Consider the following 62,427-nt stretch of genomic DNA (forward strand, 5'->3'; position numbering starts at 1 on the left):
AAGATGTTTAAGAGCAGATATTGGCATTAATCCTCTTTTTCAGAAGAAAACATATTTTGCTGAATCTCTTGGTGTTCTTCATTCAAGAGTTCTTGGCATTCTTTTGTCATCAGATCAGTTTCAGGTTCCATTATGAGCTCTTCAATTTCTTTATTTCTCAGATGTGATTTTTGTTATTCCTTAATCTGCTTGAGTCTTCTTGATTATACAGTTTCTTTCTTAGATAAGATTGAACTGCGGCCTACTGTAGACCTGTTCAAGCCATACTGCCCAGGAACATCAAACATCTTCTGTCCACTCTCTACCTTTTGCTATTATACTCTCACCTTTCGAAAATAAGAACAGATGCAAAACTTAATGAGTGTCTGCCTAACAGTCTGGCAAATACTATAAAAGAATTGTTTCTGTCAGAAAAATAAAAGGCTGGAATAACAAGGGAGAGTTTCAAAATTCGGAGGAATACTATCTGATCAGTATATACTGGGTTGAACATTGATGTCTGCGTCTCCCGTGCTCTAAAAAGTTTTGAGTTGTTGTCTGAAGACAAGGGAAGACCAATTGGTATTCATTATTTTATGTTGCTTCTTTTTGTGTTTGTCCAAACATAAAAATCTTTTGTGAAAATGTTTGTTGTCCGATTTGTTTGTTACCTGATCACCCACTGTATTATGAATTATTTTGAGTCTTTATAAATTAATAATAATAAAATATTGTGTGTTATCTATTCTTGATCACTTTTAAAATGTATAATTTAATTATTTGTGATTTTATAGTTGTAAATATAAACTAATACATAATAATTAATTGTTACAGAGGTTATTATATAAGAGTGAAATGCATGCAACATATTTTATCAAAATTTTTAAGTATTTATTCTGCAGAAAAATGCCAAGTAAGTAAGAATTGATATTTTATATTACAATGTTTTTGTTTTTATTTTCTTATGTGATTTTTTTTTATAACATTGTGTTCCATATAAAATGCAACCATCCATAAGTGAATCTTTTTTTTTGTTCTTTGTTAATGAAACCTGCCAAATTTTGTTACCATTTTATTTACTGAAGTTTTATTAAAAACTCTACTTATGACAAAAAAATATTGCACTGTAATTAAAGATTGTATTTGGAAATAAGCCTGTGATAAAAACATGCCTCTTGCAAATACATCATTTTCTCTCTTGCGTGGCACGGAACACTGGTTGTATTGTAATAGCTACCAGAGAAAGTCTATTGATTTTGAGGAGTGGCCACATATTGGACAAGTTGATTCCAATAAGACAGTGGTTCCCAACGGGGTACGCTAATGAAAATTAGCGTACCCCGTGACATGTCATATCTCTAGATTGTACCCCTCATTTAAGAAATTTAGTGAGTAACCGTATTGTTAATTTTACATATTGTAACTTTAAATTAAAAAAAACCTAAAAGAAAAAATGTATAATAAAGTTGTGATTGTTGCAAGGAACATTTTTTATCTAATAATTTTTTAATACTATTAGTTTGTGATACATAATATATTATTTTTTCTGCCATAATAACTAANTAAAATCCAGAAAACTCCAACATGGCCAGCCCATTGGCCGGGCAAAAACCCGTGACCAACTACTAGTGTTTAGTTGTTTTATCTACTCGGCTGCTTTGATCTCTAGAAGAGCGTAAAATTTTCTCCCTCTGCAGCAAGGGCATACCCAGGGAGGAGCAGCTGCCCCTCCCTAGAAGAAAAATTAAATTGTAGTAATTGACACACAGACATATCAATTTGAATAATGAATATTGTGACTAGAGCCATCTGTGGTGAAATCTCACTCTCCTAGCCAGGGATGTAGCCACGGTGGGACAAGCGCCCACTGTGGCTGTGCCCGTGGCTTATTTATTGAAATGAAAAATTATTGGTCAATAGGTTTTTTTTTTTAACTCTCTCCTCGTTGTGGGCATTAAGAGGGCCTCTTTAAGCAAGCCCATTATGGGTTTGGCCAGGCCCACATTGGGGCGGCTGGATGGTGAGGGATGGAGCCCAACATATCTGGACAGACCACCCCTGAAAAATTCCTGGGGATTTTTTGACCTGTTGGGATTCGAACCTGAGTCCCCCAAAGTGGTAGGCTGCCACCTCGACTGCTCAGCCATCCGGCTGTCCGGATCAATAGGTTATAATAGTATTGCGTGGCAAGAAAGCATGCTTGAATCGTGGCGGAAAGATGTTATCCTGTTGGTTGGTGATGGAAGCGTTCTCTGGTGAATGAGTGGGGAACTGGCGGTTCAAGGTCTCGCGCATTTATTTAATTTTTGGGCTGCAATCCCGTAACAATAGCAATCTAAAATAGATATTAAAAATTTTTTTAGCACGAGAGGTATGTATTTATATTATTTTTATTTGAGTGGATGAGTTGCAAAACGATTTAATTAAAGCAACCTAAAATCTTCCGGAAATGTGAAGACATTTTTTTTGTTTGTAATAATGATTTTGATGGTGTCTTTATTACTGAAATTTTAAGAAAATTCATACAATACTAAATAAGGAAATAATAACAAGTATACCACACTCCAGTAATTTTAAATAACGATTGAAAATTGTAATTAGCTTCATTTGCAACAGTTTTGCTTAGATGGTTTTGAAATGGTTGATTTTGCAACTAGCTACTTCTGCTAGTAGAAAATAATAAAACGAATTTGTACAAAATATTAAAGGTTTTTTTTAACGTTGAAGCTTCTATTGTAGAGATTCTGTTCAAAAGCTTAAATTCTTAGTTCTTTTAATTTTTTTGGGAACTATAGTAGTAGTAATTTATGTATGCATACCGAATATATCAATGCTCTCTGAAACTCGTTGGTCTCAAAAATATAAAAGTATTGCCACATTCAAGGAACATTATGTGCAAATTGTTATGGCACTTGAAAAACTCAACTGACAGTAACAATGCAACGAGAAAAGCTGCTTTTCAAATGCATTGTACTGCTACAAAATCAGAAGTAATTGTTAGTGTTTGTGTCATAGCAAAGTATTCACACTCCTGCAACCGGTGGTAAATGCTCTTCAGTCAAAAAGTGTTGACTTTATTAATGTGATTTACACATTGAAGTAAATCACAGACGTCGTGAGAAAACACCGTGGAAATGCAGTTATTGAAAGTCAGTGTTATGGCAGAGGCTGAAACAATTGCCGAGCATCTTGGAACAGATTTCAATATGCCACGAGTCATAAATCATCAGAAACATCGAGTGATTCCACCAGCACAGACTCCTCCTGAGTTTTTGAGATCATTAATTATTCCGTATGTAGATTCATTAATAATGTTTCTGGAACAGCGTTTTTATGAGGAGAACTTGCCCCCATTCTCATTGCTTACTTTGCACCCTCACGTAATACTTGATATGACGTTATGAGGATTTAAAAAAAAACTACAATTTTTTGTAGTTACTACAGTTTGAATGATTTCCTCAGGTAAAGCTGAACTTTGATACAACCAATGGAAAGGAAAAAATGTGCCAAATGACGAACTGAAAGAAATAGAACTAGCTGCACTAGTTAAAGAAACTCAATTTTCTACCTATTCATAAAACGGGCGCTATTTATCTCACTTGCACAGCCATGCACAGCGTGCACTATCGAAAGATCCTTCAGCAGCTTATGCAGGGTAAAAACTTGGATGACAATGACAGAAAATCGGCTTGTCGGTCTTTGTATGATGAGTGTGTATAAAAAGAGAGTTCTGGAAGCTAAAAATAAATTTGAAAAAGAAATTTTGACAAGATTTAGCCAGAACTCCTGTAGGCTAGTGCTGAAATAAGATTTAGATAGGTTCGAATAGCATTGCAACTAATTACTTTTAGCGCTTTCATATGTTCAAATAAAACCAGTTTTTAATATACAACGTTATCTTATTTTTTCCCCCGGAGAAAATCCTGACTACGCTCTTGCTCCCTCCCTACTTCCTCGAAACTAATATGAGTTGCCCCCTCTAGATCAGATCCTGGGTTTCCCGCCGCTCTGTAGTTAAAATAAAAACACAAATGACTATTTTACGTATTCATTTAAATCACGACCATCTAAAAGGAAGAAAAACAAGACTATCGCGAGCATGAAACCCGAATTTTTCTGGTGGAAGCGCGATCGATTTCTAGGCCGCCCACTCTAACGACGGATGAATACGGCCATTTTTTTAAATATAACTTTGAATTCTTATCTGGATAATTTTATAATAATTAATCTGGTATAAAGAATATTAAATACTTATAAATTCAATTATTTATTTATTTACTTTTTTAAACTGAACTGGCAACATTGAAGCTTGCGATAGCTTTCCACGTGGGTGGCTAACGAAAACAAACGTTTGAAATACGAGCAAAGTGTAAACGGTTTACTAGTTGTTAATCACGTACTTAAAGTATTTAAAATGGTTTATATTGTAATAAATTATGATCTAAAAATTTGATTTCGTTATATCAAAAATAAATTAAATCGTTAGCTACATTTGTCTGCGAAGAAGCATATATTGGGGAAACTTAATTAATGACAAGATGATAGCTGTAAGTATTTATTTATAAATAAAAATTAATCGTAAATAGCATTAATTTTCTTCTGTATACAGGTTCAAGGAACGAATGACAGTTCTGTGGTTAGTAAGTGCTCCATGGTTTCAAAAGGTTACGTTAATGATGAATTTTTAAAATGTTTTGTCAAAAGGAAAGCTTGTAGAACTGCTCTTATTAATAGGTAAGGCAAAGTAAAATTCTGAACAGTAAAGCTGTATGTTACAAATCTTCCAAATGTTAAATATCGATACAAATGCAGCTCTGAATGAGACACTTAAGACTTTATCAGAGCTGGAGGCCATGCCCATATAAATAAAAAATTCAAAGGAATTGACTGTCTATTATTAGTAAGATGTAAACTGTGAATGAGGGGTTTTCCATCTTCAGAACTGTAGACCCTACACGAACAAAAAAGTGAAAGGAGCCATATGTGTATATGTGCCCCTTTGCAAGATATTTGCCTCCAAAGGTCAGTTTTTACTATGTACCAGTAGTATACTGGTACATGGTAAAAACAGATATGACTACTGGTACACAGTAAAAACTGATCTTTGGAGGCAAATATGTGTACCAGTAGTATACTGGTACACAGTAAAACTGAAGTAAAATACTGCCTACTCTCCATGCTCTGCATCAGTGAAGGTGAGTGACGGCAGACTTTGACATGCATGCTTCACATGCAGTTATGTACTTAGGTGTGAGTGATTGCAAGAACCTCATAGCCTGTGTGGTGCAAGCCCCCACATGCCTAAAACTATATAACATCAAGTACTCTAGTAACAGTCAAGTGGGCTACTCAAATCTGGCATAGTTGTGTGGGCTAAATAGTTAAATTCAATAGTCTTAGTGGAGCAATGTGACTCGTGATTTTATATGACCTGGAAGTAGGCTGATGTCAGAGATCGTATTTCACAAAGGGTCACATTTAGAGATATAGTTCGTTTAACATTTTTGCTCCTATGGATATTGTCTACAGCTCTGATAAGGTCCTGTCTCATTCAGAGGTGTAATTGTATCTTGTTATACAGAAATTTTAACACAGAATAGATAAATTATCCAACTTCACTGCCTGTAACCGGCATTCTTCTTCTCCAATACTGAGGACTTTGCAAACGTTTTCGAACCTAATGTGGTTCTTCTTCAGGTGCTATGGAATTTCCTATATGAATTCGAATTTCCAGAATTAACTGTTGTTTTGGATAATTTTTTGGAACGTTGTCACGTGTGACCGATGGCGTCATTGTAGACTTGCGNACAACTTTTTATCTTTTGTCCTTTCTCTCCTTTCACCAAATTTTGGTCTATAATCCTTTGAGTCACAACTCCAGCTTTATTTAGTAATCCTTCCTCATTCACACATCTCCAAGTACATGAAAATATTTCATTTCCACTCAAAACTAAAATGTGAATAAAGGTTTATGTCTTTGTGAAACTTCTGAGTTTATGCCGTTGAAATAAATAAATAATAAAAAAATTAAAACATTTGTCGGTTTTGTTTACACCTTTATTGGGCCGCATTGGAACTTGCCTTGGGCCGCGGGTTGGACACCCCTGATGTGGACAATTTACCCTAAGATCATGTAGAGGGATAATATAGACTCCTCTCTAATTGGTTCTTATTGTTTCTAATATTAGAAAAAACAGTAGGAGATCTGTAAGTGATCCAGTTACTTTAAAGTGGGATATTTCCTTGTAGTTGTTGGCAAGGATCTTATTATAAGTAACAACTGAAAAGAACCAACCTTTCAATTGTAGAGGTTTGTTGGATGCTCATGTCATACAATAAGAGCATTGATAAGGTGTGCAAGGTATCCATGTTGCCTGGCTATGCGTAAAATGTAATCCAGCTCTATTTTCCTATCCTTAACTGTTGAACAATAGGTGTAAGCCCTTCTTACAAGGGCTTTAAAGGAGGAGATCTTATAATTGAAAGGATTGTGCAATTTTGCATGGATGAAGAGTGGAGCATATGACTTTACTGATCACCTTTGTTTCAACCAATCATATTGTAATGTAATGTCTATGTCAAGAAAGTGTATTTGAGTATAGTTTTCTTGCTCCACCTACAAAGAGAGGCCCTAAGCATAATCATTGAAAATCATTATAAATGCAGACAGGTTTAGTTTTTTCTCCAAATAATCAAAACATCATTGACATATCTTGCGTATAACATAATGTCATTGTTAACATGAGGTAAGACATATTGTTCAAGGTGCCTCAATGCTAATTTACAAAGCATCCCTAAGATGGGACTATCCATGGAGGAAAGAGGAAAGAGCATTCTGTTAGTTCTACATTGAGGAAAGAGCATTCTGTTAGTTCTATGTGGTATAAACCTGAAGATGACCATTAAATTTGATTAAATTTACCTTATGCTGGTTTGCCAGTAGTTACGTATGGTTGAAATTATGTATATTAATTTATACCAGTAGTTTTGTGGAGATTGTTACTAATATTCTTTATAATATATGGAAATTCAGCACAATAAAGATACAGTGGTGTCTTATACTTTGAATGTAATTCATTCCAAATGACTGTTTCAAGTCCAAATCAATTTTTCCCATTAGGAATAATGAAAAGTGAATTAATTCATTCTCAAACCCTAAAAATACTCATTTTGATAAACTTAAAATAGCTGTAATTTAAGGTAAAAATAACAAAACTAAATGCTCAAATAATAAATTAAAACATGAAAACAATAATAAAATACATAAATACTGTATAATAAAATGAAAATTGTATTTACTGTTTGCACGCCATTGACTTTGGCATCTTAAACATGGTCACCGAATGAAACATGTAGCACTTTCCTTCTTTGCAATAAGTTCCTTTTTTTTATCTCAATTATTGCTATTACAGCCTTTCTCTTGTTAGACTTTGTTGTTTCCATATACTCCTTGGATGCCATAGTTAAAAAAAAGTTTATATTTATTGAGTTGAATGGAAAGTATTTGTGTATTTTTAACAGGTCTCCTTATCTAACAAGAATGTGTGATTTAATTATAACAATTGTGAAATTTAACACATTATTAATTTGAGATTGTATTCTTTATTTAGAGGCTTACTTTATGTTCTGAGCACATTTTTTCACTGCATGTGCAGTTTGAACTCTGAATCAAATTGTTGTCAAATTTAGCATTCGAAGTTAGTCATCTGAAGTATGAGGTACCACTGTAACTTCTTTATAATAATAACTCAATAAAGAATAACTCAACACTTAAATGCTATTGTATCAAATGCAAATGTACTTTTTCCTTTCTTATTTACCTAAACTGTATATAAATATAGGTATATGTTGTGTAATGAAGTACTGCTTAATGATGGACCACATGTACAGTACAATGGATATCCCATAAGAATATAACAGAGCTGAAAAATTTGAAGCTGACCATATCTTTTCTATGTTTAGATACAGAAATATTTATCAGTATATTACATAAAGCTGGCGTTGCTAAAGGGTAAATAACTACTCACCACACTGAATTAATGATAATGATGCACTCTGAATCAATTATTACATATAGCCTATATGTATAGTAGGCTGTTCAGTTGTACTTTGTTAATTTAAAGTTCAAAGGGAATACAAAATAATTCATATCTTTTAAACATTTCTCTCATTCACCATCCTTTTTTTTTAACATATCTTTCATTTTTTTTTTAAACAAATATGCAACAATGGTTAAAAACAGGACATTAGAAGTGTTTTATTTTTACCAATGACACTTCTCTCTTGCTTATAAATGATTGGCTTCTCAAAATTTGCAATCGGTTTTTGCTTCTTGCAGTCTAAACCGGTTTCGCATTCATTTTTTGCTTTCTGAATTTGCTCTGTGTGAACTAAGCTACTCCAGCTTTGAATTATTCAAAAATTAGAAAAAAAATCAAATTAAATGGAACACACAAATAAATATTATTGTAGATTAGACAACAGTTATACCTTTAATTAAAAAATTATTATTTCTTTTAATAATTAATTCATAAAAATTAAAACAGTCTTTTGTTTCAGATTGATAGAAAGATTTGTAAATTTAAAATTTATTAAAACCATTATTTCACTCCACTTACTAACATTGAATATACACTTACATGTTAATTTTATTAGAAAATTTATCATTATTTATTTGTAGACACTTTCACAATGTAATACAAAAGATATAGAGCTGCATGTTTAAATTTAATGACTGTAAAGAATGATTTTTAAAACTTTTATGTATTTTAAATTGATTGTTTTTTTTTTTTTAATTTAGGTCGATTTTCTCGAAGTAATGGCAAAGAAACTTGATTGCATTAGGAATAATTCTTCTTTACGTGATCTATTGTCGGCAAAAAAACCGGTCAAGATTAAAGAAATAGGTAAGTCGGTTTGTGATGTAAAATATTCTTTCCATTGGCCGTACAGAAATTCAATGAACTCGCACTCTTTTACTGTGAAATTTGGATTTGAATATATTCCAATTTTCTGCAGTAACTCACAATTTTATTATAGATTGTGTACATTACTTTGTTGTTATTTTGTCCCTACTAACCCCACTGTATTGTGAATCTGACCTGTTTGGAATAGGTAAAAATTAGCATCTAGCCATATAGTCTATTGCAGTGGTTCTCAATCTGTGCAAAGAATGGATTAAAAGTGTACTTTGAATATAGAAAAACTTCATTGTAAAATTTCACTCAAACTCTCACTTAGCATTCATTTGTTTACTTTGAGATTGATACTAAATAGTTTATGGCATTGAATGGAAATTCCTCAAACAATGAAAATTTTATATAATAATTGGATCTATGCATGCTTGAGAGTTTTAAAGTAATGTGATCTGGTGACAATGCCATTTGTAATGAACAATCATACATTTAGTAATATGTATTTGCAGATAGATTTTCTGTTTAATATTTACAAGGAAGATCCATTCTTGTTGGAACTTTATAAGGATGACATTATTTAGGACAACACTATGTCAAGGTTTTCTTCAGGCTCAGAATGTAGTGACCAGGAGGCAAAAAGTGGGTTCTGGCAAATCTGGGGCAAATCTTTAAGATTTCTGGGATATTTCAACCTGTCCAGTTCTTTGGAGCAATAGGCTGATACCATAATTGTTTTGGCCAGATGTGACATTTTATTAAGATTTGACTATGTAACTGTTAATAACCTACAATATTTAATGGCTATTACATTGCAATTAGTTACCTCATTGAAATATGTTGGAAAATTTGAGATTTTGTACATTGTTACAATATGAAAGTTGGATTGGATTGAAAGCAATTTGAAGTGGAATTGAAGATCCAACTTCTATATTTTATTTTAATTTATCATCATTGTCATATTTCATATAATTGCTGAAAATTTCATTGTGGATGCAGCACTGGTGTATGAAGCTGTATTTAGGAAATGCCGAGCTATTGTATGTCAACTGTTACATATGAAACATCAACTAAGTTTTTTTAAGAAAAAGATTGTCTCAATATATTTTGTGTATGATTGTGATAAAAATTCTGTTTTAGATACCTAAAATCCCCCCAAAACAGGAAGCAGTAATGCCAAAATGTGTTGAAAAATTCCATATGTTTGATTTAAACAAATAATCCAGCAAAAATATTAAAATAAATGTCAATATTTTTGCTGCATTTTGTGGACATTTCAATATAGAGCATATCCTACATACACGTAGTCTGTTTTCTGTAACTATCATCATTTGAACCTTACAATTGGAAAGATAGAACTGTAAAGTGTCAGTTTTCTGCTTTGAGGGAGCTGGATCCATATTAGAAACCTCAGGAATCTTGGGGATAATCTATTCTAGATTAAAGGAACCTGTCCTTCATCACTTGACTACCTCAAATATAGACCTTGCCAAATCCATGCTGGATATGGGAAAAACGCTCTTGTTGCCAAAGAACAATAGTTAAAAACTAAAGGAAACCTGTACAGTTTGTTTACTTTTTGAATTTTTACAAAAATCATAATCATATATTAAGATAATTTTGAAAGTGCACTCCACAAGCATGTGCCATGTGGTCCTTGGAGTGATCTGCAATTTCTAACAACAAAATAATTTGGATTTGTTCCTCCTTACTTGACATCATGCTTTACCTGTAAAAAGAATAAACAAAATATTTTCCTAGAAAATTTCATATTTGTTTAGAATACAATCCCAATTTACTTAACAACCAACCAACAGCCAAATTAATAGGGCAGAAATTATGCTACAAATATTAATTACAAATTACATGATGAGAATGACTAGAGGTAGATGTTAGATGCCATCACTTAATGAAAGTAGTAACTCTAGTTTAATTTTAAATTTAGAATAGTCTGGAAGAAAAAAGTCAATTTACTTGTCAAATACAAGTTTGAAAGTTTTATATTTTACTTTTTAAAATTATGCGAGTTATCAACTCATGAAAATTAATCTCTTACAGTTCTTTCCACTGAAGACTACATCCTTGTTGGTGTCGACCTACAGAATATTAGAAAAGTGGACCATTTTTTTATGGAAATGGGAATCGGATACTCTGCTCCAACACTCTTCCTGTCAGAATGTGCTATTGTATACATGGATGTGAAGAGGTTAAATACATTTAAAATTAATTTAAAATGTATTCTTATTTTATTACTCTAAATAGAAATTATGAAAATATAGTAAAAATTAATTTAAATATTTATATAGTTATGAAATCTCCTTGAAAAATAAAATTATTTAAACACAATTTGTATGTTTCAGCTCTGATGATCTAATTCGATGGTCAGCCGCTAAATTCCCAAATTCTGCATTTGTTACGTACGAACAGGTAAATTTCTTATAGTTTGAGTGATTTTTATTCTTTTAAATTTTACGCACATTGATCAAATGAAAACTTCACTTTGAGAAGTAGTAGCCTGACTAACTTATCATGTGCTGCTTTATTCAGTTAGAATTTTAAATATTATCCTTTGAGTTTGTAATAATAAATATTTGTGATTTAAATGCTTCTTACAAAATGTAGTAGGGTAGTAATAAGCACATTGATTACTCATGTATAGTGTTGATTCCAATGTGTCACTATCATCAGAAAAATATAATTATTTATCAATTTAATATTTTCCAGATCTCTTGTGAAATGTAATATTGTAGAAAATAATTTGTTATATTGAAATATATTTGAGGATGGTGCATCATCTTTTATAATTCAGGTGCATTTTCATGTGATGATATAAAAGATTACAAGGGCAATGAAGATATTAAACTGTCGAGAGAGTGTTGAAATGAAGTTAAACATTATTTTTAACACATTCATTAGTAGTATTGTGTGTTACTAAATATTCTGTTATTCAAGTTACTCGTTTTTCTCATCAGAATCTCTTTAAACAAATTCTGAAAACTAAAGTCGAATTCTAGTCCTGCTTAATATAACGTAAAATGTCAGCATTTTATTATTAAACTTTCACTCATTTATAGAATTCTATATTGAAATTTAATAGTCATTTGAGATGATGTTAAATCAATAAACAAATATTAGATGTGATTTTAAAGTTTATTTGCTCTAGAATTTGCATCCATTGGAAAAGTTTTTAGACCTTGTGATGATTGATCAAAACATATGATTAATACGCAATTAAGACTATATAAACTAGTCTTTCGATGTCCATTCTCACACCTCAGGAAAAAACAGTCTTATGGCATAGTAGAATTTTTATTAGAGGCTATTCATTTGTCTCACTATGCAAAACATTACAAAACTTCCTTCCAGTGATTGCAGAAATAAAAAAAATATAATAAACATTTGATAAAATGGCCAGGACTATAATTGTAAAATTAATACACAATTAAGACCATACAAATGAGTCTTACAACATCCTTCCTCACACCTCGGGAAAATAACAGTCTTAAATTCTGAGGTGTGAGAAAGGACATTGAAAGACTTGTTTCTATAGTCTTAATTGTGTATTAATTTTACAATTATAATCCTAGCCATTTTATTAAAACTTAAAAACATGTTCTTAAATAAGTTCTGCCAGATGGATGATCAGTTAAGGTCTAATGCTTTGAGAGACCCAAGATCAATTCTAGACAAACAATCCCAGTTATTGTTCATAAATGGTCTCTTCTAGATATGTCAGGCCTCATCCCTTGCCACCTGAGTGCTCCCATTGTGGCCTGGCCGAATCCATAACGGGCACAGAAAAAAAGGTTTTCTTAGTGCTTATAGTGCAAAAACAGGGAAAAATGGGGGGAAATATTATGTAGAAGTTAATTATCCTGCTTAACTGTACGATTTTTAACTTAAACACATCAAAATATGAATCTGAGAACGACTGGACTGGACTGGAATAGTGTTAACACTTAGTTATTCCTGTTGTTGCCATTAGTTATATTACAGTTTTATCATTATCCGTAATAAGGACTGTAGAGGGTCATATGGCCCAAAATGCATTTCCTGTTATGAAAAATAGGAAATAAAATCTACTTTTTTCTATACGATAAGTCCTCCATTGCAAATTTCAAAGAACATATCTTGGATTATTTATTGGGCTCTGTTAATATAGCCAAATAAATAATCCAGTCAATCATTTGATACTACAAGTGTATCAACTTGTTGTATATATTCTTAATAAGTATAGAAATTATACAAAAGTACTATTAAAATTATTCATTTGCATGTTAATATTAAAGGAAATATTACAATTAAGTATAATTTTGTCAGCTCTTTTGTAATTTTAGGTCTATCCAGATGATGGTTTCGGAATAATAATGTAAGCTTCTTATTGTTCATTTGTTGTGAAACCATGTTGTAATATTTTTTTAGAAGTGTTGAACACTAGATCATGTTTTTAAAACAATCACATGGCTTATTCTCCACCTTTTATTTAGTTGATACGGTAGCATTTTATACTAAATAAAACATGGAGAATAAGCCATGTGATTGTTCTAAAAACACAATCTAGTGTTCAACATTTCTAAAGTAAGCTTCTTAATTAGTCGTCTTAGAATTTTATTTTTGATTTCTACATTTCGGTAATGTTTATTTTATTTTTAAGGCAAAGGCATTTTGCTTCTTTGAGATCTCCACTAAAGTCTTTAATTGTGTACAAAAGTATTTTGTCTCAACAAAACAGATACGGAAATTTGGTAAATATATTTTAATTTGCTTGTGATTTACTACAGTGGAACCTTACTTAATGAGCACCTTGCATAATGGGCAAAATGTAAAGAAATGACTCGCTTAACAAGTGATGTTTCACATAATGAGTGATGAGGAGAGAGGAAGTCGCAGATTGTGCACATGCTCCATCAATCTGTGTTTAGCGCTCGTTCTGCTAGCATCTTAGTGTCGCTTGTGATCACACATTTTTCCAAACTTGTGTTCACACATATTATGTATAAACATCAATAACCATAGCCCATTATACAATAAACATGCCAAACGATACACCAAATTCTTGGGTCATGTCAAGGTTATAATTAAATATTAGAAATTAATTAATTTGACTAGAGGTAGGCTGTTATGCTGCCATCTTGTATTAAATTTAATGACCAATTTCAAATTAAATTTTAGAAATGTCTAAATTAAAAATTAATTATTTATAATTATTAAATTTNATATGCATACATTATTATTATATATTATTTTATTTCTACTTTTCACATATTTTTTAATTATTGTTTGTATATGGCAATGTTACTCTTATGCATGCTGATCTGCTAAGGGGATGCCTCTCAGGAAGACTTTCTATGGGAAACTGGCCCCTATTTAGGTGTCACAAATGTGAATAAAGCATGGAAAACTCCATTTGGTTATTGGCAAGGTGTGAACCCATGATCAACTATCAGTGTTTGGTGGTTTTATCCACTTGGCCAGTGGTGGGTATTTTCCATTTATCAACACTCCAGTTTAAATAAGTAAATATATTTTTACAATACAACAAAAGCTGTTGCAATACAACAAAGACATAGTGACACGAGGAAAAATATAATACTGTAACATGGTGCTTGATATGCTTTACACCTAAGTGATGGGTCTGTGATTATGTCCAAGAAGCACCTGTAGAGTATAATGTATTACTTTTTCGTATAAATGGTCATTGTGACCAGGTACATTGTTTATTATGTACGGTAGAGAAGCTAGAGTCTATCTAAAACTCTAAGGTTGTCAACAACAACATGTGTGTCTGTTTTCAGCAGTAGGAGTCTAATATTGTGTATATGCACTCTTCCTACATAATTTTTGGCATAAAAAAATCAAGTAGTGAAATGGAATCTATTTACTCCTCTTCTGTACTAAACGATGATTCCAGTTCTCAAAGTCCATTTCCAAGAAGATATAATATAATTTTATGGTGTTCTTGGATACAGTATCCAAGAAGTACCTGCCATCAAGTATGCCAATTGTTAGAAGCATTCTTTTTTGTCTTGTGTGTCTATTTATTAACATTTACCGAACTGTAAACTCCAATTTAGTTATAGTTCTATACACCTTTAAAACTAAGCCTCTGTACTGCATGTCTGTCATCACCATAGATAATGAATGTCTAGCAAACTGGACATATATTAATACAATCACCACGATGCTACTGGTATATAATTAAATAAAAATAAGCAATTAATTGTGGTCTAAACAAACGTTTTCTTCCATTTTAAACAGTCATTGTCAGGTTTTGATGTAAATGAAATGTATGTAAAAGAACGTAAATTTCAAAATTTAAACAGTTGCATATCTTGAAGATACACATATGCTCAGTGATGCATTTAAAGATTAGTCTTCCAGCTGGATTCTTGTTTGAGATATTTGATTCTTTCTTGACATAAACATTGCATTACAACGTGGTCACTTGAGAACAAAGGTGTTCTGTAAGACATTGTATGCTCCGCTCTTTATCCATGCAAAATCACATGATCCTTATAGTTATAAGATCTCCACTTTTAAGGCCCTTGTAAGAAGGGCTTACACCTATTGTTCGATGGCGGAGGATAGAAAAATAGAACTGGAATACATTTCAAGCAGTCAGGCAGCAAGGATACCCTGCATGCCTTATTAATACTCTTGCTGCATGCCAGGAATATCCAGCAGAAACATCACTATTGAGAGACAAGCCATTTCTACCTGTTACTTACAATAAGGTCCTTACCAACATCTACAAGGAAATATCCTGCTTTACGAGTAACAGGATTGTTTACAGGAGATCTCCGGTGATTTTCTCTTGTATTAGAAACAATAAGGACTGATTGGACCAAAATTGTATCTCAGGGGTCTATACTATCTCTATTTATGATCATAGGGTGAATCGACCTGGTTAATATATTGGTGCTACTGTACATAATATAAAAATGAGGATTAAGGAGCATAAATATATCATTCAGAAAGGTCTTACACCTACCTCATTGGCTTCTTTTGCTGTCGATAATGATGTACGGGATGACTTTAACAATGCCCATTACTCCAACAGTGTGAGGACCCAGCCAACATCAAATGTCTTGAACAACTGGAGATATTTAAAGTGTTTCGGAGGGGAACAGCAATTCATTTTAAAGACATAGAATAGACACATTAACAGCTCGTGAAGGGTGTCCTTTGACCTACAATAGATCCTCATCAAGTTTGTTTTTTATATATTTTACATAACACTTAATATTTTAAAACTGGAATCCAGCTGGAAGACTAATTTTTAAATGCATCATTGAGCATGCATTTATCTTCACAACATGCAACTTTTTAAATTTTGAAATTTACGTTCTTTTACAAACATTCTATTTACATTGAAACCTGACAGTGACTGTTTAAAATGGAAGAAAACGTTTGTTTAGATGACAATTAATTGCTGGTTTAATGGTAATTGCTTATTTTTATTGGGCATATATTATCTATGGTGACACAAGTCGTGCAGACATTCACATATTAATTACTTTTAAAATGTTTAGGGATGGGATTCGTGCTGTGTATTTACCATGAATGATTTTTACAAAAGTCTTTCTGATGAAGAAAAATCCAGAGTAAAGAGAATAGAGATGTTTGACGAGTTTGAAGAATGGCATTTAAAGTGTTCCCATTACATTCTTGTCTGTGCCTGTCAGGGAGCTCTACTGCCATTTCTTGATATAGGTATATTTTTGTAATCTTGTTTTTGTTTAAATCAGTTGTGATTGGTAATCTTTTATTTTGTTTTGATTTCTAGCTCAAAAAATTAGTTCCAACAATCAATTAACAGATTACTCTGGGAGGTTAGAATGGAAGATTTTACCCAAATGTTCTCATCTTCAAAGGTGTGGTGAACTTTTAGTAGTCTGATTTGAAATCAGTGAAAGTTTTAACTCAATCCTGACAATAGGTTTGGACACAAATCTGTTCTGATGGAAAATCAATTAATAGCAATTATCGGAGGATTCGGGACAAGGGAAGGAAAACATCTTCGACTCGGTGATCTAGTTTTGTATGATGCAAAGACCGGGAATCATGTCTGTTATAATATTTATTTTAATGACCATTTATTAGGTAATTGCACTTTATACTCGTATTTAGTTTTAAATATGAAATAAGCTGAACAAATGATTAGTAATTTAAAGTAAGAATTTCGTTACTTTTTCAGATATAATTCATTCATCTGTGATTACTTTGAATTGCAATTCTCTGCTTATCGTGGGAGGACGATCTTCACCGATCAGAACCCAGAATGAAAGTCTACGTATCGATTTAGAAATAAATTCCGATGAATCGGATGCAGAAGTCGCGAAACATAGAATCGAAAATTTGCATTCAAGTAGAATTTTTGATGATCAGAATGTTATTTGTAATACTAAAAAGTTTACATGTACATCTTTTTCTATTAATGGATGCAAACCTCTCAATCGATGGCGACACACTACTACTTGTGTAAAGTTTAAAGGTAAGAGAATATTATTTGTAAATTTGATTTGAAATAGATTAAAAGTTTGTTAATTTTAATTATTTTAATTAAATGGTTACCAAAATAAGTGATTATATCTGGCAAATATTGCCAATTTTAGCTTTATATTATTTTAATTAAGATGATTGAAGAAGAAAAGATTAATCTGGAGTGGGATTCAAATCCCTGCTCCACTTCTTTTGTTCAGTCTCACCTTTCATATGTAGAAACTTTAGAATCGCTGTGTAAACAAGCAGGTTAAATGTGGTAGTATCCTGATTAATTAGGCTAATTATTAATATAATTTGGACTTTTGCGTGCAACAGATGCTTATTGACTAAAAGCACTACAGAAGTGATGAAAGCTAATTACTTCTACTACTACTATAGTTAGCTTTAGTCACTTCTGTAGTGCTTATAGTCTTCCTTTTCCTCTTAGAAATTGCATGCCAAATTATGCGGTTTCTAAGAGGAAGAGAAAATCTTGGAGTTTTTTGTCTCGATTTGATCCCGGATCCTTTAGAGCTGTAGATTGCGATTGTGATGCCTTAATTATCTTGACCATCTAGCCATTCCAGTAAAGGAGATTAACAACATACAATTAATATTTATATATATTTATTTTGATAAAGAGTATTCTCAGAAATTGTAGTTTTTTCTTATTTATTATCCATCTGTCTTAAGTTTACTTGACATGTTCATATTTGACAGTTAAATGAGAAAAGGTTTGACCATTTTTTCTAGCATTATTGTTGCCATTTCTAGGTATAGATCATATTGTCGTATTTGGAGGATGCAATCTGGAAAGTGAAGTGCTGGGAGACTGTCTTGTGTTGAATATGAAAATGCTAATTTGGAAACAAGTAAGTGTTTTTATTAAATGTGTCTAAACAATTTTGAAAAATATTGAAGATTTTCCAGTTGATATTTTCAATACCAATATATAAGAATAATTACACTAGTGGCTTACAGTCTTTTGTTTTAACCCTTTGCCCTCAAAAGTACTACCGATCAATCGGTACCCCCATTGTTAAGCAAAACTTTGAGGATACCAATTTGTCATTACCCTAGTAAAAATCGATTTTTATAAAATTTATCGACAACAGATGTTAGCACTTGACATGCACAGTCTTGTCTATCATCTATTTTACATATTTTTCTCCTGGTAGTGTTTCGTTGACTTAAAGAATTTTAATTAATGCTTTTTTTTCTTAATTTATTTTTTTCTGATAATTTTTTATTTCATTTTTAGCATATTCATGCAATAATATTACTATAATAAGTTCATTTATGCTATAATAAGTTTATTTAGCTATAATAAGTCAATGCTTTGTAAATATTCAAGTTATGACCTTCAGTTCTGATATTTTATATATTTTTTANATAATAAGTTTATTTAGCTATAATAAGTCAATGCTTTGTAAATATTCAAGTTATGACCTTCAGTTCTGACATTTTATATATTTTTTATTTTTTATTTTAATCTAAAATATCAGCAAATGTTACATGTATTACTACTGGTAAATCATATGTTTATTACAAAAATTTATATTCTTGTTCAATATGAAGTGAATAAAGTATATTAGTTCATTATATTAGTTGATAGCATAATCAAGTTTTGATTTCAAACAAATTTTTGATATAATGTGCAATAATTTCACAACGAATTAACATACATGCATAAGTGTTATATAGAGTTGTACAGAACAATATTCTATGTCTTTCTGGCTCATTGCCAGCAATAAACTAGGTAACTAAATGATGTTAATTTTGACAAAAAGTCATTACCCTCACTGGCTTAATTTGGTGTATGTGACATGATTTAAATGCCATAAATATTGGATATGAGAGAATCTTGTGCCATCTGAGATGTCAGTTTCAAGACTTTGATATACTAAAGCACTCAATTGAAGCTCAGCCAGCCATAAAGTGAAAATCACCAGACCTTTGAAGCGAAGACCAAGGGTGATTATCCTTAATGCACTAAGAAAAGACAACTGGGAGGAGGTAGTGAAAAAAGTATATGACCAAAACAGAGGGTTAAGGGAAAAGGTGTCCATAGAGGCATACGGCTCAGAAGTAGAATTCAAAACAGCTATATCTCCGGCAAGGCACTGTGACTCCAGGGAGAGGTGCAGTCACTGTGCCAGAAAACATAAATACAAAGAATGCCCAAATCTCGAAGAATAAGAGGCACAAACTGCTCAAAAGTTAACAAAAAGCTACCAGAGGGGAAAGGACATGATACAAGGCACAATGCATTTGCAAATAGTTGCCCAATTTTAAAAAGCTACAAAAAGTTAATTGTAAAACAGACAACATATGAATAGCTCAGTAAATCTAATTAATTATAATTTGGAAAAATCAACAAAAGTGGATGAACAAACTGATAAAGTCAGGATACTGCGGATAAATACACAGAGAGGGAAAGCAGCTACCTCATTAGTTGTTAAAACAGCCAACAATGTAAATGCAGACATCGTCTTAATTCAGGAGCCATACACTGTTAACAGTTCAATTGCCCATCTCAGTGGCAAGTGTACAGCAATAGCCAGTACAATAAATCCAGAAATGGAGTCATTCCCTGAAATACAAATATTGACGTAGCAATGATACTCATGTAACTGATCTTAGCTCAGACCGAATAAAAGCAGTGGTGATAAATCAAGAATCTCCTCTATACATTATAAGTGTCTACTTCTCGCATGCAGATGATGACAAAGGCTGTGTGGAAGAGTTAGACATCATCATCAAAGCTATTAAAAGCAAGCATTACATAGTGACTGGGGACATAAACAGAAAATCTCCCCTGTGGTTCCACGAAGAAGAGGATCACAGGAGCAGACTGCTGAGTGACTGGATAGACACAAATGAATGCCTGTCACTAAATACTTCAGATGTCCCTACCTTTTTCATAGGCAGGGCCAGAAGTTGGATCATGTGCATAGCCCCTACAAGATGGGCCACTACATAGAATACTGTGAGACACAACTAATCCCTTCAGCGAGTGACCACTGCTACATTTTCATGGAATTAAATGGATTCGCCAGGCAATTACAACTGACAACAACTACACAAAGAGAACAAACTGGGACCTTTTCAGGTATGCTTTCACTGAGCATTGGAGAATACAACAATTAAGACTCCCTGACATCCCAGATAAGATTGATACATATGCTGACAGACTAACTGAAACAATGTCAAGGGCAATAGCCCAAGCTACAACTAGAATGCGGAAGACACAAGGGCATGCAATGATGGACTGGGAGCCTGGAAATACTAAAGAGGGAAGTCAGGCTATGTCAGCGACACCTACAAAGGGAGCAGAATGCAATGATCAAATAACAAAAGCAAAAGGAATACAACAAGAAAATAAAGGAATACAAATCAGAAATAAATAAAGCAAGAACCTCATCATGGAAAGAATACTGCAGTCAGCAAAATAAAAACCCATGGAGCCACCCCTACTGGATAGTTTTTAAAGAAACCAAAATAACCCACACATCTTCAAAACAGAAAATAATAATACTTATAATATTAATTCGAGCATTCAGGACCTTCTGAACACCCACTTCCCTGCGGATGGGTGGGAGGATGACCAGGCAGTACATGCCCAGATCAGGAAGGAGGCTGACAGGCCAATTAGCACAGACAATGATAGGCAATTCTCATTCATGGAGGTGAGGAATGCAGTGAGAACCCTGGCGAATAAAAAGCATGGGATCACCACAGAAATTGTAAAAGTAGCTTTTGAAGAGGTGCCAATAGCGTAATCTACAATGACAAACACCAAATAATTCACCAACAATCTTATAAACTGGATGCTCACTGCACAATCAGGTGGAGCTGTGGGCAATGCTCCAGGCTCTCTGTATGTACACAAAATGTGCAAAAGAATCAACAGCAACATACTCTCTTCACAGACAGCAGGTACATTCTCCGCACAATAAAAAATACAGGGAAAACAACTGAAACAGGAATTATGTTGAGGCAACTAGCCAAAAATATTGCAGAAAGGAGAAGAATTGAGTTTTATTGGGTGCCTGGCCACTCAAACAACAAAGGAAATGACCATGCAGATGAATTAGCAGGAATGCAGTGGCCAGGAACATGTATACTACCTTCGGCACAATCCCTCTGCAGCACATACAAAACCACATACAGGAGGCAATCAAGGAAGAATGGCAAAGGGATTGGATGAACTCATCAATGGAGAGGCTTATCCACAGCTTTATTCCATCTATCAGTCAACGGCAGTGCATGTCATACTTCACACCAAATTATAAAATAACACAGTGTTTAACTGGGCATGGGGACTTCCCATATTATTTGCACTGATTCAAAAAAGTGGACAGTGAGCACTGTGACTGTGATAATATATGAACAGGGGATGCACATCATGTCCTTTTCAATTGCCCAAAACATTATCAGCGTAGTCCTCTTTACGCAAACTGCATTCAGCAGGGACTGTCCTGGCCGCCAAACCCAAGTGACCTATGCAGCAAAAAGGAACTGTACATAGCCATGTTCATAAACAGTATAGCCCTTTGCTAATGAGGTCTAATCTCTATTAGGCACAAGGAATAAAGTGAAGAAAAGCTAACCAAATACCAGAAGACATCGCAGCAAATCCACCAATAGCCAACGCGCCACAAACAATCAATGTGACAACACGACAACAACAGGGAGACACCATGAAGTGAAGATGACAACATGACAATAACAAAGGAAAAAATCGGAACCACCAACACCCAGTATTATTGTATTACTCTATATAAATACTGTATTTTCAAAATGGAACTAGTTAAATATATGCATTGCATGGCTTCCAGGAGAACCCACCTTCCCTATCTGAAATATCCTTACAACTTCCATCACAACTTCTCCTTTTATCCCACCTTCTCCTCTCAACTCTACATCTCCTAATTCTACCTCTCTCTTCCTCTATCATAGACTAAGTCTAATGACAGTCTTCTCTCACCTTTACACCTGAGTCAGTTTATGCTTTAATCCTGGCATGGTGTGTACACACAAGATGATGATCCTGTTGGCTTTCCTCCTGCCAAATAGCTTAGTAATTATTTATTATAATTAACATCAAGTCTAGTTTGATCATAAGGTGTATGTTTGCCCTTGGTCTGTGCACATGTGTAGCAATATTAGAAATTATTGCAGGATTTTCTGTCATTGAGTTTCTCCACTATAGCCTTTGTACAGCTAGGGAGCTGCTCAATTCTTTGGGATGTGGTGCCCAAATACTTTTTTCTGACTCATGGTTTTTATGTTGATGAATAACACTATTGATACTATTGATACTTTTAGTGGAGATGTAAAAGCTTGTTTCTTGTACTGATCCTTTATTATAGTGTATGAAAGAGAAATAGCAGATATATAACTTGGTATAAGAACATGTGATGCTACTGATTACAGCAACCACTATGCAGTGTTTTCAATCCTTAACCAGACTTGAAATAGCCTCTGCATTAATTAGTGAGATCAGTAACATCAATGAGTTGCTGGATCAATTCAAAACATAGCTGATAATTTTATAGTAATCCATTGTGATTGCCAAACTTGCTACTCTGGAAATATGGTCACTTAATAATAAAAGATGGCATCTAACAGATCAAGCCAAACAATTGCAAGCAAAACAGTTCAAGCATTATATATCCAAAGAAAACAAGAAAAACATTTGTAATGTCTTAGTTATAATATTCGATCAAAAGCCTGGATAATATCCTAATGTTGCATTACATAAACGAAGGTTTGAAAGTGCAGACCTGGACTTTTTGTGGGCAATAAATAGGAATGAAATTGTTATTAAGTCGAAACTCGAAAATGATTACTATGCATAATACAAAGTATATTTATTAGTCAAAACCCAAAAATATACAATAAAGAAATAATGTTAGAGAAAACTTCAAAATATTGTAAAGATAATAAATAGAATAAAATAAAATAAATAGAAATAGAATAATGTGTAAAATAAATAGAATAATGAAATAAAAAATAAAAGAACTTTGATGCATTTTTAAGAATTGTTTAATATTATCAGATAGTAATGCATCAATAAAAAGTTGTTTTTCAATAAACAAATAATCTTTTTTTCTAATTAATTTCTGTTAAAATGTCTGATAGCTGCATTTCAATTTTATGAAACAGATGCTAGACTTGCAAAACCTCATTTTATTTAAATATCTTTCTAACACATTGAAAAACAAAATTCCAGGCAATATGTATTTCAATCACACAAGGAGAGGACATAACTGGCTGTATAATGATTTTTTCATCCAATGTGTTTTGCAAATATTAATTTTCAATGTTTAAAAATTTAAAGATTTGTAGCATCTGTATCTAATGATCGTATATTAACAGTTGATGCATATGAAAAAATTAATTATTGATTTGTGGTAATCTTCAAATTTCAGGTGGAAAATTGCCAGCACTTTCCCGAACCAAGGCATTCTCATTCTGCGGTTGTTTGGAATTTTGGTGTCCTCATCTCCTGTGGTCTCGGTCGGAATGATCGACCTCTAAATTCAGTTTTCTTTTTAGATTTAGAATCTCTGTCTTGGAGGGAGCTGCAGCTAGTTGGACTTTTGCCAAGGTTTGTACCATATTCTAAATTATAGAAATTCTGAATAATTATTTTTCAGAATTTATTATTAAAATAATAAACTTCAAAATCAAAAAGAATAAAAAATCAAACAACTTATTGGAATTCCGTTTAAACGTATTGTAATGTCAGAATTTTAAAAGGATATTTCAATAAGTTGTTCAATTTTTTACTCTTTTGGAATTTCACCCCACAGTGGCCATTTAAAATGATCTAAAATGTTAGCAGTATAATTTAATTTAAAGCACAGTAACTTAGGATTGCATGTGTTTGTAATAAACTTCAGTAATTATCATGGTATCATAAGTTTGCATTTAAGTTTAGAGTCAATAAAAATGCTTATTTCTAGAAACCAAAGCAAAAACTTAAATAGAGATGTTTTTACTCGTGTTATAATATCCTCAGCTAATTCAAATATAGAAATATCTATTGCCCAAGTTGAAGAGTTCATCCATCAACTGCTGGTTTTCCTTAAGAGAAGCTTGTATTTATCCAAGATGGACGACTACCTTTTAAGAACTTAAGCTGCAGCATTAGACCACGATCCCATAAACTCCATAATGGTGAAAGTGAAAAGCCTTAAACAGGAACAAAAAAATCCAGCAATGAGTTGTGTAAAATTTCCAGTGAAAATTATTACATGTTTAAGAAACACATTAGCAAAGTTTAAAATTGTGTGTGCCATCTGTTATGAGATTTTATTTAAAAAATAACTTTTGTATTACAGTATAGCGTCGTTTATCCGAAAGCTAGTCAATTGAAACGTTGGTTAACCGAAAGCATTCCAGTTGGCAAATTTAAATTTTTGCTAGTGCTGTGGTGCTGCAACCTTTGGCAATGACTTGGGCTACTCCAATATTTTTTTTGTGGTGTGTGTGTTTTAGCTGGCAGCACCGGCACTTTTGTGTGGTGTTTTTCTGAGGACTGTGTTGTGCTGAATCAAATGTTTTTGATACTAGATCAACTTCTAAAGTATAATTTTTTTGTTTACAGGTGCATAACTTGGAAGTTTTTGAGACATTAAAAGGTGGGTTGTATCTCCCAAACCAAGATTTTCCTGAAAATTTCTAGAAACATTTCCTTTAATACACAAATCTCCTTGCAAAATTTCAGAGTTTTGACAGAAGGAACAGGTGTAATTAAGCTTGAAAGTGGATGAAAAAATCATGCCCCCACACATACACACTATCTATAGGTGGAGAAAAAAACTCCAATATTTTTTGCATTTCTTGACATTTCAAGGTCCTGAGTCCAAAAATGTAAAAATTTTGGGGATTGGTTTTTGACTGATTTGCCACACTTTCCCTCTGTTATATAATAACTGGAAAAAGTAAATGCTACCATCTTTTTAAAATTTTTATTTCCCAAAAAGGGCAGTTGCTCTCAGATCACTTGCCAGATTAAAATTGCATGAGCCAAACTGGTCACTTGGGTCTTTGTTAGAAAATTCTTCTGCTCCTACCTTCACCATTGAGTGAATGTTACATATTCTTATTTGCTTTTTAAATTGTAAATCTTATTACTCCATTAATTAATTAATAGTCCTCTATAGGTAATTGTGGACCTTAGAAAAGTCAAGTATGAACCGACTGATACAATTACCATTCTGTAATCAAGAACTGTAATCATATTGTTACAAGAACTTATTTTCCTCTATAATAATAGATATGCTAAAAACGTAATTTGCATCAGAATGAATGGGGTCAGACACATACAAGGTAATAACAAATTGACTTGATTTGACTTGAATATTATCAAATTTTTATTTTGTTTGGAACAGCACCTATTATTGGCAGGACATTGGAATCTTTGAGTAATAGAGCCAAGGCAGGCATTTACATTATAAGCTTATGCAGGAAAAATAATGATTTTTATTTTATGGGCTCCATTTAGAGAATTTTGCAGAAATGCATTAAGAAGCATGTGAACTCTATTAGTAAGAGTTTTCAACTGGAAAAGATGTAAAGATGTAATTGTTTAATGGAAAAATCTGATTGGTAGGCAGCAGTTGTATAATACCTTCATCAGGATGATGGAACAATTTATATTCACTTTGTTTCTCACTACTAATCACTCACCATAGTGAAGGATGTTATGACAGTGCTCTATGAAGTACTCAGTGAGGTATGTTGAGAATGGCAACCAATCAGATATAGAAAGATTTCCCACATTGTTTCTTTCAATAAGAAAAATGAAGTATGTGGAGGAAATATTAATTGAAGGAGTCGGGAAAAGATTATTTTATACATTTTAGTAAGCATTTAGATATTACAAATCTAATCCACCATTGTTGGGTTTTTTTGTCATAAAATTCTTTATATAATGCAGATGAGTTCAGCTTATAATAAAAATGTAACCTTAATTTAAAAATATGACACTTCCATGTTGCGGCGTTATTGACAGCGATTTGTTAAATTTCAGGCGTGCTCACTAGTACTTTCAACAGTTTACAACCGTCGTCTTCAGGCGAAATCGAATACCTTTGTTTTCGAATTGACAGCTTTTAACGGACTTTCCAAATTACGTATTATTCTATTAAAACATACAGTATCAGGGGAGGAAATTATCTATATTGGAGCTACCACCAGAATGATACGGTTCCGTATCCTCGAACATCAAGAAGACATTAGAAATAATAGACCAGCTACAGAATTAGCGAAAAAGGTGCTAGAACAAGATTATCTTCCACTTTGAAACCAGGTTAAATTACTTAAGCATTGCAATGATCGTAGGCAAATATTCATATGGGAAAATCTTTATATATCCGCTGCTTTGCCGTGCAATACGCTGACATTGGAAATACCACAGTTATGGATAACTTTATTTAAACAATCCAAGTTATAATTTTGTGTTCTAATTTTATTCCATTACTATGCACGGCACCATCAATCAATATTTGTATGTTTTGGGGAATTCAAGTTATTACAGCAGGTTCCTTTAAAGAAAATATTTATTTATTCAATTTTATTAATTTGTTCTATATTCCAGCCACATGCATTACGTAATTTGGAAAGTCCGTTAAAAGCTGTCAATTCGAAAACAAAGGTATTCGATTTCGCCTGAAGTCGACAGTTGTAAACTGTTGAAAGTACTAGCGAGCACGTCTGAAATTTAACAAATCACTGTCAATAACGCCGCAACATGGAAGTGTCATATTTTTAATTTTCTAAACGCTGGCGTAAAGTGAACTACATTTTCAAAAATGTAACCTTTTTAATGTAGTTTGTTGATCCACTTAATTTGTTCAAATTCTACATACATCTACATGCTGTCATAAACACGTTCAACAATATGAAACAGGAATGAATATGTGAGGGACCATAGTCCCGGCTCGTTAATTAAGTCAGACGATGCACTAGAACCTTGTAAACACATTTATTTCTCAACACAAAAAACACATTTAACATACAAGGATGACACCGACTCAACCTTCAACCACAGGGTCTGCCATCTCACCAAAGAGACGATATGCAACAGCATTATCAAAAATAGCGCAAACGGATGGATCCATAGTTAAATGGGAGGAGGCCAGAATCGTGGCAAAGGTACACTCGCCAACACTTGCATCCACAACAGAGAAATGTGAGATCTACAGATCCAGCTTGACGGATCTACATCCACAACAGAGAAATGTGAGATCTACAGATCCAGCTTGACGGATAAATGTTTAAACTATAAGGATGCAACCATTTTACTGTCGGCATGGAAATACATAATCAGAAAAAACTCGTAGGATGATACAATGAAAACCTGGGTTAATATATAAAAAATGTTTACATATTGGATTGCAGGAAATTACCGTATTTTGTATTCCTTTTTTATATTATTTTGTTTTTCGTATTTATTGTATTAATTTCGTTATGCTTATTTACGTAATTTAATTTCAACGTATGTTCTAATATAATTTAAATTTGAACGTGTTCGATAATTGCTTAGATTTGAACGTCTTTAACCTGATGATGGCCCATGAAATGGGTTGAAAACATTTATTTAGCTCAATAAATGTGCATTCTCAGTATTAAGGTGTGTTGACTGTGTATATTGTTAAAGAATCTGAGTGAGAATAGGAGAGTAATTTATTATAAAAAGTATGTTCAAAAAATTGGGAGAAACAATGTCTTCGCATTTTGTCCTTTTTAACACTTCAGGAACACAATGGTTGTACGGTGGAGTTTGATCTTTTAATTGAGGCTACTCATATGCCTTGATATGCAAAAATGTTTAAAAATTCCAGGGCAATTGCAGGATGAGGCATTTAATCTGAAAAACTGAAATAGCTCCAAAATTACATGTTGCAAAATGTTTAAAATAAAATGTTTATTTCGAAGGTGAAAGGGTAATGGGTGTATTTACTTTTATTTTGAGCATGTTTTCAAGTTCATATGAAGGTCAACCTGTTATTTTCAAATGAAAACCTATATTTTTTGTATATTTATATATATATATATTTTGGCAGCTGAATCTATGCTAACTTTTACCTGAAAGCTCAATTAATATGCCTCAATGTCCTTAATTTATTATTATATTATTTTGTCCACTAGTACATATCTATTAAGAGGACTTATTAAACTGGCTTTAAGATACTGCAACTCAGTTTCACAGATTAGAAAATTGTTTTATTTAATTTACCTGAAACATACATGCTAACATTGTGTTTCGGACCTGTTTGTCCCTCATCAGCAGGTATTTTTATGACACATTCTATATAAAAATTAAAAACAACAAAACATTTTAAAATTTCCTGACAATAATTTTTAAAATTTACTGACAAAATATAAAATTCTTACAGTTTCAGGGTTATTTCTTTCTATTCTGATTTCTTTCTATTAATACCAAAAGACTTACTAAGACACTTTATCCTGCAGCCGAAGTTTATTACTTCAAACATTTTCAGTAATGTTAAATGACCTTTCTCAAGAAAAAGAAATAAGAGAAAGCAAAATAAAAGATAAAAAACTGTATAAATCAAACGCTTAGTACAAACAAACAAGCTTTTCAAATATTTTTGAACTAGCCTATAATCCGTTGCAATTTATGACGTCATTTTTAACTTTGCAATGGAAATATAAAAATTATATAAATATCTAAAAATCATAAGTACAGAGAGTTACCACCTCTGATCATCACACATAAATACATAGCTTAAGATATAAGGATGCATAGTATCTGCTTCCTTCGGTTATTAAGGTTTATATTAAACTAGAGGACCATGCTGCCAATATTTTTATCGATTCTCGAAAGTTGATTGCAAGGCCTTTATTGTTTGCTTTACAAATCTGCCAGGCTTCTGCGTAATGCCGGTGTTTATGGTCTCAAACTACCTGCAGTAGTCTTGCTTGGTCCCATTCGGCTTTGATGTCTTGTGGGTCCGCTAAAACGTAGGTGGCCAGCGCAGTGCACGATTGTTCCTTTCTTACATTTCCTTGGTGTTCTGCTAACCTGTCCTTGATATATCTTCCTGTGGCTCCTATATACATTAATTTACTACGTCGCTGTGAGTCTGTAACTGGGATTTTATAGACACCGGGGAGTGTGTTTCTGTCCACTTCATCGTTATCGGATCGTAATAGTTGGTAAGTGGTAAGGTTCTTTTATATAGGATTCTTTTGTTCTTGGCTTTTCCGATGTGTCGAAAGATATTGGTCAGCGATGCGTTATAATCCATCATTATAACTCCTTCATTATTAGGTAAACTTCTCTTCTTATGGTGCTTTTTGCTCTTGCTGATAATAGCATTAGCATTAATCCCGTACTTTCTGGCTAAGTTATATATATAATTCAGTTCATCCATTCTATCTTTTGTATTGCTACGATGTGAATAAGCTCTTGCAATTAATGCTCGGAACGCTGCCATTTTATATGCTGAAGGATTGTGAGAGATCCAAGGAATAAATATGGGGTTATATGAGGGCTTTTTGTAGACTTCACGATTCAGGGTATTGGCAGATTGACGTTGATGAAAGTGATCGAGAGAAAACTGCCTTCATTACACCAGAGGGGTTATATGAATTTAAAGTCATGCCATTCGGTTTATGCAATGCACCAACTACGTTTGAAAGAATGACGGATATCTTGTTACGCCATCTGAAGTGGACTATGTGCTTATGTTATCTTAACAATATAGTTATGTTTTCTGAAACATTTGAAGATCATCTGGTGCAGTTAAAAGCTGTTCTAGGCTGCATACAGGATGCAGGCCTCCACCTGAATTGGAAAAAGTGTGTCTTTGGTGCTAACCAGATCAAGATCCATGGACACCTCATATCAAGAGATGGGATATGATCGGACTCTGAAAAATTGTGAGCAGTCACTGATTTCCCTACTCCAGCAAATGTGCATGACGTAACAAGTTTCCTGGGTCTATGTTCCTATTATTGCCGCTTTATTAAAAATTTCTGCTGTAAAGCACAACCATTACAGCAATTACTAAAAAGGGAGTCCACGTTCACTTGGGGTCAACTAGAGGCTGATTCCTTTGCTACCTTAAAAAGGGCATTTACTTCTGACCCTGTATTAGGATTGTACGACGAGAACGTGCCAACAGAATTCCACACAGATGCCAGTGGTTATGGGATTGGGGTATCCTAGTCCAAACACAAGATGGCAAAGGAAAGGTAATTGCTTATGCATCCCAGACACTTACCAAGGCAGAAAAGAATTATTCGATGACAGAAAGGGAATGTCTCGCAGTGATATGGGCAATCCACAAATTCCGGCCCTATCTCTTCAGTAAACCATTTGTTGTGGTAACAGATCATCACACGTTATGCTGCTTAGCTAGACTAAAGGATCCCTCGGGAAGGCTCGCCAGATGGGCCTTATGACTTCAAGAATATGATGTTTCCTTCTGTTATAAAAGCATATGAAAACATAAAGACACAGACTGCCTTTTGAGGAATCCTATTGAGGACGACACTTTTACGGCGGCTGGCTTAGTTGCCACACTCACAAATGTCGCTGCTGATCAGAGGAAGGATCCAAAATTGGCAGCAGTAATTCATGCTCTTGAGAGGTCTGAGCCTATCAAAAAAGAATTTGAACTTATCAATGGCTTACTTTGTAAGAAAAATTATGACCTGACTGAAAAAAGATGGTTACCCGTGATCCCCAAGCACTTGCGCCTGGATGTCCTGTAACATTTCCACGATGCCCCTATGGCTGGTCACTTAGGTGTCACCACAGCCGAGGATTCGTGACAATTAGCTCATGTATGTACATTGATGGCCCAGCAGAAAGATTGAGGATGGCACAATGCTTCTCATTGAACCGTATCGTATAACCCTGGTGATCTTGTGTGGATATTTACACCTGTGCGCAAGGTGGGTCTGTCCAAAAAGATCCTTAAGCATTACTTTGGCTCTTACAAAATCCTTCGATGCTTATCTGAGGTTACCTATGAAGTCAAGGATTTTGATCCTATGTCCAAGCGAAGGAAGCCAAAGGATACTGTCCACGTCCTCCGCATGAAGCCCTATTGTGATCCCAGTCTGCAAGACCCTGATTCTACCAGTAATGATGATAATCCTGCTGTCAGTGCATCTCTAAATGAAAGCAAGGTGCTGTCTTTTGGGGGGAGGGTATAATGCCGTGGGCTGCTCTTTCCACCGTGTCATTCATGATGCAGGGGTTAGCGTCTTCGCCTATCGAGCGCAGGTCTCAGGTTCGAACCTCGTTGATGCAGGGTTTTTTTTGTGTGTATGTTCTCCCAGTCTGAGAACACATGGTAATTTGTTAGCATTTACATATTTCTACCATGTCTCCATAGTATATAACCGCGAGCTCTCAGGTTGAGGGTCTTCTTCTTGTTCTCATACTGCAAGCTGCAGTAGTTGTACGTTCTCTGAGTGAATAAATACCCCTTTGTGTTGCTAACAACTGGTTGCCATTTGTTTCTGCAACAATATATTTAAAATGTATATAAATAAAATACGACAAAGAACAAATTAGATTGAAATACAGAAAAAAGAAGAAGAAGAAATAATTAAAATGTTTATTTTAAAAGATTATCCGAAAAATATGTTGAATAAATGGTTTGTTTATCATTTTTCAGTTTTTCAATCAAATTTAATATATAAGGAGAAAAATTTTGTTAAAATAACTTATATTCCAAAGTTGTGTGAAAGAATTAAAAAAGTATTAAATAGTACAATTAAGTTAATACCGGAAAAAGTAAATACAACTAAAAACATTTATGTTATAGAAATGAAGAAAATGATATAACAGAAGAAAAAGGAGTAGTGTATTCCTTTAATTATAATTGTAACCCAGAAAAAACATATATTGGTGAAACAAAAAGAAAATTAAAAATAAGATTAAATGAACATATTCGAGCGATCAGGGGAAATTATTCAAATTCAGTAGTAGCGGAACCTGTAATTCAACAGGATGTGAAATAGTATTAAATTCAGTAAAAATAAGGAAAAAAGAAAAAAGTAATTATAAACGCCAACTATACAAACATATTAATATAATTAAACAAAATACTGTAAGGTCTCTTTTTATGCGGATTATTTTTATGCGATTTTGAAGTTGTGCGGTTTGTATTTTATCCAAAAATTTCTTGGACAAACATACATATAGGCTTGTTTAGGAAGCCCGCGTATAGACAGTCTCCAAAAATCGTGGAACGCTCAAAGCTCACTCCATTTGTTCCACTGACATATAACGTTTATGGATGTAAAAGGACGGCTAGATCTACCTTAATCGCTTTAGTTCCTAGCAATTTTTGATATAAATGTAATTAAACAAAAAATACTTAAAACTGAAAAAAAACGAAAGAAATGCGTTAATTTTGAAGAAAAAGCTTCAAAGTTTAACTTCCTTTGTCTTGCGCTTCTGTGAAATTTAACACCCATGAGTCATTGTTTACACATCTGGATGACCTTGAACACAGCTGGAGTTGGATTTCCCGGGGCATTCTCATAGACGTCGCGGGAGGACAAGGGTTTAAAGTAGGGTGAACACTAGCTGGCCGTAAATCCATCGCCTTTACCGCAAATATCTATTGCAGAGACAGTCTCTTCTGATGGTGAAGGTGATTTGGAACCACTTCGCAAATGGTGCAAACCATTATCAGATAGCGATAATGATTAAAAAATGTAAAACTATATTACTTTTCAATAAAATAAACTGAATTAAGTTTGAATACAAGTTTATTTTAAGCTTTTATATGAATTTCTTTCAGACATTTGAAGTAATTTATTAAGCAGCCTATTTCTTTTAATTTCTGCAAACTTTTTTATGCGGTTTTAAGTTAATTTTAACTCGTTTTGGTTTTATGCGATTTTAGAAAATTACGGAACGTATCCCTACTTTTTCAAGGCAAGTAAAGTCTTTTTTTATGCAAATTTTTTATATGCGCTTTTCTGTAGAACGTATCCAACGCATAAAAACAGATTTTACAGTAATAGAATTAATAATAACACCGGAAGAGAAATACACCAATCATGGAGAAGATTCATAGAGGAAGGGGAGAGTGTGTTATATAAAGAGGATGATCGAAATAGGTTGAGACGAAGTGTAAGTCAATAAAAACAAGAGGAGATGTAAGTTTTTGGAATAGAGTTTAAATGTAAAAAAAAAAAGTGATAAAGTTAATGTTTAACCCAATAATTTATGTTTTAATATAGGGATTTGGTTAAAAAGTTACTGTTAATAATGTTTAAAATTAATTGCTTGGTGGAAATCGTAATAGAAAGAAATAACCCCGAAACTGTAAGAATTTTATATTTTGTCGGTAAATTTTAAAAATTATTGTCGGTAAATTTTAAAATGTTTTATTGTTTTTAATTTTTACGTAGAATGTGTCATATAAATACCTGCTGATAAGTGACAAACAGGTCTGAAACGCAATGTTAACATATATGTTTTCAGGTAAATTAAATAAAACAATTTTGTAATCTGTGAATCTGAGTTGCAGTATCTTTAAAGCCTGTTTAATAAGTCCTGTTAATATATACATACTAGTGGATGAAATATTATTATTTTGCCTGAAAACTTTTACTGTTTATCACCTACTTTTAAATTTTAAAAGAAGGCTAATAAAATTTCTTTTTTCAAAGTAAAAACTAATACTTTTATTAGTAATATATAAAAATTCAATTTTAATGAATAAATTAACCTAACAAGTATTCAAAACGATGACCTTAAACATCGATACATTTTTTATTGTTCAAGAAAAGATTGGCAATGAGCTAAAAGCATTTCCTTGGGAATTTTTTTGCAAGCATTTCATATTCATTCATGCATGTTTTCTGGGGTGGTAGGTACTGTACATCTTTGTATACCTCTCGTTTAAGATATTTTTGAAAAAAAGTTGAGTGATATTAAATCGAGCAATTTAGCAGGCCAAGACTTCAGACCACCATGTCATATCCAATGACTAATAAACATTTTTATTTAAAAATAACAACTTCTTGATATAAATGTGATAAAAAATATATATAAGTAAATCTGTTATCCTTCTGTCTTCACAACAAACACATTTTATTTTAAACATACACATCTGAGTACTTCCTTTTAGAGGTATTTCACTTTTTCAGGTTAAATCCTATATTCTGTATATTAATTAATAAAAAAATAAATTTTATTCACTTTTAATAATTAAAAATTCCAGGGCATGGCACAGATGTTTTTCATATCAGCTGAGTAGTCTCAAATAAGAGGTCAACTCCTCTGTAAAGACTATTATATTGTACCACTGAGGTGTTAAAAAGGACAAAATGTGAAGACATTTATTGTTCTTCCAATTTGGGAATATATTTTATATATGAGTGTCATCTTGGCCATTTTATTTATTTATTTATTTAGTTATTATGCTTTTTATCTTTAGATATTCTCACACATCTCATATCTGGAAAGAGAAGTTGTTACTGTTGGGAGGAGTGAACATTTTTTCAGAATTGTCTCCTGGAGTGGCTGTTGTGGACCTTCTTTCCCTGAACGTATGCGAACTGAGACTTCCGGTAAGTTTTAATTAAATGTTGGCAATTTAAGCAGAACTGAAAATTGCATATTGTCACACATGGTAAGTTACTTTGGTGCTGTTTCATAAAAGCATGATATGTTGCAGTTTTTGGAAGAGTGAATCTACTCTGATAGCCTATAGCTGCTTTCACACAATCCAGGTGTTTGCCCATTTGGGTATTTATCCAGACAGGCAGTGCTCATATGTTGTTTTCAGATGACATTTAGATTTCATCCAGGTATCTCTCCAACAGAGAATCTTCTTTCCTCAGTGAAAGTGAGCAATCTATTGTTCTAATACAATAGATAACATGCATAAGAAAATTGCTATGCTTTGTCTGTTACAATGTAGATAGAAAAAACTAGTGCTGGAAAGAAGTAAGAAGTAAAAGATTTGCAATTGAATATTGTTCCAGCTTTGCTGATGTAGTTTTGATAGAAAAAATTACAAAACTGTTTTCTAACTTCGGTTTTCTACCATACAGCTTGTTAGAACTGGCAAGGCAGTACCATGGAGCATGAGCGGAAGCTAGTCGAAGGAATCAATGATTAATCATCTGGACAGTGTGAAGACATGCATTTGCTTCAGTGCTCTGGTGAAGACATGGGCAAATGTTCATGTCGGGCCTCAAGGTTGGTAGCAGGGAGATTCGGGGGCTTTGTCATCTGGATGGACTTTCATTGTGTTTGTTTCTTTGAAAAGTCCTATGCCTTGCAATACATTGCTGCTCATCTGGCAACATTCAATGCCTGGGCTTACCTGTGGTGGCAAAACACCCAGATTATGTGAAAGTGGCCTAATGTCATTAGTCTCCTATTAGCAAGTACAGTGGGTGATTGATTAATGAACATAATCCGTTCCAAGACTTTGTTCTCTATCCGAATTGTTTGTTAATTGATTATTGATTTACCATAGACTTTTATGGAAATTTGATTAATTCATTCTGGAGACCCCAAAAAATAAAAAATATAAACAAACATAGTAAGAAAGTATATATGTAATAATAAAAATACATATATACACAGTCTTGCATTTTTATTAGTCATGTTTTTTTCTGTTTGTGGGGATTAAAGAATCTGTCTAATGTTGATTGCTTTTCTCTTTTCAGGATTTTTCAAAAGTAATTAATAACATTGTAATTGTAGGGATCCCCAAGCCTATTAACCTCAACCTGGTTTGGATGCCATTCTAAGCATACCATTGTTCTGACATCCTTTCAGTTCTTCAAAAGATGATTAATGCTGATATCTGCTCTTAAACATTTTTTTCAGAATAAAATGTATTTTGTCCCGTCTCTTGGTGTTCTTCATTCAAGAGTTCTTGGTGTTCTTATGTCATCAGATCAGTTTCAGGTTCCATTATGAGCTCTTCAATGTTCTTTATTTCTCAGATTGATTTTTGTTATTCCTTAATCTGCTTGAGTCTTCTTGATTATACAGTATCTTTCTTAGATAAGATTGAACTGTGGCCTACTGTAGACCTGTTCAAGCCATACTGCCCAGGAACATCAGACATCTTCTGTCCACTCTCTACCTTTGCTATTATACTCTCACCTTTCGAAAATAAAAACAGATGCAAAACTTAACGAGTGCCCGCCTGACATTCTTGCGAATACTATAAAAAGAATTGTTTCTGTCAGAAAAATAAAAGGCTGGAATTACAAGTGAGAGTTTCAAAGTTCAAAGGAATACTATCTGATCAGTATATACTGGGTTGAGTGTCAATGTTGGCATCTCCCATGCTCCAAAAAGTTTCGAATTGTTGTCTGAAGATAAGGGAAGACCAATCGGTATTCATTACTTTACGTCACTTCTTGTTGTGTTTGTTCTGTGAGGTGTTCATTATCCGAACATAAAAACGTTTCGCAAAAGTGTTTGTTATCCGATCACCCATGTATAGTAGTACAATTATTCCTTTAACACTTCCACTATTATGTGTGAGATCTGAATAGGCCCTGGGTCTAAATTAATAATTTTACAATAATATTAAATTTTCATTATAAAATATTCTTTCGTTTGGGTGAGAAAAATAATGTTTTTTCTAGCGTGGGAAAACAGCTAAGAGAGTCACTTCCTTCCACGGAAGTTAGAACATCCTCTGTTTTTCCATTATCTGCTAAAAATCTCGCTTCGGTGGGAACTGTTTACCCCTCATTTCATCCCCTTCCCATCCGTCCACGTGGGAAAATCCAAACACGATGATTGGACGTAGATGAGAAGATATATGGCATGTTCAACTGAATTCGGGGAGTTCATCGACAGACCTGGAAGAGTCAGGACTCCACACTTATTTTTCCTGACGGCCAATGCCCTTAGTCGAATCCCATAGAATAAATCCAGAGTTAGTGCTTAGAAGATATACTTTAATTTTGTGCACATCTCGACCTCCCATGGAATGAAGTTTGAGAACTTTATAAAGGAAGTACCTTTGCGTACAGAGAAGAAGGCAAACTACAACTAAACCAGGTTGTATGTTTAATAGCGATATTGTAAGCTCTCTCTCTCGATCGTGTATTGGTTAAAGGATAAGGTCGTATATCTCCCGACTATATCTATATATATTGTGATTTGAATTAATTGTCTCTCATTCGTTTGCTTATTATACTGGTATTAATCAGTTAGTGTATAGTCATAATTATATATATGATTGATTAAATTTATTCTTGTTTATTTGTTAAAGGATGTCTCATTATTATTATCCCTTGAATCAGATCTACGGCATACATTTCACGCGTGTTTATCCGCGTTATGCAAGTAGATAAACTGGTGTCGGGAACCTGACATTGGGATAGAGACCTCACAGTCTTTAATCCTCATCAAGCAGAATATTACAGCCCTTTTATGAAGATTGAAGATCGGATCTCGTAATCCGAAACTTAGAGAACAGATTTCGGATAATCTGTGCTGATTAAGTGGTACTAACAATCCTAAACGGAGTTGTACCCCTGGCTACTCTCACACATGGTTGCACATATGGTTTTTAACTTTAACTTGATTGAAAGGTTGAGGTCACCTCATATCCCACATATATTTACCCCCATTAATTGTTTTTGAAGTATTTCAAGTGAATCTGATAGTGTTTTGAGAGCATATCAAACTCCTGATGAAAATAATAATACTTATTAACGCTTTACATTAAGGCACATTTATCTATAACAAAATGAACTAGTCTGTTGCTATGGAGATTAAGTGGAGTTATTGTGAAAGGAGTTCTGCTGAAAATAAATAATGGGAAGGTCCAAGGTTTTCTCAAAGGACGGGCAAATGATTTTTCACTGTTTTTTGGGCATGAAATAAAGCTGTAAGAATATCTAACTTGTTGAAGGTCATCATAGAGCTAAATAGTGACACTTCTTGCTAGCTAGGTTTTCTATGGGTCTCTACTATAAACTCTGTTATAAGCATAAGGATTGGCTCTTCCAATTCTCTTCTAGCATTGCAGTTGATAATGATCTATTAGATGACAGAGATTTTCTATTGTCATTTCTCTTCTACTTTAGTGTGATGCTTTCAATTACTGTATTGGAAATCCTAAACAGGGTATCTTCTTTACATTGCAACCTCTGCCCTTAGATAATTTCCCAAAACAGCCACAGACACTAGTTTCCCTGTTTATCTCTTTGCCCATTCCTGAATGGTACATCTGTAAGTGGTGTCATTCATCACAACTTCAACATTTCATCAGCTGTTTCTTGATGATTTTTATATTCTTCAATCTCTGTTGTATCTTGTTAAGTTTATTGATGACAGAGTATTTGTGCCCACAGTGACCGAGTGGATAAAATCACCAAACACTGGTAGTTGGTCATGTGTTCACACCTCATCAAATAGGCCAGCCATGGGGCGTTTTCTGGGTTTTCTTTACATTTGAAACAACTAAATAGGAGCCAGTTTCCTTTAAAAGACTTTCTGGGAGGCATCCCCCTTGGCAGATCACCTGTGTTGCATTGCCATAAACAAATAAATCCAAACTTAGACAGAGTTTTGTAACTTTGGATGATTAGAGGGGTTCTAATCAAATGGTCTTTCTTTTTCATCCACTCAACTACTTCAACATTCATAACATGCACCAGTGCACTTTTAAGGTGTTTGTTATCAAAGGCCTTGCAGCATAGTGACATTCCTGACAGCATCCATTGAATATAGTAGCACCAATCTATACTGTATCTCGTGGACAATACAGGAAGGTGAGTTGCAAGATCCTTTGAATTTTGATGGACAATGTTTCATCAGCCTTTTGTTATCTGGATGTGAATTGTTGTTGTTATAGTCCTGACTGTTGCCAAAACTATACTGGTGTGTTCCAAAATAGGTTATTTTCTTTACCAGAATCATTAGTAGAGCTTTGGCAGCTTCCCCATAAGCTGGAATGCTCTTGTCACAGAGTTCCAGGTATTTGCTTTAGCTACTGTATATATAAATAATAACTAATCTGATACATTGTCAAATTTTTATTGGGTTTGGATAGTTTGTTTAGCTAGTGTATTGAATTGGTTTTATAGTGACTCAAGGTTGTCCTGTTTTTTGTTGATGTCTGACATTTGGCTGCATTATTTAAACAGGAAATGATTTTCAGCATATCGGCTTGACGACTGGATGGCTGCATGGTAAAAGTGGCAGTCTACCATTCTGAGGACCTGAGATTGAATCCAGACAGGTCAAAAAATCCCCAGGAATCTATTGTGTTTGTGGAATGGCAATGATTCAGCAACACGGTCCATATGGATATGTTGGGCCTTGTCCCTCACCACCCGGCCACATTTTTTATTCACAAAAGCTGTGATAGCAATTTCTTCCTCTATAATGGTTGTATTTTTCTTGTACTACTATAACGTACCTTGTTAACAGTGGTGATTACTGTGGCTGTTGGTTCCCAAGAGTTAGTGATCATTTTGTCTAATTTGCCTTACCTGCTCTTCCATCTTCTGAGTCCAGACCATTTAAGTAAATCCTGCTTCTGACAAATGTTGCAGTTTTTGAATGGAAAAAAAACTATAAAATAATGTTCAACAGAGAAATTTGTGTGACATTTCCACATTTTATTACTTCCAAAATAAAATTTTCAGTAAGTCTACAGTGATAGGTTAGTGGAACATTATTCAGTTTTGGTACAGGGGGTAATAATAGTGTTTGCTAGAGAATAAATTGTTAGGGACAAGCAATATTAAAGATTTGACACTCAAGATGATCGAGACACTTGCCTGATGCTCCAAGGAATCCTAGCAGATCCAGATGTGATCTCAAAATTATTTTAGAAACAATGAATTTTTTGTATTGTTGGAGCATTGACAATCTCTTTTATTTCAGATTCAAGATCCAGAGAATCCAGTTCTCTTGCACAAACACATCAGCGAACTAGTCGAAGAAACTGGAGAAATCATCATACTGGGTGGCGGAGGAAATTGCTTCTCTTTTGGGACCCATCTGAACAACAGTCCGATTATTCTTCCCGTAGAACAATTTTTATGAGTTTTACGAGTTAATTTTGAAGGGATCAACAAATCAATCTGTTTTGTAACATTAGGAGAAACATTACTTGAATCATTTCATTGATTTCATCACTAATTGTACATTCAATAAAGAAATTCTCAAAAAGTAAGTTCGTTTATCACATTAACATGAAAATTCATTGAGGGTCCCTCAGGTAGAATCAAAAATAGTTATAGTACTGTACTCTTAGTTAATGATTCTTGAAAACTCACTAGTTTATGATCAATACAAATTGATATAAAACAATTTTGTTCTTCTGGGTATGAGCACAGAATATATTCTACCATCAATAATATCAAAGGTATAAACAACAAATTAATCTTAATATTTGAAAATTTAAAGTTTCTTAGCTTTCAAACTACAGAATTTTATAGGATTAGAATTGTCTTACTTAATGTTACGTTCACACTGCCAATGACAATGATGTGTTTGTTGCCAAAGCATTTACATTGTCCAGTAATTTTCATGTTAGTGTGTGCATAATTTACATTGGGCTTGGTATTACTCCACTAATTTTTGCATTTTAACACTAAAATGTTCTTTGTTTTAAAAATGGATTTGCAGACAATATGTTAATTTTTGATGCCATTTCTATGTGAGATTGCTACGTTTAACTATAATTCTCTTCCAAGTTGTCTTACCTCTCGATTATTCTTCCTTTGACTTCTTTTGTCTAATACAGGGCTTCTTAAACTATGGGTCGCGACCCCATTTGGGGTCACTTAGCGAAATCTTGGGGTCGCGAGATTTTAATGCAAAATATTGAAAATAATTTGTGAGAGTTTGAAAATGGCATGCTTTGTGTCACTTCTGGTGCAGCGAGACAACGATTCAGCAACACTGTAGTGTGAACTAGTGTACTGTTGTCGCTTTTCAGTGTATTCAGTTGTCTCTGTTCCATTGTAACACAAGAGTGAACTGTGGTAGTACACCATTATTGTTTTTGCAAATTTATATATATCTTTATTTTATATTTTTTGGGTTGTGAAATAAATAACAATCATAAATGGGGTCATGAATAAAAAAGTTTAAGAAGCCCTGCTCTAATATCTTCTTTTGCACCTCTCTTCAACCTGTACTTTGGTCTTTACTTTCCAAAAAACCTCCATTATGTGCCACTTAACATATGGAGGTCCCATAAGATTATAATAGAAAAAGGTACAGATGAATATGAATTTCTCAGCTCTATGTTTAGATGCAAATATATGTTACATATAACTTACAATACTGTATACTACAGCATATTTCTTAAAACACATCCCCATCATTAATGTGCGTTACCTGTACTTGGTCTCTTGCACGACAGTTTATAGTGCATCAGTTAACATAGAGTAAACCTACTAAGAGTCAATGATTTTCTTCAATCAGTAATAGTCACTTTAAAATTTAGAGAAAACTGGAACAAAATGACTGAAAATATTGTTAAAATTTTCCAGATTGTCTTATAAAATAAATTAATTACTAAACTCTAGATATAAATGGAAAGAGCATGTAAAGAAAATGCACAAAAAGTTTCCAAAGAGGGCAGTTTGATATCATCCAACCAGTAAGAGAGAGGAAGATCATAAGTGTCAGATAGATGAATTTTGAATGGGCTTGCCCAAATCAGTTTTACAGATGAATTTTCTTTATGTGATATATTAGCATACTTTTACATGGCCTGCCTTTGCTCAATACAGATAATCCAAACTTATATGTCATCTGGCAGACCTGGTAAGATCTGATCTGACACAGCAAGATAATTACATTGTCTATTGATGCTGCAACTCTAAAACCCAAGTTACAAAGTGGCAGATAGATTTTTTACTACCTCATCCAGTTGGTCATTTTATATGAGACTATAAAACTCTTCCAATGTAATAAAGATTATCTAAACTACAATGATACATGTGAAGTGTGTGTAACCCAAATTGTAATTTTTGAAAGTTAAAAATGACTCGAGAGACTGTCCTTCACTAAAGGTCTCGAGTTATGGAGTCTGATCCAGAAATATCAAGTCCCTTCCCACACTACTCTGTTGCCCCATTTTGGGTTGGCAGAATACTTGATGATTGGAAAGATCAGTGTTGCAACTTACATGTTGACCATCACTAATCTGGAATTGTTGGGACCTGTAGAGTGCTGGGTTACCAACGGTTAGGTTACAATATACAACCCAACTATCTCAGCTTATCTTTAAAATATCCTGTAAATTAGAACAAGTTGGTTAATAAAGAAAAACAAACATAAATGAAAATTCTTGTCAAATTATTGTACATTTGGCAACATTGAGCACCCCTAAATTTGAAATTACATTAGCCGAAATTAGTGATCGACCTGGATTTGTGATGCCAGATAAGTGATGATTGACCTGTATATGCATTTTTGAAGACATCCAATTTTCTTCCATCATCATCCTTATGAATTGTTTATGGAAATCATCATTAAGCAAAAATCACAGAATATCACTGTTACCACCATGTCTTTCTGTACTTCTATCTCCACAAGTGTTATATGTTACCACTAACAATACACATTTTAATTTTACTATTATGATATAAATGTACTTAAAATCAATAACAAGCAAGAAATTTGTCCTCAAGAATAGGGTATTGAGGGTAACTCAGCCAATTTGAGAGATTGCAACAACCTGCAGAATTCTACAGAAGATTGCAAATTCCTGTTGTCATTTAACTCCCTCTCCCAAATTTATACAGGTAAAAAATCTCCCAAAATTTTTGCACAAGATCAGTCTTTGACCAGGGTTTTCTCCTATACTAGTGTGGCAAAACTGTTTGCCACACTACTGAAGGTGTGACTCTACTACCAAGGTTTTGTATGCATTTCTAGAAGAAACGTTCCCGAAAAATGGCCGCCGTCTACAGGTGTCCGTCTTGGGAGGTCCAAACAAAGAATTAACACAATACACATTTTATGTTTTATTAATTAATTAAAACAGAAAAAAACACAAATGATCGATGCAAATTTACAGTTTTTATAACCACAAATTTCAATAAATTGATGAGTCTAATTGTTTTTCTTTAGTATTTTCTATGATGTAACAACGTGACGATAGCTGCCAAGATTTAAATCTTGTACAATTTCCACATCTTGTTTAACAATGATTACATCGAAGGGAAGCTTAATAACATCGAAATCGACTAAATTTTTAGCTGTTTCTTTTTTTGGAATTTTACACCCGAAACCCGTGTAAAAAAGTTGGATTTTTTGGGTCCTTGTACGTAGAATAAACAAAAGATTTTTTAAAAAAATTTCTCGACGTACAAGTTTGTACTTTTATTTATTTTTTTGCATAAGGCACAATACTTTCAACTCGTAAGTACTTTTTTCCATTTTTAAAATAGGACGAAACTTAAAAAAATATACAAACAAATGCAAGGTCTGGTGTTTAAGTTGCAATTTTTTAAGTGTTTAGAACTATTCCCGGTATTTTTGGACCATTTTTATGAGATATAGCACCCTAAGTTTTCTTGTATTTTTTATTATTTTTAAAAATTTTGATTCTAACTAACGATTTATCGTTTCTTCATTACGACATTCGTAAAAATGCAATTTGGCTTTATCAAAATCCCATTTTGGAGCTTCAAAAAATTGATTTTGAATGGAATAATTTAAAGTTAAGGGTGCCAAAATCCGGAATGTGCCCAACTTTAACCATAGAAGTAGCAATTTGGCAAAGTAAACAAGCTAGTAGCAAGAAATCTCCATGCCTAACGCAGCAAGAATCCATCATGAATCAGGATTTACAATACTAAATCCCACAATTTGCTGAAAATTTTGCCAAAAAAAAAAAAATCCTGCATAAAATTCATTTTGGAACGTTTTCTTCCGGAGATTCTAGCCACGGATTTTGGAGATTTCAGCAGAGGGACTATCAGGAGGAATCTCGTAACAATTGGCCATGACGCTCATGGGCAGTTATTTTTTTTTACCATGATTCTGTATATTCTAGAGCTGTAAATATACAGCCGAACCCGTAAAACCATAAACTATGCAATAAATAAATGCTATGACTAGTTTAAAATTAAAAGGGGTGTGCAAAATTATGGGTGACGATGATTAAAAATAATGCAATTAAGGACAGCGGAATGAATGATGAGTTGTGTGCTCGATTTTTAATAAATAAGTGAATAAATTAAATCACGTGACGAGCCTTTATAACGCTTTGCAATGTGGGTAAACTTCATCTTAACGATGAAAAAAAAGAATTTTTGCCCTCCTATTGCGGTTTTTGTACTTTAAATTGTGCTAACTCAAACCTGGAATTTTAGGCTGCTTAACTTAAGATTGATTTGAACGCAAGTGTGGGCAAACACTTGAAATGTTTCACGTGTAAAGGGTGGGAAATAGGCTATACCAAAGGGGAGCCGATCAAAAGATACACATCTAACTTAAGACCTTGATACATAACCTTTCTTTGGGGCCTTCAACGATTGAGCCGAACACTCGCAATGCAACAAAGTTAAAAAGGGGGCAAGAATTAAAATGACCCCTGCAGAAGATGGAGAATTTCGTGTTTCCAAATACAAAACTAAAGATAAAATGAATACGAACCTGTAAAAAATTGTTTGATTATCGTTCAATCTAAACCTTTCTTCGAGGACAAAACGTGGAAGGTTTTAATAATCAGGCACTACATCGTTCCGTACTACATGGCCTCGTGTCTACCCCCGCAAACGCCATAACTGGAGCAGCAAGAATGGCAGGCACGAAGAGGCAAATAGCACCACAAACAAGGTACGAAAATGGAAAGGAGCGTCAAACCAATCCAGTGTCTGTGGCAGTGTTGATCAGATCCGTTGCACGAACACGGATGATGATGATTGAAGTCCCCCTCCGCGTCAGAAAGACAATGATACAGCATACACTGAGCACAAGATATGCAGGTGCTTGTACTGATACAAGCTAGCACCTCGTCGGGGGCGTACTCGCAGCTACCTCTTTGGTTCTCTTCTTCGCTGAACATCTCCAAACAGTGTCGACACTGTAAGCGGGTCAGCGGCGAATGGAGTTCTCTTTGGCATTCTTTCTTCTTTTTGGTGGGTAGCAGAGGGGGTTGAGTGGTGATCACTTGCAAATGGTGCTTTGTAATACTGCTCAACGTGTCCTGCTTATGAGGTTTAACCGAATCCATAACGGGATAGGAGTACTCGTGCTCCATCCTGCCTTTATCTTTGGCAAATTGAACGTAGGAGTAAGATTCCCCCGACATCACCTCGATCTTGTCGATGTCGGGATTGACGTAGGCTTTGTCTTTAGTCCACAGTTCCTCGTTAGTTACTCTCGAGGGTGCCTCTCCGGTTTGAGAATTGTTTTCGTTACTGACGTCACTGCTGCTCACCCCGTTGCCGGTGCATATGGATGGGATGAAATGCATGCGATGATGAGGATGATGATAATTTGAACGAGAGCGAGCGTACGGAGACGAGGAGGACGACGTGGCATCTTTGGGTACATTAAGTGCCGTCGAAGAGGGACAACCGACCACACCACTGCCGTTGCTGGACGACGAAGAACGTGAATCGACTGGTAAGTCTAGAGTCTATGAAGAGATTTAACATAAAAAGCATCATTTAACATAGTAACTTACGAGAAATATATGACATAATTACCATAAACACTTCTTCGTCCTTGTAGTGATTGTGGAGATAATCACCCGTTCCTGTAAAGAAGCAAACAGTAAATTTTATACTGCTTCAAGTTAAAGGACAAAGTAAGAATACAAAGAAACAGGTTTAACATGAATAGGAGCATTCATAAATGACACGATCTATGTAAAATATGCACAGAGGATAATCCTACGACAAAAGAAAAGCATTAAGGAGGCGCATCCTTATTTGTTTGTTAAGTTATGGCAACGCAACACTTGGGCGATCTGCCTAGGGGGATGCCTTCCGGGAGGTCTTTTTAAGGGAAACTGGCCCCTATTTAGGCGTTACAGACGCGGAGAAAACCCGGAAAACTCCACGTAGCCAGTCTGTCCGAGCGTGGCGCGAACCCACGACCGAACTCCCAGTGTTCAGGATACGAAGACCACTTGGCCGCTGATAGGCCATGGTGCATCATTAGAATAAGAGATTGGATTAAGGGATAAGATAACGAAACACACGTGCGATCTGCCAAAGGTGTGTGTCTCGAGAGGACTTTCTATGAGAAATCCGCCTATTTAGGTGTATGTACTGTACAGTACACGCGAAGAAAACCCGAAAAACTCCACACGGTTAGCACGTTGGTCGGGCGCGAACCCGCGACTAACTACCAACGTTCTTTAGTTTCATCCGCTCGGCCATTGGTTTTCGAAGGACCGAAACACCAAATTCGTTTAATTAAGTTACGAATTTTTAGAGTTTTAAGTCTCGAAACATCGTAAATTGTTTCGTACGTCCACATTATAAATTTAGGTCTTAAAATTTGGAGCAAACGTGGCGACTACTTCGATTTCGGATCACCAGATGGCGACGCGAGCGGGCCGTAACTGAATGAACGGAAAGGAGGTCACACCACGCGGCGCGCTGATCAATGAAAGGAGGGGGAAAACGACTCACGCGCCATCCGGCGCCATAAAAAAAAACGAACAAAAAACAATTGAACGTCACTTACCGTCCGTAATATCGTCAATGGCCGACCTAACCACTTTATCAAAGGCTCGTGCATCAGCAGCCGTCTGGAAAGTCAGACCGAATTTCTTGTCACCGCTCCTCCAGTGGTGAAAGGTGGGCATCACTTTGTTATACTGAAAGTCCCTGTTGATGCTGCAGCACAGCACGACCTGCAAACACCGAAAAAATCATTCCCGAACGGCAGCGGAAGGACCAGATGGTGCGCGTCCGGATCTGGACCCGTTTCTATATTTGGAATGCAGACTAAACAGGGTGCGGGTCAACGTCCCCCCCTTTCACTTACCGTTTGATCCGTGATCCTCCGACCGTAGATGACGTATTCACGTCGACTGGACTCGTCCACGTTCCTTTTGCCCACGCATACGTTGCTGAGTCCACCAGTGCCCATGGGCACCCATCCTCCGGACGAATCGTCCCTGGCCATGACCTGAGCTCTGACACGAACCAAATAGGTAGCACTGCAACACAAAACCTCACCCTCAGACACAAGAATAACTTACACTTCCCGGCAATAGAACCCCCCCCAATTATGAAACCGGCAACTGTACAGTACTCAACACTCACCTATACACTAGAGGTGTTTATGGCAATCGGATCGTGGTGTGACGTATTTCTATCCCCCGCAACCAGCCACTCGCGTTAATTCGAAGGGGGACCCACCCACCGGCGAATTTTATAGAAAATAACCCGATTTAACGCACGCAACGACCGGTAAACCCATTCGAGTCGAGTGCATTCATTGAAGAGTGGTGTCGTAATGGAGCCAATCTCCAGCATCCGGATGTGTTTTCGGCACCACCCCAGCTAACTCGTACTACGATTTAACGCATTTATAAGCCTTCGAAGGGGGGTTTAAACCGTTACGTCAGTAGCGTAACTTGCGTAACCCATTCCACACGCTACTATAGTAACAAATGGGTGTACTTACTCATCCACATTACCGTCCGTCATTATTCTGTCGATGGATATTCATTTTTAGAGGTTAAACCACGTTTAATAAGCGTTTAGTAAGAAGCTAGTGTGATACGACTGCACTTCCTCGTCTCAACTCCACTAAAAATGAAAACTTTGTCGGCCTGCTGCCACTTCCTGTAATACTACGCCGCCGACGTTAAGTAGTTCCTACGTCATTTTCCTCTTTACCACCAATTTTGGGGTCCTGACCCCTTCCTCCCGCTTCCGGTGTTTATCGAAAACGGTCACGTGCCGGAATGACCCGACAATTAAGCACGTGTGACGTGATTTTCTTAATTGTTAATTCGCCCTATTGCGCATGACTAGTAAAGACAAAATGGCGGCAAAGTTCTTCACTCGATTAATAAAACCCAACAGGAATTTAAAAAAAAAAAATTTACACACACAAAAAAAAGCAGAAATTTACTATTGTATTTTTCGTGTTTCTGCCCCTGTTACGTCATCTTTTCGGTGTTTTCGAACATGGCCGACGGCCTGTAAATATTATATATTTTTAAAAATAATTTAAAAGGAAATATATAGCCTATATATAATATATATTCCATTAAAAGTGTGGGTAATTCGGCACGAGATGGGGAATATTTTCGCGATTTTATACCCTATTTTAGGGGGTTTACACGCGAAATATTCTATAACCTTCGTCAATCATCGATTGAAAGTGGAACGAATCCAAAGAAGGTAAAGGGATCGAGTAAGGTAAGTGTGGGAATTAAATAGGTCTCTTGCGTTCAGCACACGGGCCACCCTAAATCATAATACAACTATTTTAAGGTAGAAGGAATAACACACTCCCGAATTTCTGGATAAAATGGTCAGTTAGTGGGCCAAAGATTTTCTAAATGCCCCAATAGCAACACACGATTTATGAGTAAACTTAAGGTTTATAAGCTAAAAAATTAAATTAAAACTTTAATTACACGTTAAGACAGTTAGTATTATCTAATATTTTAGGGATATTTTCCCGTTAACCCCTGTATAGATCCCTACCCGCAATTGTATGTTTAGCGAATTTATTTATGAGTGATAAAAAGTCCTACAAAGATCCTTCGGGACTTAATTTTTTAACTTAATAAATAGAATTCGTAAATTTAGGGTAATTTTTCCTTATAAAAGCGGTTGATAGAAGACTTAAACGTCCCCTTGTTGATGCATTTATGCCTCTACAAAAGTGGTTTTTTCCTTGTTATAGAGGTTTTAAAGGATCTCCTTAGAAGTTTTATAGAAAATTTAAGTGTCTTCTAATTAAAAGGCCTTCTAGAAGATGTAAACATCTCACTACAGGGATTTTAGGTCCCTCTAAAACCCTCTATAAGAAGATATTTACAGGGCATAAACGTCTCCTTACAAAAGGTTTTATACAAAATTCATTTGCATATATGTCCCTATGGAGCGTTTTTCTAGAGTAAATATTTCTTAAAATAGGGTTTTAAAGGATATTTTTAATTACAGAAGGTTGAATTTTTTTTTATTTAGGGCAATAATTAAAAATTTCAAAGCTAAAATTTCATTTGAAGAGGGGTCGTTAAGAAAGTCTTATGCATAAAAAAAATACTTAAATAACATGGAATTTTAAGATGAATTATATATAAATTGAATTTAGATACCCTAAAATCCCTAAACTGGTGCGTAATTTTTTGAAAATAATAAGGATTTAAGCATAAATATTGAGTTTAAATTAATTCAGCTTAATGATAATTAAGGGATAGTATGAGAATTTAAGATTAATTTAAATTTAGGCCTATTAATCGCAATTAATTTTAATCATAATAAAAAAGTATTATAATTTAAGGATAAATTATTAAAATTAACAAAGTTAAATTCAGAATTTAGGCCCTAATCGATTAATACAGTTAAACAATTAAACGAAATGAATTTATCACTGTTTTTCTGAAGTATAGAACCATAAATATGATAATTAATTAGTTAAATTGCTATTAAGCATAGGTAATAATTGATTACAATTAAAACGATTTAATAATTTATTAATTTTCTCATAAAAAATCCACTTAAATAGTCACCTTAAGTCGTCACTTAGCGTAAGTTACCGATTTGTAATGTAAGAAGTTACGTTATATATATGATGTCAAAAGTTACGTTAATTATACTGTAGTATGAGTACACTATAATTACGTTATGAGCATTGTAGAAAGTTACATTAGTTGTGGTATAGCAAGTTACGTTACCAGGAGCGTAGTAAGTTACCTTACTCGTAGCATGGCACTTTCCTTACTAAAGTGCCCGTTTAATTAAAAAATTTGCGCTTATGGTGTGGAAAAATCATGAAAATACTGGTAACAGATTATGAAGAAAGGCCTTTTCGATAGAAAACTTTAGTTTCAAGTTTACTAAGAACTTTCCACTAGAAAATATAGATCAGTAGGGAAAAATAAGTAGGTTACACTACGAGTTAATATTTTAAACCATTCACTAAATGTAAGCCACGTTTGGTGTAGCGAGACACGTAACTCATAGTGTAGCGAGACACGTTACTTATGTGTAGCGAGACACGTAACTCATAGTGTAGCGAGACACGTTACTTATGTGTAGCGAGACACGTAACTCATGGTGTAGCGAGCCACGTTACTAGTAATATAGAATGTTACGAATACTTTTAGTTTGAAATATTCTTTTCCACTTACAACGAGCTTTTCTACACCTCAAAATCTGTAATGTTCGTTACAAAATAGATATGTATTTTCGTTCGTAATGTCTATATTCTTATACATAAACTGTTATACATTTATTTAATTTCTATACATAAACTGTATACCGAAGTTTCTTTATACGTCTACTACGTAAAAAGAAAAAATAAATAAATAAAATAAAGTACGGACACTAACTTCTATCTTATTTCATACGACTAGACTGTCGTAAGAAGTCAAAATTTACGCCGTTATCATCCCTGTAACTATAAAACTGGATACAATCCAACATAACAGTGAAGTTCCTTCTACAGAAACAGTTACGCTCTCGTAGAAAGAACATTACAACACGTCGATTCTTACGGTTTTGGCATCCGAAACAATGCTAAAAATATCGAAAAATTACTCAATATGTTACGCTAAAACACGCAATTAACGATTTAAATGTTACGCTACAATTATATAAGGATTTCTGTGCGTGTATTTTATCACAAAAGTGTATTAAAAAAAATAGAAACGACTAGTTTTACGTTTTCATTCTTTAATTCCTGATTTACTACTTCCCGTTTTTATGAATGGAGTTACGAGAACACGAGCCGCGCGCGACTGCTTTCCCTCATTGAAAGAGCATTTCATTCACGCTTACCATTCATAAAACTTAAATCGCCTTTTTTACTATTCATAACTAAGCCGATTGTACGAACTGACCAATAGTAACGCTTCATTTTCTAATCAACTTATGAATGAACGTTCATTCATTTCACTCGATTGTTGAAACTGAGTAATTTTTTTTAAACCAATGAACGTGCTTGATTATTGAAATCGAGTGATTTTTTCGAATGAATGAACGTGCACGCTTTCGATTGTTGAAATCGAGTATTTTCTGTTTCTAGCGACGTAAAAAATTCATTCATAAGTAACTTTTTTTTAATGAATGAACGATCTACGCGTAATTTTAACGTTATTTCTAAGCAGGAAAGTGTAAATAATTAAAAAAAATAATCGAATTAAACTATGAATGAATGATTTAAAGGTAAAAATACTACGATTTACAATTATAATATATATTTTTAGAAGCTTTTCTAGCTTCCGTACTAATGTGCCATATACTATAATCGTAAAAGGAAGCGAAAATGTAGTAGTAGTAAGCTTCAATTTTGTTTGATTGATAGGAAAAACAGTAACGTAGCAGCATAAAAATCCAATTCTACGTCTACTACAGACATTATTTAGTACTTTTATACACAAATTTTGAGTCTCGACGTGGTCTTACTTAAGAAATTTACACAGATTTTGAATATGTTTCTATCCATTGTTAATAATTCTAAAAATTTATAGAATTTACATCCAAAAACACAACTTTAACGGTTTTTTTCCGAAGAAAACTCGTATATTTTAACATTTTAATCGAATAAAAACCTTGAATTTAGTCGTATTTTTGAGTTAAATTTTTACTATTTCGACTTGATTTTATCAATATTTTTTTACATTTTATAATAATATATTTTCTAAAAAAATTACAAATTTCTTACTTGTTAAATTAGAGCTGTTTGGAGCCTTCTTTATTCAATTTAGTGGTTGATATAAACCGTTGAAAACTGTAAAAAAATACAAAAAATTCTATTATTATAATAAAATTTAATAGCTTTTTTTAATTCCTATCATCCTAAAAACGTCTTAGAACACGTTTTTATCATCAGTAACATCAAAGTTTTTGAGTTTTTGACGAGTAAACGTGTTCATTTTTAAGTTTTCATATTTAATTTAGGTTCAAAAATACGTTTCCTGAACATAATTTTTATGTTAAAATGATATTTCGAAAGGAATTAAAGCTCTAGAATATTATATTTTATTATTTTTAAAAGAAATTTTGGTACTTTTTGACTTTACGTAATTCAAATTCTTACTTTTATATGACGGCGATCCACTTTCTTTAGCTCCTACTAGAGAAATTTTTGCTGGTTTTTTCTATTTTTATATCGAAAATTAAATAAAGCAGCATTAAGAAATTAAATTTAAAGATATTTTAAGTAATATTAATTCATTTGTCATGTTTTTTATTATATTAAATAATTATCTTAAATATTCTCTAGAATCGAAAGGATTCATCGCTTTATAAAAAGTACAAATTTAGATAGAATTTTTCGAGATTTTATTGATGAAATCTTAATTTATTTAATTAATTTTGATGACTTAAGAGTACAGTTTTGTGTTTAAGATCATAGATTTTCGCATAGAAGGTCAAGTTTTCTTCATATTTATAGCTTAAAAGTTACAGATAAAGTCGGCGGTTCCAGAGAGTTAAACATCCATTGAAAAAGCACAGAAGACATTCCATTGTTGGCACTCTTCCATTACTATTGTTGATTATATTTTTGTATCAGTAATTCATGAATGAACCGCGTACACGTAGATTTATGTTACGAGTAAAGTTACTTTTATGACATCGATACTCATTCATTTCTAAAAAATTCTATTTTTTTTTTATGACACGAGAAACATTCGACTTTTTTCACGTGTAAGTCGTACAAATTTCGTAATGTTTACTTTCATTAATGAAGTTTAATTGATGAATTAACTTGTGCTACGAACGAATAATTGTTTAAATAGTAAATTTATTGATAATAGGAAGAAAGGTGAATGAATTTTTGAGATTTATTTGAGTAATTTATAGGTTACTGTTCTTATGCTAATCACCTTCATTTCGCCTATATTTATGCTATTCTCCTTTATGTCGCTCATATTCATGCTCCTCTTTATGGTATACACCTTTATACCATTCACATTCATGGGGTTATTTACGCTGTCCACATTCATACCTTCAACTTTATACTATTGTAATTCGTCCATTAAAATGAACCCAGGACCAAATGCATCCGTAAAAAGCTGCAGGATAACATCCCTATAAACGTGTCCTGTTACCGTACCGCATTCGAACACGTGCAGCGACATGAGACCTAACATGACACCACCCTTGTCTTCTCCATCTCCAGAACGATAACATTCGATGATGTGGGCAGGGATTATAACATGTCCCCAGGTCCTTCTCCCCTCTTATTTATCCAAAAAAATCTGGTTAAAAAGTAAAAATATGACAAATATATTTCATATATTGTAAAGTTTTTATAAGTATAATAATTGAAAAAGCCTTAATTTTGTCTTTTTTCACGTGTTAAATATCCTTCTATGCACTGCTGGAAGTGTGAAGTGCTGTTTTAGATTGACGTATCATGCATTGTTATAAGTAAAATATACCAGTTAGTGTATGATATATTACACATAAGATCTTATATTCTTATTCTTTAGCTAAAATTTGATAATTGGGAAGGTGAAAACACATCTACAGTATGTTTTTCCAATCTTTCTTTTGCTTTCTACGCTAAAGCTTAAGTAGAAACTGTAATATACAACGTTAAACCTTTCCAAGATTAAAATTGGGATTGTAAACGTTGAAAATAACATCTAAGTAAACGGCTAATAAATTATTTTAAAAACGTTGAAGATGAATTAAACAGCTCTATTAACATTGAATTTTACCATTAAAGAGGCCTGGAAACGTTGAATTTTATAATTAAACTGGACTGGAAACGTTGAAAATTGTATCTAAGTGGCTTTTCAAAGCTGAAAATTGTCATTAAGTTAATTTACAAACGTTAGTAAATCTGCTTAATGGATTTTCAAAGTTGAAAATTGTCAGACTAGAAACATTGAAAACTGAATTAGATACTTATACAAACGTTAAAAATTGACATTAATTCGGACTCTGAGTTAAAATGAGTGATTTCATTCATAAAAATGAAAGAATTTTTAAACAAATTTTAGTATTTAAAAATCAACTTTGAACTTGATCAAGTTGAAGATTTCGTTTTAAGTGAAAACGAAAATCATCCTTGCTGATTAAAATTGCGTGTAATTAATTGAAAGATTCGTATAAGAATGAAATATTCTTGCGATATAAACTGCCAAAAATCAAATTTTGTAGCCAAAAATTAGTAGAAAAACCCTCCAAAGTTCGAGTTTTATTCATTTATTCTGCTTAAAGATGAAGTGTTTGATCTCGACTGACTTTGATCGTGGTTTAGAACAGGATTTAAATCGGGAACAGGAAGTGAGGTCATGATCAATTCTCGAAATATCTCCCTGCGTACGAGATAAATAAACATTTTAGAAATAAATGGAGAAAGAAAAGCGAGACTTTCGAATTGTAGAATGAATGACAAAGTCACGAATGAAGTCATTCACGTAGTAATTTGACATTCATTCAATTGGTTGTTATAGTAAAATAAAAACGAATTTTAGAAATTAATTAACTATAAACGAGTCAAAAGGAAAATCGGGTTGTGTTTTTCGTTCCTCTAAGTTTATAAACGTTGAAAACTCTCGTTAAAAACGTTGAAAATCGCACTAAATAGGTCTAAAAATGTTGAAGATGGTCATTAAATAGCTCTATAATGTTGAAAACAGTCACTAAACAGGTTTAAAAACGTTGAAAACCCTCATTATACAGATGTATAAAGGTTAAAAATCGCACTAGACAGGTTTATAAATGTTGAAAACGGCAATTAAATTAATGTGTAGTGTTGAAAACAGTCACTGTATAGGTCCGTAGCATCGAAAACTACGATCTAGCTGTTGAAATTCAATTAAACGGGATATACTGACGTTGAAAACAGGAACAAGTTTACTGTTATTACAGTATAAATGCATAAAAGTAACGTAAATGTAGTATAACACATTACATATCAGGCAGGCAACACACTAAGTTATACGTGATATAAATCACATGTGTTAATGTATACATGTAAAACGTTGACGAATATGTAACAGTAAAGAAGCCTTAACGTGAAATAAACGTAAATTTAAATAAAACATGTATAAATTTTACGGTATAAATGAATGTGATGAATGAATTTTACACGTTTCTATACTGTACCTGTACTTTCATTTTATACTGCTTTTTATAGAAAATTAAGGTATTTTTAATATATATTCACTGTATTACTATACAGAAAAGAAGGATTACTATAAATAACAGTATAGAAGGAGATAAATATACACTAAGAAAGAGGAAAGCTTCAGCATAAGTACAGTACAGTATAGCGTGATAAATACGGCATAATTCACAATAATAAACTATTAAAATAACCCCAAAACGTGTATTTTTAATAAAAATTAATGCATTTTTGCAGAATTCCCTATAAAATTCCTTAAACAATTGAATTTTTTCTTATTTTTTAAACCCATTTTCCTAATAACATGCTGTTTGTAAGCAGTAAAAATAGAGCATTACTCTGTAAGATAGTATTGAAAAATCAGGAAAAATTCATTAAAAACACAGAATTTAGCTCCTGTTCTTGTGTAAAATCCCGAAAAATTGGAAAAAATTCGACTGAATTTTACATAAAAGTCAATTCTCCATGCCATTTCGAATGAGTTTGTAACTTTTCTAGTGCTGATCCTTTATTTTATAAACGAGAAAAATTGTGATTTTATTCTATAAAAAATACAAAAAATCAAAATTATTTGCTTGAATTTTGTTACATTTAAGACACTAAATTATGAAAAAAATTCAACAGAAAAATCAAATTAAGTAAGGTTTCTCTAAGTAAAAGTAGAGCTTAAATTGAATTTTTACAGAAAAATTATGTAGAATTAATTTAAATTTTGTTAAAAACATGAAATTAAATAAGTAAATATTATAAAAAAATTAATTTTTCCTGGTAAAAAATGCAGAATTAGCGTTGAAAAGAGCCTAAGAAAATCGCAAAATTACAAAGAAATTGGGCGATTCTTTGTGAAAAATTCGAATAAAATCGTGAATAAAGTGTGAAAATTTTTAAATTAATTAATTAAATTGTAATTTTAATTAAATTTAAATTAAAAAATTACGTAAAATTGCGAATTTTTAAGACAAAAATCACAATTATCCTTGTAAAAAATCAAAGAAAAATCACAATTACACAATGCAAGATTTGGAAGGAAAGGAGTAAAATTTACAAAATTACGGAAGAAATTTTGTAATTTTTATAAAAAAAAAGGAGAAAAATTTAACGAGAAAAACCGAAAAAATGCACAATCAGTAAGAAATTTAACAGTTTTTCCAGAAAAAAAAGAATCAAAGGTAATTAAATCAAATGGATGATGATGATTAAAGAGGTGGATGATGAGGAAGTTAGGTTGGAAGGATTTCATTAAGGGTGAGATTTTCTATCAATATTCAAGTGAAAATAAGGGTTTTGAGCCCCTAAAAGAGGCGAAAATACTCAATAAATTACAAAATTTCATGAAATGTAAGCGTGATATTGCGTAGGCCTAAGAAATTCAGGTGGCAAGAGGGTGTGAATTTTTGGCTACAAATGGGTACAAATTAGGGGTTCTGTAGTGAAATTTAATAGGTACGAGGCTCTAAAGTATTAAAATTAATGATTTTATGAGGTTTAGAGCAAGTAAGGGTCCAAAAAATACCAACAATTTAAGCATAGTTTATCCATTAAAAAAAAAACATAAAATTGAAGGGTAAATTTTATAAAAATGCAGGAAATTTAGTTTGAATTTCTTGTATTTTTTTTAAATAAAATAAATAAATAAAATAAATAAATAAATAAACGAGAAGATGTGGCGGAAGGATACGACGAGGAAGAGGAGAGAACGACGGTTGTCGTGACTCCACCTCCTTGCACATACCCGGATGTAACAGGAGCTCGGTAATCTGCCATGTCATTGGTTAATTTTCTTTCAATTTTTTTGAATTTAAAAATTTAAAAAATGACGTAAACATTTCGATTTTTAATTAAGAACGATGAAGATGACGATGACTTATGCGATGATGATGTCTATAAACTTCGATTATCCGTGATGGTGAGGCTAGAATAGCTTTAATTAGAGAAAAATTAATCACGTTTTAACACCCCCCTTATATTTTTTAAGGAAAAATTAAGCTGGAAGGACTGAAATTCAAAAAAAAAAAAAAATCTAAGGAGTTATCGGGGGGGTTTAGACGAAGAAATTAGGAAAAAATCGCACACACGAGGCCAAATTCTGAGTAAATTTAAGGTTTAGGATCCCCCAAAAAGACTTAAGATGTATCAAAATTTGAATGTAAATAGATTAATTTAGAGTTTGTTCAACTAAAAAAAAAAAAAAAAAATAAAAAAATCCAAAAAAAACACGGAAAATCAGAAAATTGTGAATATTTCACGCAACATTTTCATGCAACAGTTGCACGAAATTGCTTAAATGTCTTAAATCAAAGCTCTTAAATTGATAGAAGATCATTGAAATGTCTTATAAGGCACCAGAATAGCCTAATGATTCTAAGATCTAAGCATTTAAGGAGTGGAAATCTTGTAAAAATTTTGAATTTTTTAAAGAAAAATAACGAAAACATAAGGGGTCCTTGCCTATTATATCCTTAAAATTATCCTGTAGATACTTCCTACATAATTTTTAGTGAAAAAAAAACTGTTAAAGATATGAATTTAAATCGTTTAAAATTCTAAGTTAAAAAGGAATATTGGAAATTTTTTTAATTAAATAACAAAAATATATAAAATTACTTGTGAAATTTCACATCAAAATCGAGAAAACTTTCCCGAAAATTCCCTGCGTCGAGAGCAAAATCTGTAATATTGCAAAATATAGGTCAAGGTCTGACATTAACGGATGTATGTTGCGAGTATTTGGTCATTTCGGACGGATTATACGAGTAAAAGTGCTAAATTTCACGCTAAAAATGCCAAATTTATTAACTTTTTTCAGAAAAATGACAATTATAATTCCATCAAATCAAAAAATTCTTCGCGAAATCTTCAAAATTTGGCACGAAAACAGTGAAATTTGCGGAAGAAGAGACGTTGCAAAGTGGGATAAGGTCAAGGAAACCTTCCAAAAAGCGAGAAAAATCGACTTAAAAGAAGTATTTAAAATGATCCTCAAGGATCTGAACGATTAGGGAATGGAAAAAAGTAAAGATTTCCCCCCAAAACTTTAAATAAATTAAAGGAAAATTGAGTCAATAAACGAGATCAATGGCAAGTAAACGAGGAACGAGGTCGAACGGCCTTTCCCATTCACGAGTAGGAAGTGAATGGAGTTAGTTCAGCATCGTACCACCAGAGGGAAGCAGTTACAAGTGGCACGAGCGATCAATGAAAATGAGTTCATTCACAGAATCTGTTGATTCACTCTTTACAGCAGGGGGGAGGAAAATTGGAATATTCTTCGGGCTTGGCCGGATTTTGGGTTGTTAATGGCATCGGAAAGGGTCACGCGATTGGCTTCGAAAGCCCTGAAAAATCGGAATAAAAAATAGTAATAATAATAAGAGAAGGAATTTTGGGGATGTCTCCGGGCGGTGCGAGGGGATGGCAGGGGGGAAGCGGCAGTTTTAAGCGCGTAGAGGGTGCTGCAGGCCCCCGGCCGAGCGGAAGCTGCGATGTGAGCGTATGTGTTGCCCTTTGATATTTCGTTTATAAAGGTCGATGTTACTAAAAATAGAAACAGGCAGTCGTGCCCGGTAGATGGCGCTGCGAGGGAGTTAGGCCGGTGGCGAGGAAATGACGTCACATAGGGGACGAGGGGTTAATATCCGCTATTATTAATGGTCCGGGAGGTCAAGGTCGGGTTGCACCGGGCGGTTTCGGGTGTGGCCCACCCGCTGCCGAAAAGCGAGCGCGGGCCCACTCGGCCGACGGGGGATGTCGGGGCGGGGGGAGGGAAAAAGAACGACAAACGGCCACTTACCTAGTGATGTTGTCGAATGTTCGTCCCGTTGCGGACTGCACCGTTCCGGACCCGACACACACACACAACCTTTGCAAGAGAACGACGTAAGTGTTTCCATGGTAACCGCTCCTCCACGTGACTGGCGTGACGTCAGTGGCGGGAGACTCCGTTTGCTCAATTGACCTTTCGAACACGCTGCGTCGAAAGGTCAAAAGGTATGCGATGCCGAATTTCTATGCCGATTCATCTTACGTTTTTCTAAATAATTAATTTTCAGCGATGATGACGATGATGATGATGATACGTCGTCACTTACATATCGAAGATGAATGGGATGACCGGAAGAAGATAATTTACGTCCCTCGTGCACGAAAAAAAAAAATTAGGAATTATGTGTTTAAAATTTAAATTTACTTCTTTACAATTTAGAAAAAAGAAAACGTTGTATAAACGTTATAAAACGTTTTTTTTTGGTCACCAGAAAACGTAATCTATTGGAATTTTTATGCATTTAAACGTGTAAAAATGCGCTTTCGATCCGTTAAAATGTCAAAATTACTTGCTCTGACGTAAAAAAAATCGAAATATTTTAAAAATTTATTTAAATAAAGAAATAAAACTGCAATATAAACACAATTGTGGGATTTTTATTGTCTTGTAGCACCCTCACGATATGCAAATTAGGCAAATTAATTGTATGAAATGACTCTAAACACACAATTGTTATTAAGGTATTTCGGGTGTATAATGTGTTAAGGTTAACGGAGTACTGCGAAAGGAAATGTTTAAGCACTCTAAGAGTGCTTAACACTGCTTATACACCCCATTCAAGTGTGATTTTATTCAATAATTTCTGAGATACAAGGAGTCACAAATGGTCAATTTATGAACTGTACAGTACTGTACGATTTTAGAGTCGTGTATGAGCCATCTTGAGGCGCTGTTGATTTATTAAATGGCAGTTTCTGAGCCAAAGTAGAGCCACAAATGAGTACCATTTTTTATGGAATTTAACAGACATCGAGTAATTGGTATACATTTATGCTATTAAAGTAACATTAAAATTGTAATGTATATAATATTGTGTATTAGTAGCACACATTTATCATAGAATGAAACATATTATTTGCATTTTGATGCCATAGCAGCAATAATAATTTATACTGTAATAGCGCTTACTGGCATTATGTGGGGCAACGTTAATAATACTTTAATAGTTTTTAGTAGTATTATAGTGTGGCAGCGCTAATAATAATAATTATTATAATTATAATAGTGTATATTAGCACTTTCTGATAGAGATTTTATACAATTAATAAGCATAAATGTGAATTTTCTGTTAAAATATCAATATAAATACGCATAAACTGCACGTGCAATCACCATCTCCCTCTTCTTCCTCATCACCTTGTCGAATAATCGAATAAATCGTAAAAAAATAACACAATTAACGAACTTTATGCTAATTAACACAGCGAGGGACGGCGTCAAACCTCCCCAAATTAAAATATTTTGTAATTTTTATTTAAAAATTCACAGATGAATTTAAAAAAAAAGGCCTTTATTCATAAACACTAGCTGATTCAATATGGTGCAGCATCTGTTTCGACTGCAGTTGCTATTTATAGAAACACCTTTGACGTCAGACTGATTCGTCCCCCTCGCGCGCGTGACGTTACCGTCACAAAGTATCGATCGATCTCAAGAATAGAAATTCTCTTCCGCTCGTAAGCCCGAGGCAAAGAAAATTAAAGAGTTAAAATACGTTCCGAAACCTTTAAAAAACGTCCCGGAAATGACGTCGTAATAAAAAAAAAAATAGAGCCTTCGACGTGTTGAGAGATGCCATCTAGTGACAGCAAAAGAATTTAAATATGAAAAATAACTAATTTGTTCGCAATTTATAGAGTATGAAATTAATTTATTGAAAAAAATTATTATAATAATTAATCAAATGCTAAAAAATTAATTAAATTTTTGGAGAATTTAAGCTATGCCAAATAATTTAAATAGTAGTGGCTCCATCTACTGTCAAATTATTCATTACACTGTGTATTATTTTCATTTTTTAAGACCATTAATTACTTTAAAATTAAAATTAATTGATTATTAATTAATTTTAATTAATATAAAATATTTAAAGAGATACCTTAAAAATTTAAATAATATTGCTGCGTATTTACGTTTAGGGTATATACTCCTTAATTAATTTATTAATTATAATTAAATTAGCTTGTTCGAAGGCATTTAATTAAATTTCAAACTCAATTTACTGATTAAAATTGGCCTTAATTTAAATTCTAAATATTTAATTAATTGAAAGTACAATTAATGAGGAACAAATCAAAGTTTTTCGTAAATTAATTAAAAATGTTTTTTTTAAATTGAAATTAAATATTAATTACAATGAAAATTAATAATAATTAAGGAAATAAAATTAATTTAAATTCATTAATGTAATTAATTATTTAAAATGGTATGCATTAAATTAATTGGTGCTTTAAAAAGCCTAAAAATGATTTGTATGTCCGAATTATTACAAAAAAGGGCATATAATTTTGAATTGATTAATGAGAATTAAAACAATTAAAATAATTTTAAAGTTGATGAGATGAGATCTAGATTATTCACGTGGGGCCTTACCTCCAGTTGAAAGGCATAAAAGTATATAAAGAGAACGATTTTCATTACCTGCATTACTTTCCTGTCATGTATATTATGTAAAAAGATTAATTTTGGGATCTCTTTTTGCGAAGGAAGGCCTTTCTCCTATGTACAGGAGAGGACCAGCCAATTTTTATAGGAATGAAAAAAATTTAAAAAAGTATATATATATATCTCAGTCGAGATAGGAGAGCTAGCGACATTTTTAAAATGGAATTTAGAGGCCTAAAACGCATGTTTGGGCCTCACTGTCATAGATAAAGAGGGTCAAAATGAATTTTTGCTGTCTTTAACAATTCTAAAGTAGCAGCAATTTTTGTCTGCGACTGAAAAAACGAAAATAATGC

General features: G+C 33.5%; 2 protein-coding genes across 3 annotated transcripts; one reads left to right on the plus strand and one right to left on the minus strand.

Moving 5' to 3' along the window:
* The first annotated feature begins 8,766 nt into the window (after positions 1-8,766).
* On the plus strand, positions 8,767-41,239 carry LOC111642108 (tRNA wybutosine-synthesizing protein 4-like). Its single transcript, XM_023388387.1, has 13 exons — positions 8,767-8,885; positions 10,950-11,097; positions 11,252-11,318; positions 13,229-13,260; positions 13,546-13,636; positions 16,424-16,604; positions 16,678-16,765; positions 16,831-16,994; positions 17,089-17,385; positions 18,150-18,247; positions 23,813-23,991; positions 34,832-34,964; positions 40,273-41,239. Exons 1-13 carry the CDS (start codon positions 8,798-8,800, stop codon positions 40,432-40,434), a joined length of 1,728 nt encoding a protein of 575 aa, XP_023244155.1. The 5' UTR covers positions 8,767-8,797; the 3' UTR covers positions 40,435-41,239.
* Positions 41,240-43,929: 2,690 nt separating this feature from the next.
* On the minus strand, positions 43,930-59,491 carry LOC111642110 (sprouty-related, EVH1 domain-containing protein 2-like). 2 transcript variants are annotated; one of them, XM_023388391.1, is made up of 7 exons: positions 59,435-59,491; positions 52,600-52,660; positions 52,225-52,290; positions 47,359-47,533; positions 47,056-47,224; positions 46,068-46,117; positions 43,930-45,997 (listed from the first exon to the last, which is right to left on the minus strand). In XM_023388391.1, the coding sequence occupies exons 4-7, from the start codon at positions 47,497-47,499 to the stop codon at positions 45,104-45,106; spliced, it is 1,254 nt and encodes a 417-aa protein (XP_023244159.1). In that variant the 5' UTR covers positions 47,500-47,533; positions 52,225-52,290; positions 52,600-52,660; positions 59,435-59,491; the 3' UTR covers positions 43,930-45,103. The 2 variants fall into 2 exon arrangements, with proteins under 2 accessions (XP_023244159.1, XP_023244158.1); XM_023388390.1 differs by lacking the exons at positions 52,225-52,290; positions 52,600-52,660; positions 59,435-59,491 and adding an exon at positions 48,004-48,896.
* Between the last annotated feature and the right edge of the window lie 2,936 nt (positions 59,492-62,427).

Source organism: Centruroides sculpturatus, unplaced genomic scaffold, assembly GCF_000671375.1.
Source record: "Centruroides sculpturatus isolate CEXI.00-Female unplaced genomic scaffold, Cexi_2.0 scaffold1644, whole genome shotgun sequence".
NCBI classification, from domain to species: domain Eukaryota; kingdom Metazoa; phylum Arthropoda; class Arachnida; order Scorpiones; family Buthidae; genus Centruroides; species Centruroides sculpturatus.

Excerpts from the sequence above, each read along its gene's own strand:
- LOC111642108 (XM_023388387.1), top strand. The coding sequence starts at position 8,798 with ATGGCAAAGAAACTTGATTGCATTAGGAATAATTCTTCTTTACGTGAT. Across the intron at positions 13,261-13,545 it reads GATGGTTTCGGAATAATAAT|GCAAAGGCATTTTGCTTCTT; the intron begins GTAAGCTTCTTA and ends TTTATTTTTAAG. Across the intron at positions 16,995-17,088 it reads TTTTAATGACCATTTATTAG|ATATAATTCATTCATCTGTG; the intron begins GTAATTGCACTT and ends TTACTTTTTCAG.
- LOC111642110 (XM_023388390.1), bottom strand. The coding sequence starts at position 48,026 with ATGACGGACGGTAATGTGGATGA. Across the intron at positions 47,534-48,003 it reads ACGGACGGTAATGTGGATGA|TGCTACCTATTTGGTTCGTG; the intron begins GTAAGTACACCC and ends TTTGTGTTGCAG. Across the intron at positions 45,998-46,067 it reads AGGACGAAGAAGTGTTTATG|ACTCTAGACTTACCAGTCGA; the intron begins GTAATTATGTCA and ends ATCTCTTCATAG.